Below are 72,089 nucleotides of genomic sequence, written 5' to 3' on the forward strand. Positions count from 1 at the left end.
AATAGTCCCAAGCGCGTGTTCCTGGGTTTGATGGGGTCTCATCTTGGGTTTTTGCATTTCATTTCGTAGTTTAGATGGGAAATAGATGTGAAGAGAAAACCTTGTCTGATGGGCTGTCTCCTGCGCAATGCGATTTGGTTAAATGAATCTGCAAAGTTGACGACTTTATGTTTGTTCTGTATATCGATCGGTGATCATCCTGCACTGCACGTTGCAGATTTTCAGAACAAATGCATCGTGTCCGGAGAATTGCACTCCGTCACCAGATTTATCAGGGAAAGAAACTAAGAAAGAGAGGAAGATCTTGAGGTCAACCAATAAATGCTGGCAAATATTGGACAGGGAGAATTTGGATTTCTGGGGACAAAGTTGGGCAGATCGAGCTCTGGGCCTACCGTGATGGTGGCTTGGGTACTTAGCATGTAGTGACACTCATAATTGCCGTGCTTCTACTTCCAAGCATCATTTGCTGCAAAGTACAGTCTATGCCAACCTTGCTTTATGTGAGCCTTACTCTTGACGCTCAAGTCCTAACAGTCTTTCAATATACAGTGCAATCTGCAATTCCATGGAAAGCACGTAAACCGAGCACACCCACCCAAGTCCTCTCCACACCCAAATGGACCGTATACTTTGCTTGCGAGGAACTAGCTTGGCTGCTTCATCTCCATGATCACCATACATATTGCCTGAGATTCAATACAAAGATTAGTGTTAACTCTTTTTTTTATGATGGAGTAGTAATTGTGTAGTTGCTGGTACAAGTCACAACCAATCTACTTCCTGCCAATCGTGTAGTCGCTACTTGCTGACACAAGTCACAACCAATTTACTTTCTGTCACTACAAAACGAAACGTCACTAGTCACTACAAAAAAGAAACTTTAGCAGTGCTAAGATCTCAGCATAAATCCTACTAGATGATCATATTGTGTCCAAAACGGGAAATGGGACACTGTTATAGTGCCCATCACCATCACCTGTCGAAAATAAAAAGTCCACCAACTCCGGCACCGTGAGTTCATGTTCCTCCAATGAGGCCAAAGATCGAGCGACAGAATTGCGTGCGACTTGAGCCCTGGCCGAACTCGCTGCCGTAGCCGTAGTGACGGTGGTGGACGAGAATGATGGCTTCGGTTGATCGGAGAGGGACGTGCACCAACCAGGTAAGCTAGTACAACGAAGCTTCGATTTGCCGAGGCATAAGCTTAGATAAATCTAGTCTAAGTACGTACTTGTCTTCTCCTTGGACCAGCCGGCACTTCTAATCTAATTAAGCCCGGCCTCCATGGTTAGACCTGCCATCTCCAGTCCAACCAACAGCCTGCTTGCTAGGGGTTGGTATCGGAACACATCTCTCCTCCTGTTTGAAAAGGACACTCTCGCTTCTTGCTCAAGCGATTCTTTTGCGTTGCATGCATTAGTTGAGGGGTCATATGCCTACTGATGTATTGTACATATAGATCTATAGTTTTTCAACTATACGCTCATTAGAAAAAATCTATTGAGAGATTTACTTGGATCTCGCATTAGATTTCTCCTAGCAACAAGACCCATGAGGCCATGACGGGGTTTCCTCAGTTAGTCGTAATCTCACGACAGAACTGTTGGTTAGTGTATTGGTGCGTTCTCATTACTAGTATATATATTTCATTTGCAACGGAGTGATGCTTGTGGCGTTGCACTTATGTTTGATTAAGCGTTGTATACGTCTATATGTTTTTCGATAATGGGCACTTTATTACTTTGAGCAATAGATCAGCCTCTGGATAGCTAAGATGCACACAACCATACAAATATCCGTTACAAAAAACTTCATTAAAATCCTGAATATAAGTTTTTAAGTTTTCAAAATATAAAAGCAACTAGCTAGGTGGGTCCAAGGGCAGGTCACGCTGCCACCTATGTTGCGAAAAAATATCCCTCGTCGTATCCTCCAACCGTGAAGACGCCTCCGTAAAGAGGTATCGATGCTCCACCCGTTGAAGTGGCAACCATGAACAGAGTGTAGCTATGTACCGGTATATGATCTGCATAAAAGAGGAAGAGACATTATTGAAAATCTTGTTATTTCTACATAGCCACAACGACCAAATAATGGCAATCGCTCCCATCCTAATAAGACGCTTAAACCTAGTATCCACACCATTGAGCCAGATACCAAATATATTGGCGACACTGCGTGGTGGGTATAAGGTACACCTATTTAGATCTATAGTTTTTCAACTATACGCTCATTAGAAAAAATCTATTGAGAGATTTACTTGGATCTCGCATTAGATTTCTCCTAGCAACGCGACCCATGACCGGGGTTTCCTCAGTTATTCGTAATCTCACGACAGAACTGTTTGTTAGTGTATTGCTGCTTTCTCCTTACTAGTATATTTCATTTGCAATGGCGTGATGCATGTGGCGTTGCACTTATGTTTGATTAAGCGTTGTATACGTCTATACGTAGACCGTCCGTCTCGAAATGAACGTTCGCAGTGACGTCTGAACCTAATACTTTTTGTACGTACATAGAGTTGAAGAATGCAACATCCACCTGCCAAACTCAACATTCACACGGTGAAAAAAGACATGCTCAGCTCGTAACATCTCATCATGAAGACTGACCTGGAAGGTTTAATTCGCTCTCCCGCCGGACGCGATCGCCGACACTCAGATCGGAACAGAACCACCGACGCTGCAGGTGTTCAAGATGCTAAAGAGTAGCAGCAGTGATTTTTGGACTTAGACAAAGACGCAGGTGACAGATGAGTTTCGTTGGAACCTCGCCGGAAATGATTCATTCTCGGTGGCTTCCATGTACAGTGCTTTGGTTCAGCCTGATATTCCAGTCGATAATAATTAGAAAATTTGTAAGATGAAGATACCGCTCAAAACGAAAGTTTTTGCATGGTATCTTCGTCGTGGGGCCGTCCTCACTAAAGATAATCTTGCCAAACGCAACTGGCATGGAAGTAAAAAGTGTGTCTTCTGTCACCAAGATGGAACTATTAAACACTTGTTTTTTCAGTGTAAGTTTGCTAGGTCTGTATGATCAGCTGTTCAAATAGGGTCTACCTTATACCCACCGCGTAGTGTTGCCAATATATTTAGTAACTAGCACAATGGCTCCGCATTTGCGAGGGCATCGTCTTGTTTTTCGAACGATAATAATCTCATTCTAGTACATCTCACCTTTCCGCAGTGTCTTTGATACACGTGAATTATAGATTCTGACGCATTAACATAATGATATTATGTATTTTCAGTCAATATAATCAATCTTGAGTAATTTCAAGGGTTTGTAAGAATTTTTATTTTATTATGTTAATTTCCATCCTTTTAGTTTACGCATGTCCAAATGAATCATTTATGAAGTATCCTAGATGCCCCTTTGAATCTGGAATTCCTCCTCGAATCTCCTCTGTGTCCTTTTCCTTTTCCGGTGACGAACATATCTCAATAAATGTATGGTCCCATTCACCTACAAAAACTTATATGATTATGCAAGCCAAGGGATGCACACATCTATCTCCTTGTGTGTAGCATACTTATGTTAGGTTAATTAGTATTTTACTCATAAGAATGTCCTAATGGTTGACATGGTGTCATATGGAATCAAGGCCAATTGGCTCCACTGAGGTTTTGAATTTCTCCTATGGATCAACTTTTGTCACGCGGTAATCGATGGAGCCACCGACTTCCATGGCTGGCCTTTTTTATCAGTAGTTTGACAATTATTTCAATCTGCTATTCTATATTGCAAGCACCATATCCATTGCCACTGTACATAGAACGATCATATGGTCCTACCTTTTGAAGTCAATCTATCATATGTATGTTAAACTTTGAGCTTAATTTAACTTTTGGAGTTATTTATATATGTTTGTATTACATAAAAATATTTTTAGAGCATATTCATAACTGTTCTGACCTTTTTCTCGTTAGATTCGAGGGTTTGATAAAATTGGCAGCAGGATTGCAAGCTGTGTATTCCCGGCAACCGCACCTCCAAAAATTTTAGGGTCCAACATTTTAATTTCCTTGATGCATATGATTATTCAAAATTTTGAGGTAGATTTCAAAAAAAATCATGTCATTGTTTTTAATATTTTACATATTCATTGATATTCATATGTACGTAGGAATCATTATACATTTAGAGGCTATTTATAGTTTTATTCATACCATGTCATAATAATAAAGTATCTCCCTAGTCCGCATTGGCAAATTTGGTAGTCAAGCTTGGAGTAGTGTATCTACGGCCACCGTATATCTTGCTATCATATGATTCTACTATGTGAAGTCAAGTCTAATCTGTTTTTCATAACTTGGGAGCTTAATTTAAATTTCGTATCCAATATTTTATGATTATTTGATATATTGGTTTATAATTGCATATGTTTGTATGGATAAATGAATTTATTTTATAATCTTTTATTTTTTTGTTGGTTCATTTCTTTGTAGTTCGAGGAATTCGATAAATTTGTTGGTATGTCTTGCGAGCAGTATGACCTTAGACACTATACCTTCGGGGATCTTGGGTCCTACTCTTGCCACATATGAAATTTTAACATTTTAAGGCTATGAGTTTTATCATCTGTTATATTCGTTGATATTCATATATTTAAAGTTTATTTAGACATTTATCGTCACTGAATTGCATTACACAAAAAGCTGAAGTCAATGATCATAGTGCGTTGCATCGGAAATATTTACTTTTCCATAAAAAGATATTTTAACTTTTTTAAAGTACGTATGTATCTAGATATATTTTAGTGTGTAGCTACATGTAAATCTAGACAAAGTTAAGATTTTCAGATGGTGAGAATATCAGGTCAAACAAATCAATGATGTGGCTGTTAGATTTAAGCGTCTTATTAGGATCGGATCGATTGTCGTTATTTGATCGCTCTGGCTATGTATAAATGACAAGATTTTCAATAATATTTCTTTCTCTTTTATGCAGGTCATATACCGGTGCACAGCTACGCTTCGCTCATGGATGCCACTTCAGCGGTTGGAGAATCGAGACCTCTTTACGGAGGTGTCTTCACGGTTGGAGGATACAGTGAGAGATATTTTTTGTCAACATGGATGGCAGCGTGATCTTCGCCTGGATCCACCTAGCTAGTTTTATTTATCGAGATCTTTGGATTCTTGTCGTCGGATTTTTTGGTGTTTCTAACAGATATTTGTACGGCTATGTGCATCCTAGCTATGCAGAGGGTGGGTCTATTGCTTAAAGTAATAAAGTGCCATTTTCGAGAAAAAAAATATCATTTCTCGTTCCAAAATCCTAAAAGAGGCGAGCATACAAGGTGAGGGAAAGCCTTTTCTCTGTTAACTTGCTAGTGCTAATCCACAATTGCTTGCTCAGAGCGTTGTCGAAAAACCTTACCAGATCTCACAAACGGAGAGAAAATCAACATTTGAGAAGGTGGGTGTGATCCTTTCTTACTCTGCCTAGCAACCTGAGATGCTCGAGACGATAATCATCTTTTCTTGTTCCTTCTTGCATAAGAGGCGCCCGAGGCCAAAGCAACAACTTGTAATACTTTTTCAAGCTACACGGCACATAGGAGGCTAGGAGCCCTAAAGTGGTCGTAAGTTGTCTTCCATTTGAAATGGAATACCCCCCACATCCACCCAAATACCCAATCCCTCCGCAATGCCTCGTGAGATACTGAGATCCTGCCCGCATGAGGACATGTCTCATGTTGTCCTTTGTTGAAGGAAATATACCTTAAAGATAATATTAACAACTGTCATTATATATTTCCAAGTTCATGATTAAATGTTTGATATGTGATTCGAAGGAAAACTAACGAGCACACGTAGAGATTTAAACACCAGGATGTTCCTAGTCCCGCCTCTAAGACTAGTCCATGTTTTTCTGATCATGGGTACCATTAAAGCAACATGGATATCAACAACAATGAGAATACATTGTTAGAAGAACAAAGGTAGTGAACCGATCCAATTATATGATGTATTACAAGATAGTATCCACACATGTTGTTATGTAATGATGGTGTTAACTATGTACAAATTCTGATACCATGGGAATATCAACTATCATCATACCTGTGGGTGTACTTTGTGAAAGGACACAGATGTCGCCTAGAGGGGGGTGGGGGGGTGAATAGGCGATTTAAAACTTTTACGAGATGGGCTTAACAAATGCGGAATTAAACTAGCGTTTACTTTGTCAAGCCCAAAGCCTATATACTATGGTTCACCTATGTGCACCAACAACTTATTCTAAGCAATGGTTCACCTATGTGCACCAACAACTTATGCTAAGCAATGCAAGCAACTTATGTGATAGCAAGATATATATAACTTCAAGCACGATGGCTATCACAAGGTAAAGTGCATAAGTAAAAAAGCTCGGGTATAGAGATAACCGAGGCACGCGGGAGACGAAGATTTATCCCGAAGTTCACACTCTTGCGAGTGCTAATCACCGTTGGAGAGGTGCGGTGGCTTAGTGCTCCCGAACGCCACAAGAGGCTCACCTTGAGGTGTGGTTGCTCGATGCACACCAACGCCACAAAGGCCTCACCCCAAGATGCGGTACTCACACCACACACCGAACGCCACGAAGGCGCCTCACCTAAATGTCCGGTGACCCTCGCCACAAAGGCCTAGGTCACGGTTCCACTAAGGGATTTCCTTTAAGGCGGAAACCGGGCCTTACACAAAGGTTGGGGCACACATCCACAACTTAATCGGAGGCTCCCAACAAATCACCACAAAGGTCTAGAATCCGTCTAGGGTTCCAAGAATCCAAGAGTAACAACCTTCTTGCTTTCACCACCACGAATCACCGTGGAGAACTCAAACCTATGCACCAAATGCAATGGCAAGAACACTACAAAGATGTTCAAGTCCTTCTCTCTCAAATTCCAACAAAGCTACAAAAGCTATTGGGGAATAAGAGAGGAAGAACAAAGAGGAGAACACAAAATTCTCCAAGATCTAGATCCCAAAGATTCACTCACAAAGAGATGATTTGGTTTGGTCAAAGTGTGGATCTAGATTCCCTCAATCTTTCTCTCAAAAAGATGCAAGAATCATTGGTTGGGGAAGGAGAGATCAAGCTCACAAAAAGTCAACAACAATGGTGGTGAGCTTTAGAGAGAGGAGGAAGAAGAAGGAGCTTGGATAGAAAAACCAAGAGAAAGAGGGGGCATAAAAGGAGGCCCCAAATTTCTGCCCGTTGGAGGCTGCTGCGAGCGCGGGAGAAGGGGCCGGTACTACCGGCCATGGTCGATCTGGCGTGGCGAGTAGGAGCGGGCCACGTGGCCAAGGCCGAGAGAGGAGGCGCGGGCCGGGAGGGGGAGGCCGGAGCCTCCAGCCATGGTACCGGCCGGGGTACCGCCGAACCTCCCCACAGCCCTGGAACATCACTGCGAGGCTTGGCGCCTAAGCGGTACCGCGGGCGGTACCGAGTCCAGAGGCTCCGGCCATGGTGAGGCCGGTGGTACCGCCCGTGCCTCCGGCGGCTGCCCCTCCTCCCCTTTTTCCTTTCTTTTACTTTTCTTTCTTTTAAACCCAAATATGAAATGCAAATATCTTGAGATTGGAGAATCTAAACGAGATGAAACCAATTTTGTTGGAAAGAGGTCGACAAGAGCTATCCCTACAAACTATGGAAACTAGTGGGGGTGATTTTCTATTATTTTTAGAGGTGCAACACCTCAACATGAGAAACCGAGAAAATCACCAAACTCGAAAACGCAACAAGTGATCTATGCGAAATCCGTTTTCGAAGAACTAGAGCTTGTCATGAGAATAAGCACAAGCTCTAAAATATCACATGGATAATACCCAAATAACAACCAAGAAAGGTGATGCAAGGATGCAAAGGTTTGAGCTCTCTCCGAACGATACGATTGAGTTACTCACTCGAGAGCCCTCTTGATAGTACGGCAACTAAAATATAAACCGGTCTCCAACTACACTATGAGACCGGTGAGAAAGAAACCCTATCAAGAGCAAACCTTATACTTGCGCATTCCACTTGAGCTCGATGATGACGATCTTGACCTCAACAAGATGGAACGCCTTTCTTGATTGTGCTTGCTTGATGAAGTCTTGTGGGTTGCTCCCCCATAATCCACCATGGGAGAGCTTCTTCTTCGGCACATCTTCACACATCCATGAACACCATATGGATGGCAAGCTTCAAGCATATGATCTCTTCGAGTTGGCTCATTGATGGCGTGTATTTCACACGTTCGTTGGGCAACCCCAAGAGGAAGGTATGATGCGCACAGCAGCAAGTTTTCCCTCAGAAAGAAACCAAGGTTTATCGAACCAGGAGGAGCCAAGAAGCACGTTGAAGGTTGATGGCGGCGGGATGTAGTGCGGCGCAACACCGGAGATTCCGGCGCCAACGTGGAACCTGCACAACACAACCAAACTACTTTGCCCCAACGAAACAGTGAGGTTGTCAATCTCACCGGCTTGCTGTAACAAAGGATTAACCGTATTGTGTGGAAGATGATTGTTTGCGAGAAAACAGTAGAACAAGTATTGCAGTAGATTGTATTTCAGTAAAGAGAATTGGACCGGGGTCCACAGTTCACTAGAGGTGTCTCTCCCATAAGACGAACGAGCATGTTGGGTGAACAAATTACAGTTGGGCAATTGACAAATAAAGAGAGCATGACAATGCACATACATATCATGATGAGTATAGTGAGATTTAATTGGGCATTACGACAAAGTACATAGACCGCCATCCAACCGCATCTATGCCTAAAAAGTCCACCTTCAGGTTATCATCCGAACCCCTCCAGTATTAAGTTGCAAGCAACGGACAATTGCATTAAGTATGGTGCGTAATGTAATCAACAACTACATCCTTAGACATAGCATCAATATTTTATCCCTAGTGGCAACAAGCACAACACAACCTTAGAACTTTCTCGTCATCGTCCCGGTGTCAATGCGGGCATGAACCCACTATCGAGCATAAGTACTCCCTCTTGGAGTTACAAGCATCTACTTGGCCGGAGCATCTACTAGTAACGGAGAGCATGCAAGATCATAAACAACACATAAGCATAACTTTGATAATCAACATAACAAGTATTCTCTATTCATCGGATCCCAACAAACGCAACATATAGAATTACATATAGATGATCTTGATCATGATAGGCAGCTCACAAGATCCGACAATGATAGCACAATGGGGAGAAGACAACCATCTAGCTACTGCTATGGACCCATAGTCCAGGGGTAGACTACTCACTCATCACTCCGGAGGCGACCATGGCGGCGTAGAGTCCTCCGGGAGATGATTCCCCTCTCCGGCGGGGTGCCGGAGGCGATCTCCAGGATCCCCCGAGATGGGATCGGCGGCGACGGCGTCTCGGTAATGTTTTCCGTATCGTGGCTCTCGGTATCGGGGGTTTCGTCACGGAGGCTATTTGTAGGCGGAAGGGCAAGTCGAGAGGCGGCACGGGGGTCCACACCACAGGGCCGCGCGGCCAAGGGGGGCCGCGCCGCCCTAGGGTTTGGCCACCCCGTGGCCCCTCTTCGTCTCGTCTTCGGTCTTCCGGAAGCTTCGTGAGAAAATAGGCCTCCGGGCTTTTATTTCGTCCAATTCCGAGAATATTTCTTTACTAGGATTTCGAAACCAAAAACAGCAGAAAACGAAGCAATCGGCACTTCGGCATCTTGTTAATAGGTTAGTTCCGTGAAAATGCACGAATATGATATAAAGTGTGCATAAAACATGTAGATAACATCAATAATGTGGCATGGAACACAAGAAATTATCGATACGTTGGAGACGTATCAGCATCCCCAAGCTTAGTTCTGCTCGTCCCGAGCAGGTAAAACGATAACAAAGATAATTTCTGGAGTGACATGCCATCATAAACTTGATCATAATATTTGTAAAGCATATGTAGAGAATGCAGCGATCAAAACAATGGTGATGACATGAGTAAACAAGTGAATCATAAAGCAAAGACTTTTCATGAATAGCACTTCAAGACAAGCATCAATAAGTCTTGCATAAGAGTTAACTCATAAAGCAATAATTCAAAGTAAAGGTATTGAAGCAACACAAAAGAAGATTAAGTTTCAGCGGTTGCTTTCAACTTGTAACATGTATATCTCATGGATATTGTCAACATAGAGTAATATAATAAGTGCAATAAGCGAATATGTAGGAATCAATGCACAGTTCACACAAGTGTTTGCTTCTTGAGGTGGAGAGAAATAGGTGAACTGACTCAACATTGAAAGTAAAAGAATAGTCCTCATAGAGGAAAAGCATCGATTGCTATATTTGTGCTAGAGCTTTGATTTTGAAAACATGAAACAATTTTGTCAACGGTAGTAATAAAGCATATGCATCATGTAAATTATATCTTATAAGTTGCAAGCCTCATGCATAGTGTACTAATAGTGCCCGCACCTTGTCCTAATTAGCTTGGACTACCTGGATTATCACCGCAATACATATGCTTTAACCAAGTATCACAAAGGGGTACCTCTATGCTGCCTGTACAAAGGTCTAAGGAGAAAGCTCGCATTTGGATTTCTCGCTTTTGATTATTCTCAACTTAGACATCCATACCGGGACAACATAGACAACGGATAATGGACTCCTCTTTTAATGCTTTAAGCATTCAACAACAATTAATTCTTTTCTCATTAGAGATTTGAGGATGTTTGTCCAAAACTGAAACTTCCACCATGGAACATGGCTTTAGTTAGCGGCCCAATGTTCTTCTCTCACAATATGCATGCTCAAACCATTCAACTCAGTGTAGATCGCCCTTACTTCCGACAAGACGAACATGCATAGCAACTCACATGAAATTCAACAATGAGTTGATGGCGTTCCCCAGTAAACATGGTTATCGCACAACAAGCAACTTAATAAGAGATAAAGTGCATAATTACATATTCAATACCACAATAGTTTTTAAGGCTATTTGTCCCATGAGCTATATATTGCAAAGGTGAATGATGGAATTTTAAAGGTAGCACTCAAGCAATTTACTTTGGAATGGCTGGAAAATACCATGTAGTAGGTAGGTATGGTGGACACAAATGGCATAGTGGTTGGCTCAAGTATTTTGGATGCATGAGAAGTATTCCCTCTCGATACAAGGTTTAGGCTAGCAAGGCTTGTTAGAAACAAACACAAGGATGAACGGCACAGCAAAACTCACATAAAAGACATATTGTAAACATTATAAGACTCTACACCGTCTTCCTTGTTGTTCAAACTCAATACTAGAAATTATCTAGACCTTAGAGAAACCAAATATGCAAACCAAATTTTAGCATGCTCTATGTATTTCTTCATTAATGGGTGCAAAGCATATGATGCAAGAGTTTAAACATGAGCACAACAATTGCCAAGTATCACATTACCCAAGACATTATAGCAATTACTACATGTATCATTTTCCAATTCCAACCATATAACAATTTAACGAAGGAGAAACTTCGCCATGAATACTATGAGTAGAAACCAAGGACATACTTGTCCATATGCTACAGCGGAGCGTGTATCTCTCCCACAAAGTGAATGCTAGGATCCATTTTATTCAAACAAAACAAAAACAAAAACAAACCGACGCTCCAAGAAAAAGCACATAAGATGTGGCCGAATAAAAATGTAGTTTCAGGGGAGGAACCTGATAATGTTGTCGATGAAGAAGGGGATGCCTTGGGCATCCCCAAGCTTAGACGCTTGAGTCTTCTTGATATATGCAGGGGTGAACCACCGGGTGCATCCCCAAGCTTAGAGCTTTCACTCTCCTTGATCATGTTGCATCATACTCCTCTCTTGATCCTTGAAAACTTCCTCCACACCAAACTCGAAACAACTCATTAGAGGGTTAGTGCACAATATAAATTGACATATTCAGAGGTGACACAATCATTCTTAACACTTCTGGACATTGCATAATGCTACTGGACATTAGTGGATCAAAGAAATTCATCCAACATAGCAAAAGAGGCAATGCGAAATAAAAGGCAGAATCTGTCAAAACAGAACAGTTCGTATTGACGAATTTTAAAATGGCACCAGACTTGCTCAAATGAAAATGCTCAAATTGAATGAAAGTTGCGTACATATCTGAGGATCATGCACGTAAATTGGCATAATTTTCTGAGCTTCCTGCAGGGCAGTGGGCTCAGATTCGTGACAGCAAAGAAATCTGGAACTGCGCAGTAATCCAAATCTAGTACTTACTTTTCTATCAACGGCTTAACTTGGCACAACAAAACACAAAACTAAGATAAGGAGAGGTTGCTACAGTAGTAAACAACTTCCAAGACACAAAATAAAAACAAAGTACTGTAGGTAAAAACATGGGTTGTCTCCCATAAGCGCTTTTCTTTAACGCCTTTCAGCTAGGCGCAGAAAGTGTGTATCAAGTAACATCAAGAGATGAAGCATCAACATCATTACCAGCGGTGTTGGGAGTTTTATCAATTTTAGGCCTATAGTAATTCTTTGGTTTAGGCACATTAGAGACATACATGAATTTTTGCTCCTTACCCACATAAGCTTTCTCATTAAATTTAAGAGAAGAAAAAGTTGAACCCAATTTTCTCATAGCTTCTTCAAGTTTACCAATTCTATGGGTTTGATTATCATGGATAGCACAAGTTTCTAGAGTAGCAATTCTTTCATTAATTCCTCCTAGGATTTTATCAAGTTTATCAGTATTATCCGGTAATATTTCCATTTTAGTTTCAATGCTACAATTTTTCTCTATGGTTTCCAATTTTTTCATAACATCCTCAAGGGAGGTTTCACTTTTAGTTTCATTAACAGGTGGTGTTCCAAATAAACTCTCAATAATGCAACTAGCTTCTAAAGCGGGAGCACCTAGGAAGTTACCTCCCGCGAGACAATCAAGAACATATCTATTCCAGCTAGAGATACCAACATAAAAATTCCCGAGTAGGATAGTGGTGGAGTGTTTCTTAGTGCACCTATTATGGGCATCACTAATTCTATACCAAGCATCTTTTAAACATTCTCCCCCTTGTTGCTTAAATGAACGAACTTCAACTTCAGGATTACTCATTTTAGCGATAGTAAATAAAGTGAACTAGATAAAGTAAATGCAAGTAAACTAATTTTTTTGTGTTTTCGATATAGCAAACAAGATAGCAAATAAAGTAAAACTAGCAACTAATTTTTTTTGTATTATTTTGATTTAGTGCAGCAAACAAAGTAGTAAATAAAATAAAGCAAGACAACAACAAAGTAAAGAGATTGAGAAGTGGAGACTCCCCTTGCAGCGTGTCTTGATCTCCCCGGCAACGGCGCCAGAAAAAGAGCTTGATGGCGTGTATTTCACACGTTCGTTGGGCAACCCCAAGAGGAAGGTATGATGCGCACAGCGAGCAAGTTTTCCCTCGGAAAGAAACCAAGGTTTATCGAACCAGGAGGAGCCAAGAAGCACGTTGAAGGTTGATGGCGGCGGGATGTAGTGCGGCGCAACACCGGAGATTCCGGCGCCAACGTGGAACCTGCACAACACAACCAAACTACTTTGCCCCAACGAAACGAGTGAGGTTGTCAATCTCACCGGCTTGCTTGTAACAAAGGATTAACCGTATTGTGTGGAAGATGATTGTTTGCAGAAAACGAGTAGAACAAGTATTGCAGTAGATTGTATTTCGAGTAAAGAGAATTGGACCGGGGTCCACGAGTTCACTAGAGGTGTCTCTCCCATAAGACGAACAGCATGTTGGGTGAACAAATTACAGTTGGGCAATTGACAAATAAAGAGAGCATGACAATGCACATACATATCATGATGAGTATAGTGAGATTTAATTGGGCATTACGACAAAGTACATAGACCGCCATCCAACTGCATCTATGCCTAAAAAGTCCACCTTCAGGTTATCATCCGAACCCCTCCGGTATTAAGTTGCAAGCAACGAGACAATTGCATTAAGTATGGTGCGTAATGTAATCAACAACTACATCCTTAGACATAGCATCAATATTTTATCCCTAGTGGCAACAGACACAACACAACCTTAGAACTTTCATCCATTGTCCCGGTGTCAATGCGGGCATGAACCCACTATCGAGCATAAGTACTCCCTCTTGGAGTTACAAGCATCTACTTGGCCAGAGCATCTACTAGTAACGGAGAGCATGCAAGATCATAAACAACACATAAGCATAACTTTGATAATCAACATAACAAGTATTCTCTATTCATCGGATCCCAACAAACGCAACATATAGAATTACATATAGATGATCTTGATCATGATAGGCAGCTCACAAGATCCGACAATGATAGCACAATGGGGAGAAGACAACCATCTAGCTACTGCTATGGACCCATAGTCCGGGGGTAGACTACTCACTCATCACTCCGGAGGCGACCATGGCGGCGTAGAGTCCTCCGGGAGATGATTCCCCTCTCCGGCAGGGTGCCGGAGGCGATCTCCGAGGATCCCCCGAGATGGGATCGGCGGCGACGGCGTCTCGGTAATGTTTTCCGTATCGTGGCTCTCGGTGCGGGGGTTTCGTCACGGAGGCTATTTGTAGGCGGAAGGGCAAGTCGAGAGGCGGCACGGGGGTCCACACCACGGGGCCGCGCGGCCAAGGGGGGGCCGCGCCGCCCTAGGGTTTGGCCACCCCGTGGCCCCTCTTCGTCTCGTCTTCGGTCTTCTGGAAGCTTCGTGAGAAAATAGGCCTCTGGGCTTTTATTTCGTCCAATTCCGAGAATATTTCTTTACTAGGATTTCTGAAACCAAAAACAGCAGAAAACAGCAGCTGGCACTTCGGCATCTTGTTAATAGGTTAGTTCCAGAAAATGCACGAATATGATATAAAGTGTGCATAAAACATGTAGATAACATCAATAATGTGGCATGGAACACAAGAAATTATCGATACGTTGGAGACGTATCACTCATCTTGAACTTGCACTTCATTTCTTCATTCTTCATCATGTTGATGTCTTGAGATAACTTGAGGGCTCACTTCATCTTCATCTTCATCTTCAAGACATACTTGACACTTGATATCCTTCATCAATTTCTTCTTATTGCAACCTTGAAGCCAACATATGGTTCAAGCATTGCCTATGGACAACTCCTACAAATATAACTCAATGCAAACATTAGTCCATAGGGATTATCATTAATTACCAAAATCACACATGGGGGCTCCATGCACTTTCACTTTGGTCGTCCTCGAGCCTTATCCGTGACAGGGTGATCATAACGGTGACAACCGGGCATATTCGAAAGTATGTCTGGAGATCCGGATAGTTCAAGATTGGGATATTACTCCTCGTGGCGATGGAGAGATGCACTATATGAGCTCTCTCGGTATTACGATGACACCTTACCATCTGCGCAGACAATTCATGATAGTGATCGCGTGGATACCGGAATAATTGAACGACTAAAAAGAATGATATCGAACAATAATAGCGGGTATAGTGATCAAAGTGTTTTGCATCGCGAGGATACCAAAGTCTCACCTCGGGTTATCATTTGAATCGTGAGGTAAAAGGGATTAACATATGCATACACACAAGGTTCAGTCGAAGTTATCTGTGTGCATGTGAGGCTATTACGGATGTTCGTGATCCCGATGTTGATTATTCATCCAGAAGTTTTGAATAGTCTAAATTCTAGAGTGTGTATTAAATATGTACAACAAAACGTGTTCAAAAAACTTATGTTATATCATCTTATTTTTAGAGGTAGGCCTAGCCAACCAGGCTTTCAACAAATTTCTCCATTTATCTTAATAGATTAAAATAAAGAATAAATCACATGTTGGTATTAGTTGAGGATGACAATGATATCAATCAATGTGTGCTCCCAAATGGTGCAACCTATCAGTCCACTCGTTTTTTTAAAGTTTGATCTGTTGTCTGTAACATCGAAGTTTATTAGTCGATCTTCTAGTGTAATTGTATACGGGCCGCTGCAGACAGCTTGCACACCCCGAGTAGGCTATAGTCAACCTTCTTCGCTAATCTATACCTAATAATAAAGGAGTTAAGGTTTCTGCCAAAAAAATTGTCAATAACATTTTTTAGACCGTTTTGCCCTCCCACCAATTCCAATGACAATATTGTTGGCCGCTGCAGGTAGCATCCTTACTCACCATTTGTAGCACAGCCCACAACCGCTACCACCATCGTCGATCGCCGCATGCAGCAACGCTGACCTCCGCATGTAGCATAGTCGAGAGCACCGCCTATAGCGCATGGAGTGCTGATGGAAGCACCACGGTCCATGGCTGGCAGCACCACTCGCTCGCAGAACGCAGAAATGCAGGCCACCATTAACATCACCGCCACCCCCACACCTGCAACATCCTGCCTCCCGGCACGCAACGGCGGAGTAGCTCCCACTACTAGGAATTTGCTTACCGCCGGCGCATAGAATTTGATACCGACGGTGCCTTGCTGTTCGCCGGCGATCACCTCGCCGGTGGTAAAGTGCTACCGTCGGCGTATTCGTAAGCGCCGGTGGAAGGTGGAAATACCCCCGGTGGTTTCAACGGTAAACGCCAGCGGTATTTTTTTTAGTATTTAAAAAAAACTGACGTGGGCTGCCGAACCGGTCACCGCGCTCCGCCTTGTCGCGCGCCAACCTCCACGGAAGAAAATCTTATACGACCTGCGTCGTACAACCCAGTCGATGGATCAACTCTCCAGCGTGACACGTGGCTGACTGAATCTTAAAAGAACGCTGAACTTATTCAGTTACCAATTCTCACGTACATCTATCCGTTCCCGATTTTTCCCCTTCCTGAAAGATTTTCTTCCGAAAAGGCTGATGAGAGCAGCGGCCGAGGACAAGCACAGGAAGCAGTCCGCCGGCGTGGAGGAGGATAGCCGTCCTGACATCGATGCAGCGAGCCGGTGAGTCGAGGAGGCTTGCCGATACGGCGGCGGCGCGAGCCGGGCGTTGAGGAAGGTGCCTGGTTAGCCGGTCCATGGACAACGGGGGAGAGAGGTCGGACCGTCGGGGTGGAGCGCCGGTGTTTGCGTCGCCTACGGCGCGCTGCTGGTGCCGATGGTTTCACGACGCAGTATGTAGCGGAGTTTGAAGGGAATCGATTCTGCTAATCACTGGATCAATTCAGCATTGCTTTGAGATTTGGTCAGCCACATGTCGTGCGGGAGAGTTGGTCCAGCGACCTGGGCTGTACGACCCAGATCGTATAAGATTTTCTTCCAACCTCCACAGCGTGCGGGGCTTGGCAAATCCAACCGCAAAGGTACCTCAAGGACCTCCCCGAGCTGCTCCACCTTCGTCGGCCGCGGCGGCCGCCGCTGCCAATTCTGCGTCTTCCACACCCCAAAGCCGAGCCGCGAGGACCGTGCCCCACGCGTCGGGCCAGAGCAAGATGGCCGACGCCGCGGTGAGGGCGGTGGAGCTGTACAACCGTGACTCCACTTACCGTTCCCTGCACGACGGCGCGGAAGAGGAGGCGCTCGGGGCTAGCACGGAAGTGGAGTTGGGCGTCCTCCCGTGGCGCGCCATGGAGAAGGGGCACCGCAGCCCGTGGTGGAGGTGGGCGTCCTCCTCGGTGGAGGGGGAATCAGGGGCGAGGAGAACTGGGGGAGGTCGCGAGGCGAGCCAGGGGAGGCGGTGAAGCTAGGGGAGGCGGTGGTGCTAGTTGCAGGGGCTGGCTGCCGGTGACCTCAACTATGTTTTGCCCCGATCTGGATGTGTGTGAGAGAGAGAGCACATAATGTCTTCTATGGCCGATGAGAAAATCAACGAAGGTGGTGCGGTACTGCGGTTAAGACCTGGGTCCTGGTCTCCTTTATCCCCGACGAAAACGAATCATAGACGCTGGCAGTAATTTTTTTCCAAATGGCTCACATGATCCCACTTTACCCCCGACGCATGCGAATTGATTTCGCCAACGGTAATTACATTACCCCAGCATCTCCTAGAGCAAACTGCTGGCGGTAAGGAGAGACCCATCCGGGTGCTCACGGCCCATCTTACCCTCGGCGGTTGCAATTCCTACTCCTGGCGGTAAGTGCCTTATCCCAGACGACTACATATCAACTTACCGGCGGTAACGAGAGGAGGATCTAATAGGCATTACCGCCGGCTACTTCAAACCGCACTCACCGGCGGTAATAAGTGCGGCTATAAGGTTATTTGTAGTAGTGTCTTCGCAGTACTGGTGGCTCGAAGCTGTGTTGGGCGACACTAGCAATAACATGGCTCCTCAACATTGTTCTGTATATTCTCTCTGTTCTAAAATAAGAAGCACTCTGTCGTTGGGATGCAACGAGGTTCATTCGCAACGGGGGATAAAACTGAGGCGCGGAGGCAGTGGTGCGATGAGGTTCATGTGTGATGTCTACGCACACTCCTTTTCCTGTAGACAGTGTTGGGCCTCCAAGAGCAGAGGTTTGTAGAACAGCAGCAAGTTTTCCCTTAAGTGGATCACCCAAGGTTTATCGAACTCAGGGAGGAAGAGGTCAAAGATATCCCTCTCAAGCAACCCTGCAATCACGATACAAGAAGTCTCTTGTGTCCCCAACACATCTAATACACTTGTCAGATGTATAGGTGCACTAGTTCGGCGAAGAGATAGTGAAATACAAGTGGTATGAATGAATATGAGCAGTAGTAACGGCGCCAGAAAATAGCTTGCTGGCATGAGTTGATGGTAGTAATATTGCAGGAAGTAAAGATGCAGTAAAACAGTAAATAAACGATGATTGCAGTATTTGGAAACAAGGCCTAGGGATCATACTTTCACTAGTGGACACTCTCAACATTCATCACATAATAAAACCACTCTACACTCTCTTGTTGGATGATGAACACCATAATTGTGTAGGGCTACAAGAGCACCTCGATGCCGGAGTTAACAAGCTCCACAACATTCGATGTTCATATTTAAATAACCTTAGAGTGCATGATAGACCAACGCAATTATACCGAGTACTAACATAGCATGCACACTGTCACCTTCAAGCTATGAAAGGGGGAATAGATCACATCAATACTATCATAGTAATAGTTAACTTCATAATCTACAAGAGATCACAATCATAAACTACGCCACGTACTACATGATGCACACACTGTCACCATTACATCATGGAGGAGGAATAGACTACTTTAATAACATCAAAAAAGTAGCACGTAGATTAATAGTGATATAAAGCACATTGCAATCATAAAGGAATATAAATAAGCACTTCACTATGCTATTCTGAATTACTCTTTGGCAAGATAACGAACACTAATTCATCATGTAGGCAAACCTTAAAGATGTATTCCCAACTACTAATAAACACCCCACGCTGTCACTGTGAGCATTCATAGGAGGTACTAACACACCACAATTTCATAGAGACCTCCAACTCAAATCATAACTCAGTGAATAAGTATTCTGTGAAATATAGCCTAAGAGACTCACACGGTGCACACACTGTCACCTTTACACACGTGGGACAAGGAGTCTCCGGAGATCACATAAGTAAAATCCACTTGAATAGCATAACAACATCTAGATTACAAGCTCATCATATGGATCTCAATCATGTAAAGCAGCTCATGAGATCATTGTATTGAAGCACATAGGAGAGAGAGATGAACCACATAGCTACCGGTACAGCCCTTAGCCTCGGGGGAGAACTACTCCCTCCTCATGGGAGACAGCAGCGTTGATGAAGATGGCGGTGGTGTCGATGGAGAGGCCTTCCGGGGGCACTTCCCCGTCCCGGCGGCGTGCCGGAACAGAGACTCCTGTCCCCCAGATCTTGGCTTCGCGATGGCGGCAGCTCTGGAAGGTTTCTCGTACCGTGGCTTTTTCGTCTCGAAGATTTAGGTCGGGGAGGCTTAAATAGGCGAAGAGGCGGAGTCGGAAGGGTTACGGAGCCACCACACAACAGCCCCCCCCCTTGGGCTGCGCCGGCCACCTGTGTGGTGGGCCTGTGGCTCTCCTCTGGCCCCTCTCCGGTGTTCTGGAAGCTTCGTGGAATTATAAGGTGCTGGGCGTTGATTTCGTCCAATTCCGAGAATATTTCCTTACTAGGATTTCTGAAACCAAAAACAGCAGAAAACGAGAACCGGCACTTCGGCATCTCGTCAATAGGTTTGTTCCGGAAAATGCATAATAATGACATATAATGTGTATAAAACATGTGAGTATCATCATAAAAGTAGCATGGAACATAAGAAATTATAGATACGTTTGAGACGTATCAAACATCCCCAAGCTTAGTTCCTACTCGCCCTCGAGTAGGTAAACGATAACAAATATAATTTCTGAAGTGACATGCTATCATAATCTTGATCAATACTATTGTAAAGCATATGAGATGAATGCAGCGATTCAAAGCAATGGTGAAGATAATGAGTAAACAAATGAATCATATAGCAAAGACTTTTCATGAATAGTACTTTCAAGACAAGCATCAATAAGACTTGCATAAGAGTTACTCATAAAGCAATAAATTCAAAGTAAAAGGCATTGAAGCAACACAAAGGATGATTAAGTTTCAGCAATTGCTTTCAACTTGTAACATGTATATCTCATGGATAGTTGTCAACATAAAACAATATAACAAGTGCAATAAGTAAACATGTAAGAATCAATGCACACAGTTTACACAAGTGTTTGCTTCTAAGATAGAAATAAGTAGGTAAACTGACTCAACAATAAAGTAAAAGAAGGGCCCTTCGCAGAGGAAAGCAGGGATTAAATCATGTGCTAGAGCTTTTTAAGTTTTGAAATCATACAGAGAGCATAAAAGTAAAGTTTTGAGAGGTGTTTGTTGTTTTCAACGAATGGTAGTGGGCACTCTAACCCCCTGTTGACTGCCAAAACCCACCGGCGGGCAGCGGCCTTGTCAACACCGTAGAGCCGGGAAGAGCCTAGAGCTGCGACTGGCTGAGACCCCTCCGAGCGACGGCCCGCAATGCTCTTCTGGTCACACGCGGAGATGCGAAGTGCAAGGGCGTGCCACACTGACCTATACACGGTCGGGAAGGTGATGAGGATGCCTCGCTTAGTTTCTGCAGGGCATACATATAAACGTTAAATACGAGCCTCGATCGGCTCTCGGGTTATCTCGTGAATCGGCTCAAAGAGCCGATCCACCCATGATTCGTACGGGGTGCACGAATACTTGGTGGTCCTGCTTGATCAAGATAAAGCTAATTAGATCTACGACGATTTAGGGTTTTCACCGCATAATCGGATCATCCTACTCCAGGTTGGGCCTCGCGGCCACGCACGGTGCTCGTAAGCCGATCCTAAACAAGGCCTAAAAACCAACATGAAGTTGATCCCCGGAACATCCTGTTTAGGACTTGCGAACGCCACCCTACGTGCCACTGGATCCTCCCCCTTTGTAAGGCCTAACTATTGCGAGATATTAAACTAATCCTTGTAGAACAAGGAGCAATCGTAACGGATCAGATCTACTAAATAATGATCAAGCGGGGTGCCGCCCCCACACCGAGGTAGGCGTGAGGGCGGCTAGATATGCAAGGGTTGCACTACGTAAGCATGCTTAAACGAAGAACAATGCTAACCCTAACACATCTAATGATAACTATGTTGCTCGCCATCAAAAGCGCTTCGATACGAGCAACGCATGAACAACGTGGGGCTTGTGCTTGCCTAGATCGCAAGATGCGATCTAGGCAGCATGTCGCTTACACGATAGAAACCCTCGAGACGAAGGAGTTGGCGATGCGCCGAGATTGGTTTGTTTTGGGGTTGAACGTGAGTTGTTGTTTATTCCATAAACCCTAAGTACATATTTATAGTCCAGGGGACTTTCTAATGTGGGCGTGCACCAAACCGTGCACGAGTAAGATTCTATCTCTAAACTAAGATACGATCTAATATGTTACAGATACACGGGCAATTAAGCCCAACTTGGTATAAAAGGCCGATCCACCTACTTCTTCTATATATATTTCTTCACGTCCATCTCGATCGCGGCCCACCTCGACTTGGTCAAATTCTGGTGATAACACATGCCCCCTGGTTTTGGAAATGATATTTCCAAAATCATTACGTTTTCTTTCGTCGGGTCATGTCATGGCGGAAGCGAGAACCATTGCAGCATTTTTCGTCATGATGCCTGTCCTCTCGACTGCTCCGCGCGATTTGACCGTTGTCTTTGGGTACTGCCTCCTTGAAAACTGCTGTGGCATTGAATTTTTTCACCGTAGCCCCCTTTTATTTAACCGCTCTGAACGGTTCGCCATTTCACCATCCTGCTCTGTTCTGGCCATCGGCACCAAAAAACCCCCAAACTCCCACAGCCATGTCTTCCTCTTCTTCTTCTTCCTCGTCGGTCTTCCACGACTCCTCCTCCGAGCTTTCCTACGGGTCCTCCTCCTCCGCGAGACGCCACCGGACATCCGCGCCCCGAAGCATGGGACTCGGAAGACCACGCCTCCTCTGTGCAGGTCCGAAGACGACCGGTCCACGACCAGCGGGGACGAAGATCTTCGGTTCCTCGCCGTCGGGGAGGCTGGAGTCGGAGAGCGAGGACGACCGGTTCCCCAGGGACGGCTGCCCCACCTCCGAAGAAGAGGAAGAGGAAGACGACGACGACGACTCCCTCGAGGGTTACCCGCCGGCGAAGCGCCTCCGCATGTGGTGGGACGACGACGGCAGCGACGATGAAGACGAAGATGAAGCTCCCGTAGAGGGCTATGGGAGCAGCGACGAGGAACCCATCGGCAGTAGTGCCGATGAGAGTTCCGAGGACGACGAAGAAGGAAGCGACGGCCCGTAGATTAAGATCTACTAGTATAGGCCTAGCAATAGTAGATTGGTCAATAGACCCTTCTTTTGTTCTCCCTTCCCGAGCAATCGGCTCTTTCTTTGTAAGAAATCCCCTTATCAATGAAGAAAATCCCTTAACTAATTTCGCTCCCTTGTCGATTGTCGAATGGAGTTGTCGTGCAGGGAGCCGATGGCAGAATATCGGCTCATCTTGCTGTCTGAGGCCAAGCTGTTGTATAAACTTATTTCGCTAAAGTCGATATCGGCGTATCGGCTACGTTCTCCGAAGTCGATGCCCGTGCATCGGCTGTACTTGCATCTTGTTAATCTCCATACGTTTTCTCAAGTCGATGCACTGTACATCGGCTGCGATATATATATGTTTTTTTTTCTGGCCGATTCCGAAATCGGCCCCCACATCTTCTTGTCCATCATCCCACATGCTTGGGAAATATTTCTTGAGGTGTTGACCATTAACAGACACGGGGAACTTTTCGCCGCTCAATTCCTCCAGCATGTATGCATTACCCTTCAAGGCCTGGACCACTTTGTACGGACCGTGCCAATTAGGAGACCACTTGCCATATGCCTTATCCCTGGTTCCCAATGGCAACACAGCTTCCCACACAAGATCACCAACTTGGAACTCCTTTGGCCTAACCTTTTTGTTGTAAGCACGAGCCACCCCGGCTTTGTTCTCCTTAATCTTCTCCAACGACCAAAGCCCGAGTTACGTTGCGTCCTCAATAGTGTCGCTCATCGGAGCTGCATACTCTTCGGTTGTCGGATCATTCCGAAACGTGACGCGTCTTGATCCAGCCGTAATTTCCCAAGGCAATACGGCCTCCTCGTCCATAGACAAGCTGGTACGGCGAGGTCTTTATAGCTCCATGGCACGACATGCGGTAGGCCCATAATGCTTCGATAGCTTCTCGTGCCAATCCCGAGGGTTCTCGTCAATTTTCCTCTTGATCGGCTTGATCGAGGCTGCGATTGGACGCCTCGGCCTGTCCGTTAGCTTGAGCATAGTATGGGGATGATCGGATCGAGTTTAATCCCTACGTCATCACGGAACTTCCTGAATTCTTTAGAAGTAAAGACCGAACCTCCATCGGTCGTGATATTCAGGGGATTCCAAACCTATGAATGACGTGTTCTTTCACAAACTTGATCACGTCCTACTGATGTTACCTTTTTCATAGGGACGGCCTCCACCCACTTGGTGAAGTAATCTGTGATAACCAAAATCCATTCATGTTTTTTACCCGATGCCGGATGGATTTTGCCGATCATATCCATGCCCCACCCCGAAACGGCCAAGGCTTGATGATGGGGTTCATCGCCGATCGTTGGCACCATCTGAATTTTTCCAAACATCCGACATGCTTGGCACCCCCTGTAATAATTGAAGCAATCTTCAAGCATAGTGGGCCAATAAAACCACGATCGCTCGATCAACCACTTCATCTTATGAGCCGACTGATGTGTTCCACAGGCGCCTTCATGCACCTCATGTAAGAGCCGATTGGACTCAGTCGGTCCTAGGCACTTGAGTAGCAACCCTCCCAATGTCCTGTAGAACATATCGTCTCCTATAAGGACATACTTCATGGCTCTGTATCTCACCCGTTTAGGTGCCCCCGAGCCGAATCTTTCAAATAATCGAAGATCTCGGCTCTCCAATCATTACGTTCCGGGGATTGTATCCGAACTTCCGCTCCGTCGGCTATATCTATGTAGCCTGACGCCATTTGTGCTGAGATTGTTGGCATCGGTATTCCGGGACCTTGGGATCCAATTGAAGTTGATGTACCGGAGCTGTGTCATCAACTCACGGCATTCCACCCAATATGGGAACAGCGATTCACTTTCGCAATTATATTCCTCCGTGAGCTGGTTAATCACCAACTTTGAGTCTCCAAAGAGCTCTACGGCTTCCGCTCCAGACTTCCAATAACAATTCCATTCCCTTACGTATTGCCTCATATTACTGCTACGTTGTTGGTGCAAGGGGTAGATAATCGATGGAGAAGGAGTATTCGCCCCCGAGGCGATACGAGCGAGAATGCCGATGCCGCAACCATCGTCACAAACCGATCCATCGAAGAACATAGCCCATGCACGTATGGATAGTGCTGCTATATTGGTGCTGATCCGTTCGGCGATGAGATCGGCCAACGCTTGGCCCTTGACCGCCTTCGCGAGTCGGTGCCGGAGATCAAATTCGACGGCGCAAGCATCCATTTACCGAGTCGGCCTTTCAAAACGAGGGGCCGACAACATGTGTTTGACGACGTCGATTTGCGGATGACGATGATCTCTGCCGTCAGAAGGATGTGATGGAGCTTGGTGCAGGTGAAGAATAAGAAGAGGCAAATTTTCTCGACCTCAGGGTATCTTGTCTCCGCGTCCAGCATCCTTCTGCTGAGGTAGAAAACGACTCTCTCAACGCCATCGTAAAGTTGCACCACCACTGAAGCAATGGACGTGTCAGCTACAGACAGGGAAATGTAGAATGGCCTGTCTTGCTGGGGCGGAACTAGCACAGGCGGCATCGTCAGATATCGCTTAATCTCATCAAACGCCTGTTGTTGTTCTGCCCCCCAATGAAACTCGTCGTCCGATTTGGTCTTTACCGGGCGCCATGAACGGCTCGATTCGTCCGACAGATTAGAGATGAACCGCCGGACGAAATTGATCTTGCCGATGAGGCGTTGAAGCTCCTTTTTCGTGGTCGGCGGCTGCATGGTACGCACCGCCTCCGACTTTTCGAGGCCGATCTCAATTCCCCGTTCATGAACCAGAAAACCTAGGAATTGACCGGCCGTCACGCCAAAGGCACACTTCTTCGGGTTCATTCTCAACCCGAATTTCCGAGTCCCGGTCTAGGACGCGCCGTAGATCGTCCAAGTGCCCCTCCATGGAGACTGATTTGACCACCACGTCGTCGATATAGATCTCCACCAACTTGCCGATCAGATCATGAAATATATAATTCATGGCCCGTTGGTACGTTGCACCAGCATTTTTCAACCCAAAGGTCATGACCACGTATTCGAACAAGCCTACTGCCCCTGGTACCCTGAATGCGGTCTTGTGTATGTCCTCCGGAGCCATGAAAATCTGATTATAACCGGCGTTGCCATCCATGAAGCTCAACACCTTGTGGCCAGCGGCGGCGTTTATCAAGGTTTCCGCCACGGGCATCGGATATTCGTCCTTTGGGGTAGCTCGTTAAGGTCTCGGAAATCGATGGCCACGCGCCATCGGCCGTCCTTCTTCTCCACCGGAACGATCGCTGGAGATCCACTCGAGCATACTGCATGGCTCGATGAATCCGGCGGCCAACATTTTCTCAATCTCCTTCTTGACTTCTTCCGGAATTTCGGCCCTCATCGACGTGCTCGTTGTTGGAACGGCCGAAATCCTTTCTTCGGGGGGAGCGATGCTCAATGATGTTCCTGTCCAACCCGGGCATCTCTGTGTAATCCCATGCAAAGCAATCCGGGTATTCCTTCAACGGGGCTATCATCTGTCCCCTGAGTGCTACGGATCTAACTTCTTGGCTGATAAAAGTAGGTCGAGGTTTATCCCCGGGACCGATGTCGACTTCCTCTAGCTCATCGGCTGATGTGAACCCGTACCCTAGCTTCCCGTCACCTGTGAGGTCGACGCCGCATGCTTGGGAGAGCGGGTGATACGGATACAACGGGCCGATTACTAGCGTCGGCTTCTACCTTGATCATCACCAGGATGTTTTGGCGGTGTCGGGGCCGATCGCATGGAGCAGCCTCTTCATTGTCTTCGCCACGAGAGCAGCTGCCCTCGCCTTTATCTTCATCAAGGGGGTGCCCCAGTTCTATCATGTTGATGTTGAACGGATGTCCTGGTTGGCACCTCCCAGGGTGAGCACCGTTAATCCTGTCAACGGCACGCGCCGGTGAATTACGCGCTCCGATGCCGCCGATGTGCGCGATAACGGCAGACGGGGCTGGAGTGGCGCTTTTCCTTGGCAGGTCGTGAGAGCTGGCTCTAACAAAGGGTGCTGATTCTTCATGACCTCCTTGATCATCCGAACGGCGACATGCTCCAAAGTATTCACCAGGCTCTCGGCATGGAGACGCAACGAGTGAGCCACCATGCCACCAACCTCATGACGTACGGCCACGGTACGTTCCTCCGACGGGACGAGATAGGTCCACTTCATCGAGTGCGCCTTCCGGTGAGAACTCCTTCCGCCGACGCCATGCGAACGGGTTACGTGATATGAGCCGATGAGGTCGGCTTCGAGGGTGGCCTTGATCTCGTTGTATTGCTTCTTGAGCTCGTCGGGCAGCTCCTCGTAGGTGAGCGGCGTGCCGTCCGCCATCTCGGATGTAGATGGCGATGTGGTTGATGTAGACGATGGTCCCACCGGGCGTGCCAGAATGTGTTGATTGCCAAAACCCACCGGCGGGCAGCGGCCTTGTCAACACCGTAGAGCCGGGAAGAGCCTAGAGCTGCGGCTGGCTGAGACCCCTCCGAGCGACGGCCCGCAATGCTCTTCTGGTCACACGCGGCGATGCGAAGTGCAAGGGCGTGCCACCTGACCTATACCTGGTCGGGAAGGTGATGAGGATGCCTCGCTTAGTTTCCTGCGGGGCATACATATAAACGTTAAATACGAGCCTCGATCGGCTCTCGGAGTTATCCCGTGAATCGGCTCAAAGAGCCGATCCACCCATGATTCGTACGGGGTGCACGAATACTTGGTGGTCCTGCTTGATCAAGATAAAGCTAATTAGATCTACGACGATTTAGGGTTTTCACCGCATAATCGGATCATCCTACTCCGGAGTTGGGCCTCGCGGCCACGCACGGTGCTCGTAAGCCGATCCTAAACAAGGCCTAAAAACCAACATGAAGTTGATCCCCGGAACATCCTGTTTAGGACTTGCGAACGCCACCCTACGTGCCACTTGGATCCTCCCCCTTTGTAAGGCCTAACTATTGCAGATATTAAACTAATCCTTGTAGAACAAGGAGCAATCGTAACGGATCAGATCTACTAAATAATGATCAAGCGGGGTGCCGCTCCCACACCTGAGGTAGGCGTGAGGGCGGCTAGATATGCAAGGGTTGCACTACGTAAGCATGCTTAAACGAAGAACAATGCTAACCCTAACACATCTAATGATAACTACGTTGCTCGCCATCAAAAGCGCTTCGATACGAGCAACGCATGAACAACGTGGGGCTTGTGCTTGCCTAGATCGCAAGATGCGATCTAGGCAGCATGTCGCTACCCGATAGAAACCCTCGAGACGAAGGAGTTGGCGATGCGCCGAGATTGGTTTGTTTTGGGGTTGAACGTGAGTTGTTGTTTATTCCATAAACCCTAAGTACATATTTATAGTCCAGGGGACTTTCTAATGTGGGCGTGCACCAAACCGTGCACAGTAAGATTCTATCTCTAAACTAAGATACGATCTAATATGTTACAGATACACGGGCAATTAAGCCCAACTTGGTATAAAAGGCCGATCCACCTACTTCTTCTATATATATTTCTTCACGTCCATCTCGATCGCGGCCCACCTCTGACTTGGTCAAATTCTGGTGATAACACCCCCTTGCCAAACAGACTTTCAAAGAGCGGCTCCCATGAAGGACGTTATCTCTACCAGCAAGGTAGATCATCCTGATACGTCTCCGACGTATCGATAATTTCTTATGTTCCATGCCACATTATTATGATATCTACATGTTTTATGCACACTTTATGTCATATTCGTGCATTTTACGGAACTAACCTATTAACAAGATGCCGAAGAGCCGATTCTTGTTTTACTGCTGTTTTTGGTTTCGAAATCCTAGTAACAAAATATTCTCGGAATTGGACGAAATCAACGCCCGGGGTCCTATTTTGCCACGAAGCTTCCGGAAGACCGAAGGAGAGTCGAAGTGGGGCCACGAGGCGCCGCCACACTAGGGCGGCGCGGCCTAGGTCTTGGCCGCGCCGGCCTGGCGTGTGGGGCCCTCGTGTGGCCCCCGCGTTCACCTTCCGCCTACTTAAAGCCTCCATCGCGAAACCCCCGATGCGAGAGCCACGATACGGAAAACCTTGCGAGACGCCGCCGCCGCCAATCCCATCTCGGGGGATTACGGAGATCTCCTCCGGCACCCTGCCGGAGAGGGGATTCATCTCCCGGAGGACTCTTCACCGCCATGGTCGCCTCCGGAGTGATGAGTGAGTAGTTCACCCCTGGACTATGGGTCCATAGCGGTAGCTAGATGGTTGTCTTCTCCTCATTGTGCTTCATTGTTGGATCTTGTGAGCTGCCTAACATGATCAAGATCATCTATCTGTAATGCTATATGTTGTGTTTGTCGGGATCCGATAGATAGAGAATACTATGTTATGATAAATATCAAGTTATTACCTATGTGTTGTTTATGATCTTGCATGCTCTCCGTTATTAGTAGAGGCTCTGGCCAAGTTTTTGCTCTTAACTCCAAGAGGGAGTATTTATGCTCGATAGTGGGTTCATGTCTCCGTGGAATACGGGACGGTGACAGAAACCCCTAAGGTTATGGATGTGCTGTTGCCACTAGGGATAAAACATTGATGCTATGTCTAAGGATGTAGTTATTGATTACATTACGCACCATACTTAATGCAATTGTCTATTGTTTTGCAACTTAATACTGGAAGGGGTTCGGATGATAACTCTGAAGGTGGACTTTTTAGGCATAGATGCATGCTTGGATAGCGGTCTATGTACTTTGTCGTAATGCCCAATTAAATCTCACTATATTTATCATGACATGTATGTGCATTGTTATGCCCTCTCTATTTGTCAATTGCCCGACTGTAATTTGTTCACCCAACATGCTTTTATCTTATGGGAGAGACACCTCTAATGAACGGTGGACCCCGGTCCTATTCTTTACATCTGAAATACAAATCTGCTTGCAATACTTGTTCTTTACTGTTTTCTCGCAAACAATCATCTTCCACACAATACGGTTAATCCTTTGTTACGGCAAGCCGGTGAGATTGACAACCTCATCTGTTTCGTTGGGGCAAAGTACTTTGGTTGTGTTGTGCGGGTTCCACGTTGGCGCCGGAATCTGCGGTGTTGCGCCGCACTACATCCCGCCGCCATCAACCTTCAACGTGCTTCTTGACTCCCTCCTGGTTCGATTAAACCTTGGTTTCTTGCGAGGGAAACTTGCCGCTGTGCGCATCACACCTTCCTCTTGGGGTTCCCAACGGACGTGTCAACTACACGCATCAAGCAAATTTTATGGCGCCGTTGCCGGGGAGATCAAGACACGCTGCAAGGGGAGTCTCCACTTCCCAATCTCTTTACTTTGTTTTTGTCTTGCTTTATTTTATTTACTACTTTGTTTGCTGCATTATATCAAAACACAAAAAATTTAGTTGCTAGCTTTACTTTATTTACTGTCTTGCACTCTATATCAAAAACACAAAAAAAATTAGTTACTTGCATTTACTTTATCTAGTTTGCTTTATTTACTACTGCTAAAATGGCCACTCCTGAAAATACTAAGTTGTGTGACTTCACAACCACAAATAATAATGATTTCTTATGCACACCTATTGCTCCACCTGCTACTACGGCAGAATTCTTTGAAATTAAACCTGCTTTCTTGAATCTTGTTATGCGAGAGCAATTTTACGGTGTTAGTTACGATGATGTTGCTGCCCATCTTAATAATTTTGTTGAACTATGTGAAATGCAAAAGTATAAGGATGTAGATGGTGATATTATTAAATTAAAATTGTTTCCTTTCTCATTAAGAGGAAGAGCTAAAGATTGGTTGCTATCTCTGCCTAAGAATAGTATTGATTCCTGGACTAAATGCAAGGATGCTTTTATTGGTAGATATTATCCCCCTGCTAAAATTATATCTTTGAGAAGTAGCATAATGAATTTTAAACAATTGGATAATGAACATGTTGCTCAAGCTTGGGAAAGAATGAAATCTTTGGTTAAAAATTGCCCAACCCATGGACTGACTACTTGGATGATCATCCAAACCTTTTATGCAGGACTGAATTTTTCTTCGCGGAATTTATTGGATTCAGCTGCTGGAGGTACCTTTATGTCCATCACCTTGGGGGCGACTACAAAGCTTCTTGATGATATGATGATTAATTACTCTGAATGGCACACGGAAAGAGCTCCACAAGGTAAGAAGGTAAATTCTGTTGAAGAATCCTCTTCCTTGAATGATAAGATTGATGCTATTATGTCTATACTTGTGAATGATAGGACTAATGTTGATCCTAATAATGTTCCGTTAGCTTCATTGGTTGCCCAAGAAGAACATGTTGATGTGAACTTCATTAAAAATAATAATTTCAACAACAATGCTTATCGGAACAATTCTAGTAATAACTATAGGCCATATCCTTATAATAATGGTAACGGTTATGCTAATTCTTATGGGAATTCTTACAACAATAATAGTAACACACCCCCTGGACTTGAAGCTATGCTTAAAGAATTTATTAGTACACAAACTGCCTTTAACAAATCTGTTGAGGAAAAGCTCAATAAAATTGATATTCTCGCTTCTAAGGTTGATAGTCTTGCCTCTGATGTTGATCTTTTGAATTCGAAAGTTATGCCTAATAGGGATATTGAAAATAAAATTGTTACTACAGCAAATGCCATCCAAGTTAGAATTAATGAGAATATAAGATTAATGGCTGAATTGCGTGCTAGGTGGGATAGAGAAGAAAATGAAAAACTAGCTAAAGAGAATAATGTAGCTAAAGTTTGGACTATTACCACCACTAGTAATGCTAATGATTCACATGTTGCTGCACCTCCTACTATTAATGGTAAAATAATTGGTGTTGGTAATGTTTCTACTCCTAGTGCAAAGCGCGCAAAATTACTGAAGCTTGCTAAAGCTAGCTGAAAGCTGCACTGTGATAAAACTGCTGAAATTTTTTCCAACATTGGGGATGATGATCCCATTGCTTTAGATTGTAATGATTTAGATTTTGATGATTGCCACATCTCTGAAGTTATAAAGTTCTTACAAAAACTTGCTAAGAGTCCCAATGCTAGCGATGTAAACTTGGCTTTCACAAAACATATTACAAATGCTCTCATAAAAGCTAGAGAAGAGAAACTAAAACTTGAAACTTCTATTCCTAGAAAGCTAGAGGATGGTTGGGAGCCCATCATTAAAATGAGGGTCAATGATTTTGATTGTAATGCTTTATGTGATCTTGGTGCAAGTATTTACGTTATGCCTAAGAAAGTCTATGATATGCTTGACTTGCCACCATTGAAAAATTGTTATTTGGATGTTAATCTCGCTGATAATGCTAAAAAGAAACCTTTGGGGAGAGTTGATAATGTTCATATTATGGTTAACAATAACCTTGTCCCCGTTGATTTTGTTGTCTTGGATATTGAATACAATGCATCTTGCCCCATTATATTGGGAAGACCTTTTCTTCGAACCGTTGGTGCTACTATTAATATGAAGGAAGGTAATATTAAATATCAATTTCCTCTCAAGAAAGGTATGGAACACTTCCCTAGAAAGAGAATGAAGTTACCTTATGATTCTATTATTAGAACAAATTATGATGTTGATGCTTCGTCTCTTGATGTTACTTGATTTACACTTTACGCGCCTAGGCTGAAAGGCGTTAAGAAAAGCGCTTATGGGAGACAACCCATGTTTTTACTACAGTATTTTTGTTTTATATTTGAGTCTTGGAAGTTGTTTACTACTGTAGCAACCTCTACTTATCTTAGTTTTGTGTTTTGTTGTGCCAAGTAAAGTCTTTGATAGTAAAGTGAATACTAGATTTGGATTACTGCGCAGAAACAGATTTCTTTGCTGTCACGAATCTGGGTCTAATTCTCTGTAGGTAACTCATAAAATTATGCCAATTTACGTGAGTGATCGTCAGATATGTACGCAACTTTCATTCAATTTGGGAATTTTCATTTGAGCAAGTCTGGTGCCTCAATAAAATCCATCTTTACGGACTGTTCTGTTTTGACAGATTCTGCCTTTTATTTCGCATTGCCTCTTTTGCTATGTTGGATGAATTTCTTTGATCCATTAATGTCCAGTAGCTTTATGCAATGTCCAGAAGTGTTAAGAATGATTGTGTCACCTCTGAACATGTTAATTTTTATTGTCCACTAACCCTCTAATGAGTTGTTTCGAGTTAGGTGTGGAGGAAGTTTTCAAGGATCAAGAGAGGAGTATGATGCAATATGATCAAGGAGAGTGAAAGCTCTAAGCTTGGGGATGCCCCGGTGGTTCACCCCTGCATATTTTAAGAAGACTCAAGCGTCTAAGCTTGGGGATGCCCAAGGCATCCCCTTCTTCATCGACAACATTATCAGGTTCCTCCCCTGAAACTATATTTTTATTCCGTCACATCTTATGTACTTTGCTTGGAGCGTCGGTTTGTTTTTGTTTTTGTTTTTGTTTGAATAAAATGGATCCTAGCATTCACTGTATGGGAGAGAGACACGCTCCGCTGTTGCATATGGACAAGTATGTCCTTAGGCTTTACTCATAGTATTCATGGCGAAGTTTCTTCTTCGTTAAAGTGTTATATGGTTGGAATTGGAAAATGCTACATGTAGTAATTCTAAAATCTCTTGGATAATTTGATACTTGGCAATTGTTGTGCTCATGTTTAAGCTCTTGCATCATATACTTTGCACCCATTAATGAAGAAACACCTAGAGCTTGCTAATTTGGTTTGCATATTTGGTTTCTCTAAAGTCTAGATAATTTCTAGTATTGAGTTTTGAACAACAAGGAAGACGGTGTAGAGTCTTATAATGTTTACAATATGTCTTTTATGTGAGTTTTGCTGCACCGTTCATCCTTTTGTTTGTTTCAAATAACCTTGCTAGCCTAAACCGTGTATCGAGAGGGAATACTTCTCATGCATCCAAAAATCCATGAGCCAACCACTATGCCATTTGTGTCCACCATACCTACCTACTACATGGTATTTCTCCGCCATTCCAAAGTAAATTGCTTGAGTGCTACCTTTAAAATTCCATCATTCGCCTTTGCAATATATAGCTCATGGGACAAATAGCTTAAAAACTATTGTGGTATTGAATATGTACTTATGCACTTTATCTCTTATTAAGTTGCTTGTTGTGCGATAACCATGTTTACGGGGACGCCATCAACTATTCTTTGTTGAATATCATGTGAGTTGCTATGCATGTCCGTCTTGTACGAAGTAAGAGATATCTACCACCTTAATGGTTGGAGCATGCATATTGTTAGAGAAGAACATTGGGCCGCTAACTAAAGCCATGATTCATGGTGGAAGTTTCAGTTTTGGACATATATCCTCAATCTCATATGAGAATAATAATTGTTGCCACATGCTTATGCATTAAAGAGGAGTCCATTATCTGTTGTCCATGTTGTCCCGGTATGGATGTCTAAGTTGAGAATAATCAAAAGCGAGAAATCCAAAATGCGAGCTTTCTCCTTAGACCTTTGTACGGGCGGCATGGAGGTACCCCATTGTGACACTTGGTTAAAACATGTGTATTGTGATGATCCGGTAGTCCAAGCTAATTAGGACAAGGTGCGGGCACTATTAGTATACTATGCATGAGGCTTGCAACTTGTAAGATATAATTTACATAACTCATATGCTTTATTACTACCGTTGACAAAATTGTTTCATGTTTTCAAAATAAAAGCTCTAGCACAAATATAGCAATCGATGCTTTCCTCTTTGAAGGACCATTCTTTTACTTTTATGTTGAGTCGGTTCACCTATCTCTCTCCACCTCAAGAAGCAAACACTTGTGTGAACTGTGCATTGATTCCTACATACTTGCATATTGCACTTATTATATTACTCTATGTTGACAATTATCCATGAGATATACATGTTACAAGTTGAAAGCAACCGCTGAAACTTAATCTTCCTTTGTGTTGCTTCAATGCCTTTACTTTGATTTATTGCTTTATGAGTTAACTCTTATGCAAGACTCATTGATGCTTGTCTTGAAGTACTATTCATGAAAATTCTTTGCTTTATGATTCACTTGTTTACTCATGTCATTACCATTGTTTTGATCGCTGCATTCATTACATATGTTTACAAATAGTATGATCAAGGTTATGATGGCATGTCACTTCAGAAATTATCTTTGTTATCGTTTTACACGCTCGGGACGAGCGAGAACTAAGCTTGGGGATGCTGATACGTCTCAGACGTATCGATAATTTCTTATGTTCCATGCCACATTATTGATGATATCTACATGTTTTATGCACACTTTATGTCATATTCGTGCATTTTACGGAACTAACCTATTAACAAGATGTCGAAGAGCCGATTCGCTGTTTTACTGCTTTTTGGTTTCGAAATCCTAGTAACGAAATATTCTCGGAATTGGACGAAATCAACGCCCGGGGTCCTATTTTGCCACGAAGCTTCCGGAAGACCGAAGGAGAGTCGAAGTGGGGCCACGAGGCGCCGCCACACTAGGGCGGCGCGGCCTAGGTCTTGGCCGCGCCGGCCTGGCGTGTGGGGCCCTCGTGTGGCCCACCGCGTTGCCCTTCCGCCTACTTAAAGCCTCCGTCGCGAAACCCCCGATGCCGAGAGCCACGATACGGAAAACCTTCGTCGAGACGCCGCCGCCGCCAATCCCATCTCGGGGGATTACGGAGATCTCCTCCGGCACCCTGCCGGAGAGAGGATTCATCTCCCAGGAGGACTCTTCACCGCCATGGTCGCCTCCGGAGTGATGAGTGAGTAGTTCACCCCTGGACTATGGATCCATAGCGATAGCTAGATGGTTGTCTTCTCCTCATTGTGCTTCATTGTTGGATCTTGTGAGCTGCCTAACATGATCAAGATCATCTATCTGTAATGCTATATGTTGTGTTTGTCGGGATCCGATGGATAGAGAATACTATGTTATGATAATTATCAAGTTATTACCTATGTGTTGTTTATGATCTTGCATGCTCTCCGTTATTAGTAGAGGCTCTGGCCAAGTTTTTGCTCTTAACTCCAAGAGGGAGTATTTATGCTCGATAGTGGGTTCATGTCTTCGTTGAATGCAGGGCGAGTGACGAAAGCCCTAAGGTTGTGGATGTGATGTTGCCACTAGGGATAAAACATTGATGCTATGTCTAAGGATGTAGTTATTGATTACATTACGCACCATACTTAATGCAATTGTCACGTTGTTTTGCAACTTAATACTTGGAAGGGGTTCGGATGATAACCTGAAGGTGGACTTTTTAGGCATAGATGCATGTTGGATAGCGGTCTATGTACTTTGTCGTAATGCCCAATTAAATCTCACTATATTTATCATGACATGTATGTGCATTGTTATGCCCTCTCTATTTGTCAATTGCCCGACTGTAATTTGTTCACCCAACATGCTTTTATCTTATGGGAGAGACACCTCTAGTGAGCTGTGGACCCCGGTCCTATTCTTTACATCTCGAAATACAAATCTGCTTGCAATACTTGTTCTTTACTGTTTTCTCGCAAACAATCATCTTCCACACAATACGGTTAATCCTTTGTTACGGCAAGCCGGTGAGATTGACAACCTCACTTTGTTTCGTTGGGGCAAAGTACTTTGGTTGTGTTGTGCGGGTTCCACGTTGGCGCCGGAATCTCCGGTGTTGCGCCGCACTACATCCCGCCGCCATCAACCTTCAACGTGCTTCTTGACTCCTACTGGTTCGATTAAACCTTGGTTTCTTACTGAGGGAAACTTGCCGCTGTGCGCATCACACCTTCCTCTTGGGGTTCCCAACGGACGTGTCAACTACACGCATCACATCCCTCTTCTCTTTTGTTTACACATGTATTTTAGTTTTATTTATGGTTGACACTCCTCCCAACCTTTTGCTTACACAAGCCATGGCTAACCGAATCCTTGGGTGCCTTCCAACATTCACATACCATGAAGGAGTGTCTATTTGCAAAATTAAGTTTCTTACTGATGAATCAGAGAAAAACATGTGAAGAGAATTTCTCCTATAAATGTTCCAAGATGACCCGGCTCCAGGAGGCTTCAAAAGGGGCAAAACCATCGTGGTCGTCCGATCTACCCACTCCAATCCCGCTTTTCACTGCAGCCGTCCGATTGTTGAATTTCTCTTTCACGTTCGCTCAGCGCTGAAAAGTCTATGACAAGTAGGCCCTCCCATACGTGGGGTCGTGTGGTTGAGAGTAGAGGGCTGCTCCTCAGCGTACGTGATTTCTATCCACCATGGTGAAAACCTAGGCATCGCGAGCAACTCCCGTCCCCCAATCGGCCGCCTCCTTCCTCCTCCCCCAATCCCCGAGCCGCCTCCTTCTCCTCTCGTTTGCCCCCTCCTCTCCTCCACCCCAATCCACGGTCAAAGTTGGCGCACCGCCTTGCGCCGCGGCGGCGGCCTGCAGCGCGCACCGAGCGATGGGATGCCTAGACGCGGCAACGGCGATGGAAGGCAGCGCCGAGATCCCGAGCCGCCTTCTCTCTCCCTCTACCTACCCAGCATCGGAGGTGGAGGAGCAGCGAGGGGCGGCGCTGCTCCTCGCTGGTGGAGGAGCAGCGACGAGCGGCTCTTTGGGTGGCGTTGGGTAAGGGGGTGCTGGGGGCAGGCCGACTAGTGGCAGCCGCGCTCCCTCAGCCATGCCCTTACTCGCCGTTGTCCGCCGTCTTCTGCACAAGATCCAGGAATCCGGTGAATGGCCATGAGGTGCACATGGTAAGGAATCCATCCTCATTTCCCGCAAAAAAAAGGAATCCATCCTCATAGTCTTCTGTGGGTCCTTGAACGTGTTGTAGATCTTAGGTGCCTAATACATGGATATGCCGCTGCAGGATGTCGGACTCTACCTAGACCCTGGCTGCCTCCCCTATCTTCCTCCCCTTTCTCAGTGGGTCTTCTTCATTTGGTTTGGTTCTTTGTTATGCAGATCTGGATTCAGTAATTTTGGGACATTATTAGGTTGATTAGTACCTTGTTGTGCAGGTCGGCGAGGTTTTGTGTATGAAGCATTCTTAGTTGGTAAGTAGCTTCTACTGAAGGACATCATAACAAGGTTATTTCTCGATACAATCAAGTTTGTTCCTGCATTTTATGTTATTTTTTATTCTAGCACTGCTTAGGTCTGTTTCAGTATATGCTAGATTAATTATTTCTTTGTGTATATTCCGTTGATCTGTGTTGTATACAATATGGACTGCTTTTTTGAAATTCTCATGGTGCATCTACCTAAATTGGTTTCCTTTCCAGGTTGTACTCTATTCAGGAGCCATTGTACATGCTTTATGTTAGCTTTGGTGGTTCCAAATGAATTATGTTGGAAGTCATGTAAGATTAATAGTACTGAATTGATGAATTAGGTAATGGTGAAGAAATCATATGCTATCTTGAGGGGCACTTCTGTTCATATTCTTGTAAATTGCTTGGATGTATCTTCCCAATTACGGCATCATTTTAAGTTCATTATCGAAATGATTTTTAAGTTACTAGATCGTGCAAGTAAGATACTTGAAATGTGAATATCATATATGTACACAATTTGTTCTACTACTAGATCGTGCAAGTAAGATAATTGGAATGTGAATATCATATATGTACACAATTTGTTCTCTATCCGGTTCAGCAATCACGATACAATTTTTAGAAGAAATTGACTTTTTTATGGTTCTATGTGATTATATCAGTTTCGTAGCTACCATGTGCTAAAGTACTAACTAATGTATCGCAACACCGTGCGGTGCTTCAATGTTCTACGTGGTGCAGACGCTGCATGGAGTAGTGAGGGACAGTCGAACAGTGATCGTGTCGATCCATCAGCCGAGCAAGAAGGTCTTTGAGCTTTTTGATCAGTCGTGGTGTTCTCTCAGGGGGCAAAACAGTGTACTTTGGGCAGACCCGTGAGGCTTATGAGTTAGTACATCTGAGTTTACGTATCTTTGTATATATGTGTTCCTGCAATGCCAATGGGGTCTCTAAATCATGTCCTGTCATGTGCATTTCACAGTTCTTTCCCAAGCTACCTTCCCATGTCCACCGCCTCCATGGATTCAGGTAGAAGTCTGGTCATGTTGGCCACTTGGAAGTCCGATAGAGTGAAGAATAAAAAGGCTGGAAATTCCATTGATGATGTGGTAACGGAAGAATTGGAGGTGCCTTCGGTATTAATAAATCGGCGTAAAGGTGGGTTCAATCTTTACAATTTTGTGTAGCTAAAGTTTGAGCTTGGCAAGTTTAATTACACACATTGAAATGGCTGTAATGGGACAGTATGCTTGTTTGTCGCCCTTACTGTATATTATCTGATCCAATCTGCTACAAGATGACATTTTGATCTGTCACAAGATAAGTACCTTGTATGATACTATTCCATTTTTCAGGTTTTTGCTGATGTGGCCATGTGGGTGGGTTTGGACCGGCTTGGTTTTCTGCTAAGGCCCTTGATATAGACTAACATAGTGTATTCATCAGCTATGAGGTCCACAGAGAAGGTTCGTACCGAATAGGGTAGTAGGTTGAGTATGATACAATTCTTCATAACTACCTTGTCAAATAGGTTTTTGGAGATTATTTGCTGACATATTTAATGTTGTTTTCTTTTAAGTATCTATTTCTTAGTGTGTTGTGTGAGATAAGATGGAATAAATAAACTAAGTTCATTCATGCTTACAAACCTGATTGGAAGAGGAATTAGTAACTACTACCTTTGTGCCCCCAAATAATAGGTTGTAGAATATCCCTCCATGTTTATCCATTTGAGATATCAAAACTTTACAGATGATGCTTTGTTTCGGGATCTATGCCGTAGTTGTTTGTGCTTGGGTCAAGTCGGCTCTTAGATTAAATGACTAATCTTCTCACCCTTATTGTGCAGTACTCATGTCAACCCTTATTTTCCGATTGGATATAACCTCACGGTCTTCTTTTTGCAGATGTTATAGGTCAGAATGTCGGTGATTCTGAATCGACACATGTTCTCATGAGCACGAATACCTCCGACACTGCAAAGAGGGTCAATGCTCCGAGAGATAACAGGCGATGTTCTTGTGTTCACTTATTGTCGCCTTATATTCTTTTTGTGGGCTAACGTTTGTGCATAATGATGGGGGAAACCAACAAAAATGCATGTTTCCTCGTGCATTCTAGATGTATTACTTCAGTATTCAGGGTGAGGTTACTACTAACTAACCAAAGAAAGAGAGATGGTTCTGTTCTATTCAAGTTTTTTCTGCATTCTATTTTTGTGAAACAATTACTAGAAGAAGATTTATCCCTATAAAATGAAGTATGTTATTACGACGGGTTCTGTGACTATTTGAGTTAGTTTTACATTGAAAGTTATTTACCTTGGTGCAAAATTTCGCAGCGGATTTTTTTATTTGATGAAAGGTGACCAGTAGCACAGAGACATTTCTAATGCCCACTTCCATTTGATGAAACACAGGTACTTTCATTTTATCAGATGTATACAAAACCAGGTACTCTATAGGTTTGGAGTGTTTCGTATACATCTGATAAAATGTGAGAAAAAAGATGCCCTTGCAAGCTATAAATCAAAATTAAGAAACTTATTTTGGCTCTACGTGATTCCAGAATCGAGGGATCCCTTTTTTGTTGGAGTTTTTATGATGGATAGTGGTTTATCTACAAATTTGATAGTTTGAGAGGCCTCACTTCTACCCATTATCCTTTCCCTTTGTGTTGTTGCTCGGAGGTGAGTCCGCACCTCCTCTTTTCTTTCTTTGTCATGGTTAGTGATGTGATGGTTCTATTCATTTCCTAATATCCCAAATATTGACCAGATGTTTGAGAATACTTTAAAAGTATTCCGATTGCACTTGAAGAGCTTGTTCTGGATAGTAATTCAATCTTGATAGGGTTCTTATACTGCAGCTCATGTAAATAATAGGGTTCTTTCAAGTAATGGATGCACTCGGTTTTCTATTCTCTTGTGATAGGGTTCCTTTTGTTATGCACATGTCGGCAAGTAGGATATATTAATGGTTAGTCGACATTGTCTGAATTTGCCAGTGCGAGCTATATAACATTTACTTTATACTCCATGCTCTTAGGCCTGGATAATTAAATGTTAGGTCTCAATTCTTTTCTATTCTCTTGTGATAGGGTGTCTTTTGTTATATGTATGCTGACTTCTTTATTTTGATAATGCAGTTTAAATATTTGCTTATGATGCAGTGAGATAATATGTGTAGTCCACTCAATTTGAGAATAAGTATGAGTATGTAGTGGTCCATAGGATTCTTGTCAGTTATGTTCCATTTGCACTACTATCACAGTAAACCTGAAATTGTAGTTATGTTCCATTTTGTTTGATATATAACATAGACATTATTGTTGTTTTTTCAGCTAAAGCAACGGCAACTCCAGGAAAATCGTGTGTTTGCTGCTGCTAATAAAATGCAGAATCATTTAGTGTCCGTCAGCTGTGCGGAAATACGAGTATCTCCAGGTGACTCTCCTGAATATGCTTGCCATGTGATTAATTTAAATTACTTTCTTTCCATTGCATATCTGAAATTTCTTTTCGCTTATGATGGGCTTACCTGTTGCTTTGCATTATTGGTGACCATTGATGTTTTCCTTGTGCAGTGGAGTCCATACTCGATGGTAGGCTTGATGGGTATTGCAAGTGTGCTTGGACTGGTTTCTTGCGGGAGGCACCCTCAAATAAGAAAAGTGACGCTGCTGCTCTTTTGAAAGAAAAGGACGAGATTATCACTCAGGTCATGGCTGAAGGTATGCAATTTTTTCTTTTTGATATTGCATTAATTAAATTATTCTGTTATAATGTTGAGAATACCAAATTACCAGTTCTATCATTTGAAATATTGTCATGTGACCATTTCAAGAATTAATGTTGCCATACGGTATGTTGCACCATGTTGAGCAGCCTTTGTCGGTGGACAGTCATTGCTGACTCCAATGATCATTTACCGAGATGTACATATTAGCGACGTTAGGAAAGATGTAATGGCTTACAGAACATAGATAATAATGACAACATAAACTTTTCAAACATATCCTGCAGGCGAGAGTCATATTTATCGGTTTGATATGAGTCTCTCATCTGCAGTTTATTGTGGCATTTGAAATTTGTATGCCCTTAACATGCGTTGGTTGAGTCCTTTACTGCTTTAATTGGAGCTATAGTCCTTTTGCTTTCCACTGTAACACTCTGATCTTGCTGTCAACGGTAGGCTACTAGGCAATAGGCATATACACATGGACCTGATGTGTATGTAAGTTTGAAGATATTCATTCCTTATCTACTTTATTCCACATACACTACACCACCATGTGATAATTTTGGCTTTTCTGACACTAACATCTTATGTTTACCAATGAAACAGGCGAAGAGCTATCGAAAAAACAAGCTGCTCAAGAAGCTACTATACGAAAACCGAGAGCACAGTGCATGGAGTATAACTCTATCACCACACTCTTATGAAATGCCAGTTTTTGAAACTAATCAAGTTTGCTGTCTTTTTTTTGGTTGAAGCTAGATTCGTGAGTTTGAAGAAGAAAAGCAACGGCTGAACTCAAAGATCCAGGTAAAAGAGAGCAAATATTTTAAAAAGACAGCAAAGGAATGAACTGGACTTTTAATAATTAATTAATTCATCTGTACTAAATTGTTTCTTATCTGCTTTAATGACACACATTAAATATTTTCTTTTGCTGCTTGCATGATACAAAACCAAATTTGCACCCATATTTGGGTGGTTTGTTCGTCTCTCTTTTGATCATGTGTGAACACATTGTGCTGAGTTGTTCCTTTTAAACAGTAGTGTGCGTAACCTCTACTGACTTGCTTAAAGTTCACGATTTCATTCAACCGGACAAGCTTTTTTCCTTAATTACTTGTTGGATGGATAGCTCCGAAAAATTGCTCATTGAGAATAGTGGAGCTACTTCGGCTTCCTGAAGGAAGCACTTTTGCTCTATTCGTCGGCTTTTATTTGCTCGGGGCTTAAAATGAACCCATGCACTTAATTTTGACTTTGCAGGTTGAGGAGACAAAGGTTGAGAGTATTAAAAGAGATAAGGCGGCAACAGAGAAGTTGCTACAAGAAACAATCGAAAGAAATCAAACTGAACTTGCAGCTCAAATGCTCTTAATGCAGCAAAAGAGGCCGAAGCATTAGCTGAATCAAGAGTCAACACAGAAGCCAAAGTTGAGCTTGAGAGCCGCTTAAGAGAAGCCTGCGAAAAAGAAAATATGCTGATTAATACAATCGAGGAGTTGAGGAATGCTCTTACCAGACAAGAACAGGAGGTAAGCCATGAAAATATGCATCTACTGTGCATCAATAATTCAATACCCCCGGGACATTTAGTCTGGTAGATTGTGGTGATCTAACCGTAATCTATGTTGCTTTGTTGATTAAAACTTTTATCTAAAAGATTATTTTGTTGATCTATAATGTCATGAAATCTTTTATATTGCTTTGTTGATAAAAACTGGGGCATTTCGGGCTGCTTTCGGGGAAGAACGGTTAAAAAGGGATCATGATGATCTTCAAAAGCGGTATCAGGTGAGCGAGCTTTTTCGGTTTAGTCGGCACTACGAGTAAAATTAGTCATGGACCAGTTGTCATTTCCTTTCATTTTTCAATACTTCAGGCCGGTGAACTTCGGTATAATGAACTGGTTACACAAGTTCCCGAGTCGACAAGGCCACTCTTAAGGCAAATTGAAGCCATGCAGGTATTTGTGCTTCCACAGATTTTTCCCTTCTTGGCGACGCTCGGTTGCAAAATGACCGGCCAAGCCATACTGAGCCCAAGCCGCTGCTGTTGCGCCTCTCCCCTCGATGTACCAAGCGCCATAGGTGGAGGAGCAGCGAGGGGCGGCGCTGGGACAAAGGTGGAGGAGCACGGATTCAGCGCCAACTTACTTCTCGACGAGTAAGTCCCCCTCTTCCTCTCAACGCATCTTCCCTATCCCTCTCTCAGTTTATCTATGTCCACAGATTGGGCCATTCGTGCGATGGGGCGGGCGCGGTCTGCGTGATGGCGCTGCTCCGTGAGATCCATGGACGGCGGCTCGGTGACAGAAAGCAGGTGGTGTAGGCCCGACGACAGAGGAGGGAAGCCTCGGCCACGGCCAAGGTAGGCGTTGTACGACACCTTCTTATCTATATCACAATCCCGTGCGTATGTTCTGAGAAAGAGGAGCCCAATGAGAAATCGAGCGTGTCTGCGGCGGTAAGCAACGAGCAGCGACGGCGGGCACAGTTCATACGCCAAAGGGAGCTCCTCCCATTCTCCCTCTCTCTCTCAGCCCGTGCTCTCTCTACCCTCAATCTCGTCTCTGCTCTTTCCCCCTCTTCCCCTCGACCTAGAACACTGGTTGGCTGGATGAGGAATAGAAAACTGGGAGTCTCTGTGACAGGTGTTTCTCATGCTTGGACCTGAATCTCGCATATTTATTTTTGGATGTGTATTGGCTTATTTTTTCTGGCCACATTCTCCATATATGCATATCTAGAGTTATGAATCGATTTGGCCATTCTATTATTCAGCTCATTAAAACTCTTGATGTTGATGATGATTTGCTGCTGTTTTTGCAGGTTTGTCATGGATTTGAGCAAAAAGAAGAGTCATATGAAGGTGATTTGGAGGAAGGAGGTGACCATTACTTGCTAGAACTCTTGTGTTGGAGCCTTGGAGGAGGGTGAATTTGCCATCTATAATTTGGTATTTAGTTTAGGCACAGAAATATGGTACACTAATTGTTGGTTACATTAGCATTATATAAGTCTTTATAATCTTTCATTTCTTATCTTTATACTATTTCTGAGTGTGCCATTCTAGGCCTGCTTGAGGCATATAAAATTGCTTATGTTGAAGGCAACACTTGTCGCTATTGCTACCTGTGGCTGGAAGGGATAGGAAGTAAAAAGGGATAGATAGTATCAGCCTCTTGGATGAGAAATTCTCATGATGCTCACTCAGACTGACAATTTCTTTTAATGTGAGACAGAAGTCACAAAGCTACCACGATAATTTGTTCTGGCCATTTATACGAGAAAAATATCTAACGGTTCCATTCTTGTGTTCGGACAAGATGAACAACTTCATTCCTTTCTTTTTCTTGCATCCTCCATCACTCTGATTTGTTGATTGTCCCAATACTCTGATTTGTAATTACTAATTGTTCTTTTTTCAAAACATCCGTGTGCTTTTTTCCTAAATATTCGGGGAGGAAAAGAATATGGGGGAACTAGAGGAGAATCATGGTGAATAGTTGTCTTTCATTTCTTCAGGCGACTCGCTTATTTGGTTCTGCTATGTATCTTACCTGGTTTTGTTTGTGTCTCCTATTTGCACTCATCTTCTCCTCAATATCCACCTATCTTCAGGTGGAAAAAAGTGTACATATCAAGGAGGTTGATGGTGAATGGGGCGATTTTGGTGCGGCGGGGACGGCGAGGGCTTGTACCAGTCGTCGTCGAACTCCGCCTCGAGGTCGATGACGGGGACGGGGGCACCAGATGGACGAGTCGTAGGCCGGCGGTAGCGAGCGACCTCCTCGAGGAGCCGAGCCTGCCGCTCCGCCTCCTCCTTCTCCCACTGCTTGCCTGGTCGAGGGGCATGGCGTTGTCGGCGGAGACGTGGTCCTGGAGGGACCTCGCCATGACGACCTCGAGGATTGCGGCGTCCTCGGCTTCGTGGACCTCCTCCACCTTCACCGGCTTGCTCTTCCGCTCGCCGGAGGTGCCTGGTTCGCGCTTGGGTCGGAGGCGGCCGCGTGGCGTCGACGGCTCGCGGATGACGATCCCGTCGCCGCTGCGCGCACAGTTGCTCGGCGGGGAAAGTGGCTCCGTTTTCACCAGCGCCCATGATGGCGCCGACCTCGAGATCGGCGTCGACCTCGCCGCCGAACCGGACGACGAGGAGCTGGCAGCCATGCGCCGTGGCTGCCAGCTGCTTCCCCGGCGGCGGCTGGCCGATGCCCTTGACAGCGGGGGCATCATCAGAACTGGCGTGTTGCCGCCCTCGATGTTCTCGAGGACGGCGTCGAGCGTCCGGCCCGGCGCGCTCCACCAACGCCGGCGCCCCGCGGAGTTGTTGCGCGGAGGCGGAGGCGGCGGGCTGTCGTAGGAGGCGAGCTCCCGCTCCCACCGCCGCAGGAAATACGAGTTCCACGCCGTGTAGTTGTCGGGGTGGAACTGTGGCTCGGCGCGCTCCTGGTCCGACAATGTCAGTCGGACCTCCTCGATGGTGGCGTCGAGGGCGTGTCCCTGGGGCAGCGGCGGGATTGGCACGCCGCCCACACTTAGCCGCCACCCGCCGCCGGGAGGCCTCGTGTCCGGCGAGCAGGGGTACCCCGCCTGGTAGAGGAGGGGTCCCTCCCACGCGTGGAGCGACCAGCGGGGAAAGCCGTTGTTGGCCGCGCCGTCTTGCTCGTTGAACGCCATCGATCTCGTCGAGGGAAGAGTGGTGCTACGCGTCGCGGCGAGCGGGGATTATTTAGGCGGGGCTGGACCCGGCGATTTAATGCCGCGTGGATGCTATGCGTCCGCCGCGAGTTGATCGGCGGCAGCCTTTACTGCGCGCGGAAGACGATGCGTGTGCCGCTGACCGGCCGGGTCCACCTCTGTGACGAAGCCGAAGTGAAAGCGCGGGAGAGATTTCTCGTCCTTTCGCGTGCTTTCGCTTTGTCCGGACTCCCCGAGCGCGCCCCGGTAGGCCGGGGTTGGCGTGGGCTCGCTGGATGGATGAAGGCCCAAATCCGGGGAAAAACGAGGAACCGGGGGCGCGGCTGGGCCATTTTTCGCCGTTCGGATTGAAAAATAGCCAGCCGGGGGCCTATTCGAGGAGACGAGTGGAGATGCTCTAACCTTCTCAGACAAGGGAAATCGAAATGAGCTGCAAGTAGCGTAAGCTAGACCTAGCTGATCAGATCTGTTCGTTGTTCCCTAGATTATTTTTATAGTAGCATGTAGCCAGGTTGAAACTGCAGTGCTATATCTGTTGTTTAACTTAGTGAGAGGCTTATTTCTGCATTTCATATCTTGCTCGGGGAGGTTTTCCTTTTTGTACTTTTTTCTTTCTTTTTGGTGGTGCTTTTTCTACATTATTATTACTACCCTGAGCATTACACATTTGTTAATCTGTTTTGATATGCCGTGCGTTATCGGCGGTGCAAATGTGTTTTGTCTGAATTATCGATGAATCTCGAGATCTTTGTGAGAATGAAAGCACCAGTCTCAAAAACTGCCGAAGACCACTTGTTGGTGGTAGTGGTGTTCACAGAGCAATTATTATGGTTCTTGGAAGTTGAACAAGACAACAAAAATATAAATGAGGTTCAATTTATTATCTAGAGTAGGTCATATGTACTCGATTTAACCACTAACCGATTTGCTATATCTTACTTACCTTTCAGCTTCAATACCTTTGTTGTATTCTTACAATTCCATAGATTAAGATACCATGCAGAGATAATTCTACCATCGATTTATAGAGGTCTTAATTGTTGTACAATTAACATAAATTCAACTGAGGATGGCTGCAGCGTCAGATGCCAAGTGAGTCTAAGGAGCCGGAAGAGGAAAAGGAGGACGTGTGAGGGGCAGAAGGAGCGGTCGCATGGGATCAAAGGGGGCATCCAAAGGAAGGTGGATGTACCGGCAAGGACATTTTCTCGCCATCGGATATTGCTATAGCTCCCTTTGATGGCCACCCAACCTGAATGCCCTCCCTTTACCGCTACGATGACGGCAGCTCCACTCCGAACCTCTGGTATCAAAATCAGCCAAACTTCTGGTTCAAATTTTGATTAAATTTTGCCATTTACGCGATAGCGCAACGGGACATATGACGAGCAGAAGGAGCCGTGGCATGGGAGCAAAGGGAGTAGCCAAAGGAAGGTGGAGGGATCATCGAGGACATTTTCTCGAACTCACTCCAACGGATGATGTTATAACTCGCCCCACTCCTACCCTCTGAGGCTCCGGTATCAAAATAAGCCAAAATTTATGGTTCAAATTTTGATTAAATCCCGCCATTTGCGCGATAGCGCAACAGGTCATCTAGTTATTAATGAAGGTTGATTAATTGGGGGCTGGGAACCCCGCGCCAGCTCTTTTCGCAAAATTATTGGATAAGCGGATGATGCCACTAGTCCATTGGTGAAAGCTGCCCAACAAGATTGAAAGATAAAACACCACATACTTCCTCATGAGCTATAAAACATTGACACAAATAAGGAGTAATAAAGTTTTGAATTATTTAAAGGTAGCACATGAAGTAATTTACTTTGGAATGGCAGAGAAATACCATATAGTAGGTGGGTATGGTGGACACAAATGGCATAGGTTTTGGCTCAAGGTTTTGGATGCACGAGAAGAATTCCCTCTCAGTACAAGGCTTTGGCTAGCAAGGTTGTTTGAAGCAAACTCAAGTATGAAACGGTGCAGCAAAACTCACATATGAACATATTGTAAGTATTATAAGACTTTACATCGTCTCCTTGTTGTTCAAACACCTTAACCCGAAAATATCTAGACTCTAGAGAACAGTCATGCAAACCAAATTTTAGCAAGCTCTATGTAGTTCTTCATTAATGGGTACAAAGTACATGATGCAAGAGCTTAAACATGATCTATGAGCACAACAATTGCCAAGTATCAAATTATTCAAGACATTATACCAATTACCACATGCAGCATTTTCTGTTTCCAACCATATAACAATTAACGAAGCGCTTTCAACCTTCGCCATGAACATTAAGAATAAAGCTAAGAACACATGTGTTCATATGCAACAGCGGAGCGTGTCTCTCTCCCACACAAGCATGAATTTATTCAGAGAATGAAAATAAAAAAAACGAAAATAAAAGCACATAGACGCTCCAAGTAAAGTACATAAGATGTGACCGAATAAAAATATAGTTTCAAGAGAAGAAACCTGATAAGTTGTCGATGAAGAAGGGGATGCCTTGGGCATCCCCAAGCTTAGATGCTTGAGTCTTCTTGAAATATGCAGGGATGAACCACGGGGGCATCCCCAACCTTAGACTCTTCACTCTTCTTGATCATAGTATATCATCCTCCTCTCTTGACCCTTGAAAACTTCCTCCACACCAAACTCAAAACAAACTCATTAGAGGGTTAGTGCATAATCAAAATTCACATGTTCAGAGGTGACACAATCATTCTTAACACTTCCGGACATTGCTCAAAGCTACTGGAAGTTAATGGAACAAAGAAATCCATCCAACACAGCAAAAGAGGCAATGCGAAATAAAAGGCAGAATCTGTCAAAACAGAATAGTCCGTAAAGACGAATTTTTAGAGGCACCAGACTTGCTCAGATGAAAATGCTCAAATTGAATGAAAGTTGCGTACATATCTGAGGATCACGCACGTAAATTGGCAGATTTTTCTGAGTTACCTACAGAGAATCATACCTAAATTCGTGACAGCAAGAAATCTGTTTCTACGCAGTAATCCAAATCTAGTATTGACTTTACTATCAAAGACTTTACTTGGCACAACAATGCAATAAAATAAAGATAAGGAGAGGTTGCTACAGTAGTATCAACTTCCAAGACTCAAATATAAAACAAAATTGCTGTAGTAAAATAAAAACATGGGTTATCTCCCAAGAAGTGCTTTCTTTATAGCCATTAAGATGGGCTCAGCAGTTTTAATGATGCACTCTCAAGAAATAGTAGTTGAAGCAAAAGAGAGCATCGAAAAGCAAATTCAAAACAAATTTAAGCCTAACCCACTTCCTATGAAAAGGAATCTTGTAAATAAACAAGTCATGTAGGCATAATGCAACAAGCATAGAAAGGCAACACAAGTGTAACTTCAAAAATTTCAGCATATAGAGAGGTGTTTTAGTAACATGAAAATTTCTACACCATATTTTCCTCTCTCATAATAATATCCAGTAGCATCATGAGCAAACTCAACAATATAACTATCACATAAAGCATTCTTATCATGAGTCTCATGCATAAAATTATTACTACTCCCAACATAAGCATAGTCATTTTTATTAATTGTAGTGGGAGCAAATTCAACAAAGTAGCTATCATCAAATATAGGAGGCATATTATAATCATAATAAACTTTATCCTCTATAGTACGTGGCACCAGAAGACCACTATCACTATAATCATCATAAATAGGAGGTAAAGTATCATCAAAGAAAATTTTCTCCTCAATGCTTGGGGGACTAAAAATATCATGCTCATCAAAACCAGCTTCCCCAAGCTTAGAATTTTCCATATAATTATCAACAATGGTGTTCAAAGCGTTCATACTAATATCATTGCTACTAGCAAGCAAATAAGGTTCCATAGGTTTTTTAATTTTCGCATTAAACCATTCATGTCTTGACTCAGGAAATAGTTTAAAAAGCTCACAGATGTTTTCCATTATGCCTTACTAGTGTTCAACAAGAAACAAAAAGATGCAATTGCAGGATCTAAAGGAAACAGCTTCGAGCACTTACAATGGCGCCGGAAGATAGCTTAGTTGCCGAGATCCGGAGTGTGAGTGCCTTTTACCTTTCCTCCCCGGCAACGGCGCCAGAAAATAGCTTGATGTCTACGCACACTCCTTTTCCTGTAGACAGTGTTGGGCCTCCAAGAGCAGAGGTTTGTAGAACAGCAGCAAGTTTTCCCTTAAGTGGATCACCCAAGGTTTATCAAACTCAGGGAGGAAGAGGTCAAAGATATCCCTCTCAAGCAACCCTGCAATCACGATACAAGAAGTCTCTTGTGTCCCCAACACACCTAATACCCTTGTCAGATGTATAGGTGCACTAGTTCGGCGAAGAGATAGTGAAATACAAGTGGTATGAATGAATATGAGCAGTAGTAACGGCGCCAGAAAATAGCTTGCTGGCGTGCAGTTGATGGTAGTAATATTGTAGGAAGTAAAGATGCAGTAAAACAGTAAATAAGCGATGATTGCAGTATTTGGAAACAAGGCCTAGGGATCATACTTTCACTAGTGGACACTCTCAACATTCATCACATAATAAAACCACTCTACACTCTCTTGTTGGATGATGAACACCATAATTGTGTAGGGCTACAAGAGCACCTCGATGCCGGAGTTAACAAGCTCCACAACATTCGATGTTCATATTTAAAAAACCTTAGAGTGCATGATAGACCAACGCAATTATACCGAGTACTAACATAGCATGCACACGTACTATCACCTTCAAGCTATGAAAGGGGGAATAGATCACATCAATACTATCATAGTAATAGTTAACTTCATAATCTACAAGAGATCACAATCATAAACTACGCCAAGTACTACATGATGCACACACTGTCACCATTACATCATGGAGGAGGAATAGACTACTTTAATAACATCACTAGAGTAGCACATAGATTAATAGTGATATAAAGCACATTGCAATCATAAAGGAATATAAATAAGCACTTCACTATGCTATTCTGAATTACTTTTTGGCAAGATAACGAACACTAATTCATCATGTAGGCAAACCTTAAAGATTTATTCCCAAGTACTAATAAACACCCCACGCTGTCACTGTGAGCATTCATAGGAGGTACTAACACACCACAATTTCATAGAGACATCCAACTCAAATCATAACTCGGTGAATAAGTATTCTCGTGAAATATAGCCTAAGAGACCCACACGGTGCACACACTCGTCACCTTTACACACGTGGGACAAGGAGTCTCCGGAGATCACATAAGTAAAATCCACTTGAATAGCATAACAACATCTAGATTACAAGCTCATCATATGGATCTCAATCATGTAAAGCAGCTCATGAGATCATTGTATTGAAGTACATAGGAGAGAGAGATGAACCACATAGCTACCGGTACAGCCCTTAGCCTCGAGGGAGAACTACTCCCTCCTCATGGGAGACAGCAGCGTTGATGTAGATGGCGGTGGTGTCGATGGAGAGGCCTTCCGGAGGCACTTCCCCGTCCCGGCGACGTGCCGGAACAGAGACTCCTGTCCCCCAGATCTTGGCTTCGCGATGGAGGCGGCTCTGGAAGGTTTCTCGTACCGTGGCTTTTCCGTATCGAAGATTTAGGTCAGGGAGGCTTAAATAGGCGAAGAGGCGGAGTCGGAAGGGCTACGGAGCCGCCACACAACAGGGGGGCGCGCCCCCCCTTGGGCCGCGCCGGCCACCTGTGTGGTGGGCCTGTGGCTCTCCTCTGGCCCCTCTCCGGTGTTCTGGAAGCTTCGTGGAATTATAAGGTGCTGGGCGTTGATTTCGTCTAATTCCAAGAATATTTCCTTACTAGGATTTCTGAAACCAAAAATAGCAGAAAACAGGAACTGGCACTTCGGCATCTCGTCAATAGGTTAGTTCCGGAAAATGCATAATAATGACATATAATGTGTATAAAACATGTGAGTATCATCATAAAAGTAGCATGGAACATAAGAAATTATAGATACGTTTGAGACGTATCAACGTGCAGCAGGGGACGACTCCGAGGTGCGTCGCTGAGCGGCCATTTTCGTCCGCCGTGACCGAAAATGCATCTGACACCACCTCCAGCGGGGCGACGCAAAGTGACCGGCCGTCCGCGGAGACGCAAACCTGGCCCAAATATGCGCCTGGGATGCGTCTCCGCGGACGCGGAAAGCGTCCGCTCGCGTCTGGCGGATGTTTTGTCTGGCCCACCAGGCAGTGACGCAGCGTCGATGCGTCTTCTCCGCCAGTACTAGCGCCGAGGCGTCACTTCGGCAATCTGCGGCCGCGTTAATGACGATGCCTCGCGTGGCGCGCGGCCGTCGCCTACCTCTGCGCACGTAGTAATGGCGATGCCCCGCGTGGCGCGGCCGTCGCCCTGCCTCCGACCTATATAAACAGGGACGCGAGCATCTCATCTCCTCCCCACAAAACCCTAGCCGCCGCTGCCGTAGCGCCGCTTCCGACGAGGAGTTCGACTCCGAAGACAAGACCGACCTCCTCCACCCAGTCAGGGACGCCGCGGCCCTGGCTGAAGCGGAGAAGGAAGCAGAGGAGGAGCGGGCGGCCCATGCGGCGGTCGACACCGAGCTAGAACAGCGTAGGCTGGCGGCCGACGCAGCCGCAGAGGACTCCGACTCTGAGATATCTTGGTCTTCCGATGACCCTGATGCGCCTACGCCGGAGGAGAGGGCGGCGGAGCAGAAGGCTATCGTCGAGTCTTTCGGGACGCTTGATGTCTACGCACGCTTCTATTCCCGTAGACAATGTTGGGCCTCCAAGAGCAGAGGTTTGTAGAACAACAGCAAGTTTCCCTTAAGTGAATCACCCAAGGTTTATCGAACTCAGGGAGGTAGAGGTCAAAGATATCCCTCTCAAGCAACCCTGCAATTACGATACAAGAAGTCTCTTGTGTCCCCAACACACCTAATACACTTGTCGATGTATAGGTGCACTAGTTCGGCGAACAGATAGTAAGATGCAAGTGATATGGATGAATATGAGTGGTAATAACAATCTGAAATAAATATGGCAGCAAGCAAACATGTAACAGAACTTGTTGGAAACGGTGTTTCAATACTTAGAAACAAGGCCTAGGGATCCTACTTTCACTAGTGGACACTCTCAACATTGCAATCATAATTGAATATAAATATAAGCACTTCATCATACTACTCTCTTATTGGATAGAGAACTCAAATTCATTGGGCAAGTGTGCAAAAGCACACCTCAAAGGCGTATTCCCAAGTACTAAAAAACACCCCACACCGTCACCGTGAGCATTCATAGGAGGTACTAACACACCACAATTCATAAGGGAGTTACACACGGCGCACTCACTGTCACCATTACACCGAGGTCACAGTAACTCCAAAGTTCACATAATTAAGCACTTGAATAGCATTTGACATCTAGATTGCAAAGCCTATGATCACATAGATGAACAAATAAGTACTACTCTAAAACACTCTCTTGTTGGATGACAAACACCATTCATTGTGTAGGGCTACAAGAGCTCCCTCAAGCCGGAGTAAACAAGCTCCACAACATCCGGAGTTCATATTAAAGTAACCTCTAGAGTGCATAATAGACAAGAGTAACATCTACATATTCATAAAGATCACACCATGGGAGAGAGATATGAACCACATAGCTACCGGTAGAGCCCTCAGCCTCGGGGAGAACTACTCCCTCCTCATCATGGGAGACAGCGATGGCGGTGAAGATGGCGGTGGTGTCGATGGAGATGACTCCGGGGGCAATTCCCCGTCCCGGCGGCGTGCCGGAACAGAGACTTCTGTCCCCCGAAACGGTGTTTCGTGATGGCGGCGGCATCCCTGGAGTCTTTCTGGAGTTTCGTCAATTGTTATCGGGTTTTTAGGTCACGAGGGGTTTTATAGGCGAAGAGGCGGAGTCGGAGGGGCAACAGGGCTCCCTCACCACATGGCGGCACGGCCAGGGTGGGACCCGCGCCCCCCTATTGTGTGGGTCCCCTTGGCCCCCCTCCGGCTCTCCTTCGGTGTTCTGGAACATTCCGGAGAAAATAAGGCCTTGGGCTTTTGTTTCGTCGAATTCCGAGAATATTGCCCGAACAGCCTTTCTGGAACCAAAAACAAGCGAAAAACGAGAACTGGCACCTCGGCATCTTGTTAATAGGTTAGTTCCGGAAAATGCATAAAAACATTATAAAGTGTGAGCAAAACATGTAGGTATTGTCATAAAACTAGCATGGAACATCAGAAATTATAGATACGTTGGAGACGTATCAAGCATCCCCAAGCTTAGTTCCTACTCGCCCTCGAGTAGATAAACGGTAAAAAGAATAATTTCTGAAGTGACATGCTACTAACATAATCTTGATCATACTATTGTAAAGCATATGAGATGAATGAAGTGATTCGAAGCAATGGTAAAGACAATGACTTAAACAACTGAATCATATAGCAAAGACTTTTCATGAATAGTACTTTCAAGAAAAGCATCTATAAGACTTTCATAGGAGTTAACTCATAAAGCAATAGATTCTTAGTAGAAAGTTTTGAAGCAACACAAAGGAAGATATAAGTTTCAGCGGTTGCTTTCAACTTTAACATGTTTATCTCATGGATATATCTCATGGATAATTGTCAACTCAAAGTAATATGATGAATGCAAATAAGCAAGTATGTAGGAATCAATGCACACGGTTGACACAAGTGTTTGCTCCTAAGATAGAAAGAAGTAGGTAAACTGACTCAACATAAAGTAAAAGAATGGGCCCTTCGTAGAGGGAAGCATGGATTACTGTTTTTGTGCTAGAGATTTTCATTTTGAAAACATAGAAACAATTTTGTCAACGGTAGTAATAATTCATATGTGTTATGGATAAGACGTCCTATAAGTTGCAAGCCTCATGCATAGAGTACCAATAGTGCTCGCACCTTGTCCTAATTAGCTTGGATTTTCATGGATTATCATTGCATAACATATGTTTCAACCAAGTGTCACAAAGGGGTACCTCTATGTCACCTGTACAAAGGTCCAAGGAGATAGATCGCATTTGATTTCTCATTTTTGATAGATCTCAACTAAGGACATCCATACCGGGACAACATAGAAAACAGATAATGGACTCCTCTTTAATGCATAAGCATTCAACAACAGATAATATTCTCATAAGAGATTTGAGGATTAATGTCTAAACTGAAACTTCCACCATGATTCATGGCTTTAGTTAGCGGCCCAATGTTCTTCTCTAACAATATGCATACTCAAATCATTTGATCATGATAAATCACCCTTACTTCAGACAAGACGAACATGCATAGCAACTCACATGATATTCAACAAAGGTGTAATAGTTGATTGCGTCCCCAGAAACATGGTTACCGCTCAACAAGCAACTTATAAGAAGTAAGATACATAAGTAACATATTCAATACCACAATAGTTTTTAAGGCTATTTTCCCATGAGTTATGTATTGCAAAGACAAGAAATGAAATTTTAAAGGTAGCACTCAAGTAATTTACTTTGGAATGACAGAGAAATACCACATAGTAGGTAGGTATGGTGGACACAAATGGCATAGTTTTTGGCTCAAGGATTTGGATGCACGAGAAGTATTCCCTCTCAGTACAAGGCTTTGGCTAGCAAGGTTGTTTGAAGCAAACACAAGTATGAACCGGTACAACAAAACTTACATAAGAACATATTGCAAGCATTATAAGACTCTACAATGTCTCCTTGTTGTTCAAACACTTCACCAGAAAATATCTAGACTTTAGAGAGACCAATCATGCAAACCAAATTTCAACAAGCTCTATGGTAGTTCTTCATTAATAGGTGCAAAGTACATGATGCAAGAGCTTAAACATGATCTATTTGAGCACAACAATTGCCAAGTATCAAATTATTCAAGACAATATACCAATTACCACATGAAGCATTTTCCGTTTCCAACCAAATAACAATGAACGAAGCAGTTTCAACCTTCGCCATGAACATTAAAAGTAAAGCTAAGAACACCAGTGTTCATATGAACGAGCGGAGCGTGTCTCTCTCCCAAACAAGGAATGCTAGGATCCGATTTTATTCAAACACAAACAAAAACAAAAACATACGAGACGCTCCAAGTAAAGCACATAAGATGTGACGGAATAAAAATATAGTTTCACTAGAGGTGACCCGATAAGTTGTCGATGAAGAAGGGGATGCCTTGGGCATCCCCAAGCTTAGATGCTTGAGTCTTCTTGAAATATGCAGGGATGAACCACGGGGGCATCCCCAAGCTTAGACTTTTCACTCTTCTTGATCATATTGTATCATCCTCCTCTCTTGATCCTTGAAAACTTCCTCCACACCAAACTCAAAACAAACTCATTAGAGGGTTAGTGCATAATCAAAAATTCACATATTCAGAGGTGACACAGTCATTCTTAACACTTCTGGACATTGCTCAAAGCTACTGAAAGTTAATGGAACAAAGAAATCCATTCAACATAGCAAAAGAGGCAATGCGAAATAAAAAGGGCAGAATCTGTCAAAACAGAACAGTCCGTAAAGATAAATTTTTTAGAGGCACTTAACTTGCTCAGATGAAAAATCTCAAATTGAATGAAAGTTGCGTACATATCTGAGGATCACACACGAAAATTGGCAGATTTTTCTGAGTTACCTACAGAGAGGTCTACTCAAATTCGTGACAGCAAGAAATCTGTTTCTGCGCAGTAATCCAAATCTAGTATCAACCTTACTATAAAAGACTTTACTTGGCACAACAATGCAATAAAATAAAGATAAGAAGAGGTTGCTACAGTAGTAACAACTTCCAAGACACAACAAAACAGTAGCAAAATAAAAACATGGGTTATCTTCCAAGAAGTGCTTTCTTTATAGCCATTAAGATGGGCTCAACAATTTTAATGATGCTCGCACAAGAAATAAGAGTTGAAACAAAAGAGAGCATCAAAAGCAAATAAGAAACACTTTTAAGTCTAACCCACTTCCTATGAAAAGGAATCTTGTAAATAAACAAATCATGTAGGCATAATGCAACAAGCATAGAAAAGTAACACAAGCGCAACTTCAAGATTCTCAACATAAAGAGGGGAAACTTAACATTATTAAGATGCATATAACCATGTTTCCCTCTCTCATAATAACTTTCAGTAGCATCATGAACAAACTCAACAATATAACTATCACATGAAACATTCTTATCATGAGCTACATGCATAAAATTATTACTCTCCACATAAGCATAGTCATTACTATTAATTGTAGTGGGAGCAAATTAAATAAAATAGCTATCATTATTATTATCATCACCATAATCATCATATATAGGAGGCATATTGTAATCATAATTAATTTTCTCCTCAATAGTAGGTGGACTGAAAATATGATAGTCATCATTGTAATCATCATATATAGGAGGTAAAGTATCATCAAAGTAAATTTTCTCCTCCATGCTTGGGGGACTAAAAATATCATGCTCATCAAAACTAGCTTCCCCAAGCTTAGAATTTTCCATAGCATTAGCAACAATGGTGTTCAAAGCATTCATACTAATAACATTTCCATTATTATGCATATAGAGTTTCATAGGTTTTTTAATTTTCTCTTCAAACACCTCATGTCCTAACTCAAGATAAATACTATAAAGATCTCTAATATTTTTGTTGTTTTCCATTAAGCCTAACTAGTGAAATAAAAACAAGAAACAAAAAGATGTAATTGCAGGATCTAAAGGAAATAGCTTCGAGCACTCACACACCGGCAACAGTGCTAGGAAATTGCTTAGTAGTCGGAGGATGTGAATACCTTTTACCTTACCTTCCCGGCAACGGCGCCAGAAAATAGCTTGATGTCTACGCACGCTTCTATTCCTGTAGACAGTGTTGGGCCTCCAAGAGCAGAGGTTTGTAGAACATCAGCAAAGTGAATCACCCAAGGTTTATCGAACTCAGGGAGGTAGAGGTCAAAGATATCCCTCTCAAGCAACCGTGCAATTACGATACAAGAAGTCTCTTGTGTCCCCAACACACCTAATACACTTGTCAGATGTATAGGTGCACTAGTTCGGCGAAGAGATAGTAAGATGCAAGTGATATGGATGAATATGAGTGGTAATAACAATCTGAAATAAATATGACAGCAAGCAAACATGTAACAGAACTTGTTGTAAACGGTGTTTCAATGCTTAGAAACAAGGCCTAGAGATCCTACTTTCACTAGTGGACACTCTCAACATTGCAATCATAATTGAATATAAATATAAGCACTTCATCATACTACTCTCTTATTGGATAGAGAACTCAAATTCATTGGGCAAGTGTGCAAAAGCACACCTCAAAGGCGTATTCCCAAGTACTAATAAACACCCCACACCGTCACCGTGAGCATTCATAGGAGGTACTAACACACCACAATTCATAAGGGAGTTACACACGATGCACTCACTGTCACCATTACACCGAGGTCACAGTAACTCCAAAGTTCACATAATTAAGCACTTGAATAGCATATGACATCTAGATTGCAAAGCCTATGATCACATAGATGAACAAATAAGTACTACTCTCAAACACTCTCTTGTTGGATGACAAACACCATTCATTGTGTAGGGCTACAGGAGCTCCCTCAAGCCGGAGTAAACAAGCTCCACAACATCCGGAGTTCATATTAAAGTAACCTCTAGAGTGCATAATAGACAAGAGTAACATCTACATATTCATAAAGATCACACCATGGGAGAGAGATATGAACCACATAGCTACCGGTAGAGCACTCAGCCTCGGGGGAGAACTACTCCCTCCTCATCATGGGAGACAGCGATGGCGATGAAGATGGCGGTGGTGTCGATGGAGATGACTCCGGGGCACTTCCCGTCCCGGCGGCGTGCCGGAACAGAGACTTATGTCCCCCGAAACGGAGTTTCGCGATGGCGGCGGCATCCCTGGAGTCTTTCTGAAGTTTCGTCAATTGTTATCGGGTTTTTAGGTCACGAGGGGTTTTATAGGCGAAGAGGCGGAGTCGGAGGGGCAACAGGACTCCCTCACCACATGGCGGCGCGGCCAGGGTGGGACCCGCGCCCCCCTATGGTGTGGGTCCCCCTTGGCCCCCCTTCGGCTCTCCTTCGGTGTTCTGGAACATTCCGGGGAAAATAAGGCCTTGGGCTTTTGTTTCGTCGAATTCCGAGAATATTGCCCGAACATCCTTTCTGGAACCAAAAACAGCAGAAAACAGGAACTGGAACCTCGGCATCTTGTTAATAGGTTAGTTTCGTAAAATGCATAAAAACATTATAAAGTGTGAGCAAAACATGTAGGTATTGTCATAAAACTAGCATGGAACATCAGAAATTATAGATACGTTGGAGACGTATCAACGCTCAAGGACGACGCCGCGAGCGCGAGGCTGGAGCAGCGCCTGCAAGAGGACGCGGCGTTGCACCAAGCCATAGCAGCCGCACGGGAGGCGGCTGAGAAGCAGGCGATGGAGCGACGCAACGACGGTGTCGGCCCGTCCGGAAGCAAGTAGTCTAGTCTTCTAGATCTACATTGTATAGTTTTTATGCATTAAAATGTATTATTTTCTATATTTTTATATGCGATGCAAATCTAAAAATGGGTCGCCCCGGTGGACGCACACCCAGACGCAAACGAACACTCGGACAAAATATGTCCGCGAGGCAATGCAAACGGACGCTCGCGACCACTTTAAGCGTCCGAAATATGTCGCCCCGCTGGAAATGCACTAAGGCTTAGCAGGGGATGCTGAGGCGCGGCAGTGGTGAAGCTTTGGAATTCCGACGACGACATGACAACTAGAGACTAAACAAAGGGAAAATTGTGTGGAGGAGAATGGTCGGCAGCGCATGCCGCGGCACGAAGATGGTGTGGCCAATGGAAGCAACATTGTGAAGGAGACAATGAACGAGCTGGCGGGAAAATCATGGGAGGGGATAAGGTATAGGTGGCATTGTTTTCTCCGGCCACGTATTGTACGGGAGCGGGTACACATGGCCCTGTGCGTGAAAAGCGTTTGAAGAGAACCAGAGGACTGATCCTCCGGCCGATCATCAACATTGTTCTATATGTTCTCTCTGTTCTAAAATAAGATACAGATGTATCTACAATAAAAATAGGTCTAAGTATATCTAAATTTAGATAAAAGTGCGGCATTTATTTTAGAATAGAGGTACTCCCTCCGTTTTTTATATATAAGGCCACAAACTCATATTTTAGATACAAAGAAAAACAACATAGTAATAAATAACATAATTATTTATGTAGAATACTCTTGTAGTTTGGGACAAATAAATATATTGTACGTGGTGACTCTTCCTCTATGGTTGCATGCAACTTTTGCATTAATAAACATCATTCCAAATAATTATAAGTGTTAGTGGTCTTACATATTAGCAAAATATATTTTTGATAGTCACCTTACATATAAAAGCGGAGGGAGTAGTATATATCCAAATTCGAAATTTGTTCCGCCATAGCAACGGACGGGCACTTGTGCTATCTTGATAATGTCACAATTCATCTCATCATTGAGTACTTTGATTTCCTGCGAGGAAAAACACTGGTGAAAGGGGAAGTGTTGGTCAGACCATAATTGCATCCAATGGCATAGGAGCAAGCCTCAGTACACTCAAACAGAAAAATGAATTGCTGGCATGCCTCTGTCCAGATGAGGACGCTGACCAGCTTGCCATTGCCGTTTGCTTCACCATTTCCTTCAACAATAACTGCATGTTAGTGAAAATTACCGCCAAGAAAATTTTAAGAAACTTGCAGCCTAAAACATCGGCTAAAGCTAACTGAACTAACTGAAGAAAATACAGTTGACACCTCAAATCATCTTTTAATGGCAAGGAACCATATGAAAAGCACTGAGTCTCCAGCTACAAGTCTCTTAGCGCTAACAAACACACTTCAGACAGTAGTTAAGAGGTATCTTTTGGGTTGGTACCTGACTCTTGTGAATATTTCAGAAACATCTGTGACTTATATTTCAGGAATCTTCTTTTTTTGCCAGCCCATAGAAGAGAATTTACTGAAACAAGGTGATGATGTAGGAGTACTAGGAACAAGGCCTGGAGAATTTACTGAAACAAACTTGCCTCGGAAGATGTGCCTGAACTTCCACTCGTTGTCATGGATGTCCCTCGCAATTAGCTCCTGAGCATCCTACAAATCACACTATACCACCTGTTATTGATAACAGCAAACCCAAAAGGCAGGGTGCGAAATGGAAAGGGGCACCGCCCAGAAGTAACGCACTCATCACACCAGAGGAGGGAAGACGCGCTCGGAAGCATGGCGCGGCACGGAGAAGCCGCCGTGCGTGTTGGTGTCGCTGGCGGTGAGCGTCTTGCAGAAGTAGTTGGTGGGCTGCTTTCTCATGATCCCCATCTCGGACGGCAGGTAGGCGTCGTTCTGCTCTTGCTGCAATCACATATCACCGCAATGGAAACCATGAGAACTCCATGTAAAATCTCATGAAACAAACCATTACAAGCTATAAGATAACTGGGAATCAATAACAATTTAGATTCGGTTGAGTTTTAAATACTAAAGCACACAAGATAGAAATTGAGCTACAATTCGGTTGTTCTGGCTAAGCACATAAAGCAGATAAAGATATTTTTATGTTCACTATCCCACTTATTGCTGACAATGACAGTAACTTTTACTACACAGTATAAATTCAGTTGCTACTCACATTTCCGAACTGGAGTAGTTGCATTGCTACTCACATTTATACTACACATTACTCACTTAGTATCCATTAATCACTAATTTACTTTGTTGTTACTAACACACAGATGACGATGAACAAGAAAATGAAGAAATGTATGAACACACTCTCTATGAAGTTGCACTAGATGAAGAGGATGATGCGGTAGATGAAGAGTAAGATGCAGTAGAAATGGATGAGCAAGATCAACGTCATCTGAGGAAGAACCAGGTGGTTAGCAAGCAGTACGACATCGAAATATCCTCTCTGATGAGAAGAGATACGCAGCTTATGTCGCTATGCGTTCACTTTGCACGAAAAACGGAGGTAAGTTCGACAGGAATGATAAGAAAGATGTTGCTACAATTTTCCAATCAGATATCCAAGTTATGCAAAGAATATGGAGACTAGCTATGAGTCAAATATCTGATGGTTTGTAAGTGGATGTTTCTAGCAAAAGGAAAGGAAGGTGCGGAAGAAAACCAAAACATATTGATATGTCCATTGTTCCTAGTTTATACTAATTTTTTTACCACATCATAATCGTCATGTCACTAAGTGCATACTGATACATCTTTCAAAAGTATATATTTTATAATATTTCTTTAGGTATACATAGCAAATTTAACATTGAATTCACACTCTTAAATGTATATTAAGAAACATATTTGGCATATAGTTATAATACTAATGATTAAAATTACATTTTCTTTGCAAAATTGAAGAAATATTTGTGTAGTTTGGCATGTTTCATAATATATTTATTATTATAATGGATTTTCCGTAATTTTTATTATAATCAAAGTATCACGTTAATCCTAAAGTGAATTTGGGATTGTTAATGCATTATGATGGTTTTGTATACATTCTTATATCCACACTATTGTTATTTATCTACAGAGTTTGCACATTGTTTTAGATTCTATGTATCAGTGGTATGTGTAACAAAATACATTGTTCTAGACTGTATGAGGTATCAACAAAGTAGTTTGTGCTCGACCAACCGTTAAGAATTAATGGTTAGCCATCGAAACTATGTTACTTTGTATTTGGCGGATGTTCAATTATTTTTATCAAAATCATATTGTTAGTACCATGCATAAGTATACAGTATCCAGGGTTGTAACCCCCAATAAATCTTTTGAACTTCTTTGTTTGTATTCTCATTTTCTAATTTATTTATTATTCCCAAGCTCCTTTTTTGGCTTGATTCCAATTACCTCTCGCTCCACCTAACCTAGCCGCCGCCTCCTCCTCTCCCGCCCCCCTCTCGGGCGGCGGCGGAGGATCTACCCGCCCCGCTCCGAGCAGCCTTCCCTAGACCGCTGCACCTCAGCCGCCGCTGCTGCCGGCCTCGGCCCCGGCTCCGGCCCCGGCCCGGCCTCAGCCACGGCGGCGGTGGCGGCGCCCCTTCCGTCGGGGAGGAGAGGATTTCCACGGTGGCGTTCCATGGGAGGCGATGAAGCACCGGTGGAGGAAGCCGGGCGGCACGGTGATACGTCTCAAACGTATCTATAATTTCTTATGTTCCATGCTACTTTTATGATGATACTTACATGTTTTATACACACTTTACATCGTTTTGATGCATTTTCCGGAACTAACCTATTAACGAGATGTTGAAGTGCCAGTTCCTGTTTTATGCTGTTTTTGATTTCAGAAATCCTAGTAAGGAAATATTCTCGGAATTGGACGAAATCAACGCCAAGCATCTTATTTTTCCCGGAAGGTTCCAGAGCACCGAAGAAGGGCCAGAGAGGAGCCAGGGGGCCCCACACGCCAGGGCGGCGCGGCCAAGGGGTGGGGCGCGCCCCCCTATGGTGTGACCCCACCAGGGCCCTTCCAAGGCTGTCCTTCCGCCTACTTAAGGTCTCCGTCGCGAAAACCCTAGACGGATAAGCCACGATACGAGAAAACTTCCAGAGCCGCCGCCATCGCGAAGCCAAGATTCGGGGGACAGAAGTCTCTGTTCCGGCACGCCGCCGGACGGGGAAGTGCCCCGGAAGGCATCTCCATCGACACCACCGCCATCTTCATCGACGCTGCTGACTCCTATGATGAGGAGGGAGTAGTTCTCCCCCGAGGCTAAGCGTTGTACCGTAGCTATGTGGTTCATCTCTCTCTCTTATGTGATCTTTATGTGATCATGAGCTTTGTGATCTAGTTGAATATCATCTATGTGCTACTCTAGTGATGTTATTAAAGTAGTCTATTCCTCCTCCATGATGTAATGTTGACGAGTGTGTGCATCATGTAGTACTTGGTATAAGCTATGATTGTGATCTCTTGTAGATTATGAAGTTAACTATTACTATGATAGTATTGATGCGATCTATTCCCCCTTTCATAGCCTGACGGTGACAGTGTGCATGCTATGTTAGTACTCGGTATAATTGCAATGGTCTATTATGCACTCTAAGGTTACTTAAATATGAACACCGAATGTTGTGACGCTTGTTTACTCCGGCTCGAGGGAGCTATTGTAGCCCTACACAATGAATGGTGTTTGTCATCCAACGAGTGTAGAGAAAGTAGTATTTGTTTATTCAGTTATGTGATCAATGTTGAGAGTGTCCACTAGTGAAAGTATGATCCCGAGGCCTTGTTTCCAAGCATCGAATCACCGTTTACTTACTGTTCTGTTGCATGTTTACTCGTTGCCATATTTTATTCAGATTGTTATTACCACTCATATTCATCCATATCACTTGTATTTCACTATCTCTTCGCCGAACTAGTGCACCTATACATCTGACAAGTGTATTAGGTGTGTTGGGGACACAAGAGACTTCTTGTATCGTGATTGCAGGGTTGCTTGAGAGGGATATCTTTGTCCTCTACCTCCCTGAGTTCGATAAACCTTGGGTGATTCACTAAAGGGAAACTTGCTGCTGTTCTACAAACCTCTGCTCTTGGAGGCCCAACACCGTCTACAAGAATAGAAGCGTGCGTAGACATCACACGGCTACTTGGTCGGAGCCTGATGCTCTCCGGCGGTAGCCATGGAGGATTCGGTGGAGCGGTGGCGGCCTCAACCCCCGGTTCAGCGGTGGTACGCATGATCCGCGCTGCCGTCTTCTTCCCTGGTGATCCGGCAAGAGGGACTGGCGGCGTGGGGGCTACTGGTCTTGCTTTGTTTTTGGTGGCGGTCCTCGGGTTTCTCGCAAGCAAAGATAAAGATCTACCGGAGGTCAGATTGTTTTGATCTAGCTGGAGAGATGAGTTCCGGAAAGCTCCGTTGGCGAATGGAACAGTGCATATTTTGCCTACAGTTTGCTGGATCGGGTGGTATTCGATCGCGCGCACCCATGTTTTTATTCCGACCGTTTGGTTCCGGAGGGAGCGCCGCGAAGCTATATTCTGTGTTGACATCAGGTGACTTTTTGGTCCATGGTGAAGTCGAAGAAGGAATATCATGAAGGCCGGATTGGTGGACTGGCTAAAGGAGGTTCGAGTCAACGTGATGCCGAGGGATCCGCTTGGCGTTCCGGGCTTGCAGCGAGTGGTATGCATGTGGGGGCGGCAGCACGGGGAAGTTCGAGTCTTACCTCTCGGGGTGAAAACCCAAGGTCCGGCCTTAACTGGTTGTGCCTGGCAATGTTCTTCTTGGAGGCATTGTTTTGAGAGTGGGAACTATCTTCAGGGTGAAATCCTAAGACCTTTGGTCGGGCGACGACGGCGCTGGTGCACTGTTTCCTTCTTGGAGGCGTTGCTTTTGGAGAGTTTGTACTTCAGGTGTTGTCACGGTGGTGGTTGTATTGTTGTTGCTAGGCCTAGAAGGCTGTAGCGGGACTTTTATTTCTTAGTTTTCTTTACTCTTTTTTTGACTGTGTGCATCCGTACTGTCATTAGGGCGGGGCGTTGTTGCAGAGGCTGGATGTAATTGGTATCTTTTGATATTAATATATTCTCTTTATCGAAAAAAAATATTATTCCCAAAAGAACGTGTACAATGCCTAAACTATATGCCAAATTCATGAATATTAGTGATGGGATATCTCTCAAACCCGCTCGAAATTGATTTGATCCATCAAAAAACCACTCAATCAACCAGTACTGTTTAGAAATTATTTTTAATTATTCTCACAATAAGAAATAGCAAAATTAAACTTAGCCCGCACTTCCAAAGCGTTTTGGGCTCAGTCGTTGGATCTCGCTACTAGATGGTCCGGATCCCCCAAAAGTCTCCATCGATGTGTAACGGCACGTTAACCGGCCAAAACCTATTTGCCACTTATTGCGGCCTCGATGATCAGGCCGTCTGAACAGGTCGCACGTTGGGCCAAGCCCATCAACGAGCGGGATGTTTCCGGTTTTTTCATTCGTGTTTTTTGGGTTTTTCACTGAGTTTCACTATGTTCTTCTATTTTTCTTATTTTTCTTTGGTTTCTGATTTTTTTGGGTTTTCCGGTCTGCTCTTTTGAACTTTTTAAAGTTTTTTTTAAAATTTGAACTTTTATGCTTTTTAACATTTTCAATTTTGATTTTTTTCATATTTGAACTCTTTTAATTTCAAAATTTCATTAACCTGAAAAAATCCATTTTTAATATTTTTTAATTCGAATTTGAATATTTTAAAATTTTGAACAACTTTCAACTTTGAATGTTTTTTAATTTAAAAAGTTTTTTAATGTGAACATTTTTTAATTTTGAATAAGTTAATCTGCACATTTTCCAAGTTGTACTTTTAAAAAATATACATTTTAAAATATAAACAGGAAAATAAAAATAAATTAAAGAAAAAAGAGACGGACATGTTACTTGGCTTTATTCTGGGCGGCCCGTGATTGGAGTGCTGCAGCGGCGCCTTGTTCTGGGAGGTGATATAGACCGATTAGGTCGGCACGTGGTGCGTGCCCCACACACCCCCCCTGCTCGTATATGGGCTTGGCCCAGTTTTTTGCTGCGTTCGGTCTTTGTTCGCACCTCGAGGTTTCCGGTTTACTGGCTTTCAATATATTTTAAACTTAAAATTCTTCAAATTTTAAAATGTTCACTTTTCTAGAAAAAACATTTTAAAAGCTACAAAATTTCTTTAATTTAGAACTTTTAAAAATTTGGACAAATTTCAAAATTGAACATTTCATAATTTTGATCAATTTTCAAAAATGAACATTTTAATTTAATAATTTTAAAATTTGAACAATTCAGAAAATTGAACATTTTTAAAATTTTACCATTTTTTATTTTTTAAAATTGAAAGAATTTTTAATGTGAACAATTTTTAAATTTGAACATGTGCTAAGTTTGAATTTTTTTGAATTTAATGATATTTAAAGTTTTAACATTTTTCGTAACTTTTTTATTACTTTTTTTATTTAAAATATTTTAAAAATATATGCAAACTTATATGATTTGAACAATTTTTTAGTTTAAAATATTTTTAAAAAATTGCATGTTTTTCAAATTTATTTTTTAAAATATTTTTTGAATCTTACAAGAACAAAAAGAAAAGAAACAAAAAAGCAAAAAAAAAGGAATCAGAAGGACTCGTACGCCCACGCAAAGAAACGCGAGATAAACAGTAACCAGAAATGGGCCGTCCTAAAACAATACGCGGGGTGTGCAGCATGCCGTATACACCGACCTGGTCGGTTTATAGACTTTGCCCCTGTTCCCACCTGCGGCGAGCCGGAAATAGGAGCCCATTGTTATCCGAGCTGCCAAACCTAACTGGCCCGCTGCTCCTCAACACTTTCTAGTTCACTGGACCGAGACATTGTCGATAATGTGGTTCTTTTACTTTCACGGAAATTTTGCTCATGGCCCCTTGGGATCTCCGTGACAGCCCGCTTCGACGACATGTTGTTCTTTCCGTTCATACTTTAGTCTAGCAAGCTATCACAACAAATTTTCCACCAACTCGTCTCGGGGAGAGAGGCGGACGATCTGAGATTCTGAGGTTGCAACTGAGGAATTTTATCCAGTTGCAAGTGGTATTGCAATTAAATTTATCCGGTTACAAGTGAGTTTACAATTAAGAATTATTCAGTTGCAAGTGATGTTGCAAGTGAGCTATTTCTCTAGTCGCTAGTGAGGGTGCAACTGAGAAATTTCTAGTTGCTAGTGAGATATTTTTCTAAACCATAAGTGAGGCTGAAACTGAGGTTTGTCTAGTTACAAGTGTGGTTCTAACTAAGATATTTTCCGAGCCATTGGGGTTGCAACTGAGATCTATCCCTTTGCAAGTGAGGTTGAACATAGATTTAATCGTAGCTGATATTGCAACTGAGATTTGCTGAGATGCAAATGAGGTTATAAATGAGATATTTTTTCAGGTGCAAGTGAGACTGCAACTAAAAAAATTCAGCTTTAAGCATGGTCTAAATAGCCGGCTGTAAGCCATAGCGTTGGTAATCTCGGAAGCTATGACAGGCTATAGCTGGACTATAGCACAGCTAAAGCCATATAGCAATTTTGCTAAATATTAAAAAGAATGATTTGTGAAATCCTTGGGTTTAGACATTACTTGGGGAATTTCTATTCCTTTTTATTTCAAAAGCAACATGCCCTCCTTTTCTTATTTCCTTCGATAAAGCATATCCCTCTTTTATAGAAATCAAATAAGTCAGATTGATTCTGATATATATATATTGAAAGACATTTCCCTATCTTCAAAAATAGGACTTTCTTCTTATTTAACCTTTCTATTTCTATATTAGGGATAGGCTGACATAGTTGGCCTAATTTATTAGTTTTCACTAACCTAGATTATTTCCCTATCCATGTATTCGCATATATGTATATCAATAATTCACAGGTGCATTACATATTAGCATGATCACATTAGAGATACAAATAACCAGAAGATAGTTGCATCCACATTTCTATCATTAAGTAGCAGTAAGTCGGGATATAATTATGTCAAATATTAGATAACCAAGAAAACTGCAAAAACATGTAGCAACAAGTACTGGGATGAAAACTTTGCCTAGAAATTAGGTCGCCAGAATTTTTTTTGACCCACTGAGCTGCAAGTTAGCAGCTACAGGCTAAATTGGAGCTAAATTGTAATATCCATGCTATTAGCGGCTGTTTTCCTTTTATTTTTGTTTTAGCCTGTAAATGCCTTAGCCATAGGCTCTCTCTGCCATAGGACGAATGCGAATATACGAGCCGACCAGCCGGTTGCGCCGTTAACATGTCCATTTTTTGTGATGCACTGAGAGCATCTCCAATGATGAGACGACGTAAACGGATGTAAAGCGACCGCTTGCGACGGCACGGTCAAAAAATGCGTCTCTACTTAGACCCAGCGACCCGAGGCATAGTGGTTAGGCCGTCCGCGAAGAGACGCAAACACGGCGCATATTTGCGTCACGGATGTTGCACGGTCGCGCCACGTGACCGCTTGCTTTTCCCACGGGCCTGGCTGGCAGAGACCTAGAGGCCTGTTTCGAGCACATCACATCCGCGGCCATCACTTCGGCGGGCTTCGCTTCCGCGTTTGCGTTGCAGTCCTCGTCATCAATGTCGTCGTTTCCTCTTCTGCGCGCTAACTGGCGGACGGTGAAGCTATCAATGGCATCGTGTCATGCGCACACCCGATCTTCAAAAGGCGACCGGCATCGTCCTTGCCATCGCCCGCACCACCGACACCTCCGCTCCCACCCTCACCACCGCGCGCTGCCGCATCCATGGGGAAGAAGAAGCACGACTCCAAAACATCTGATATATGCACCAAGAAAGACACGCGGCCGAATATGGTGTCGCTCCCCGTCGAAATGGCGCGGATGCTGCACGCAAACTGGGTGGCGTGCAACCGCTGGGGGAACGTGCACCTTCCTGGCAGCTGGCGGCTCAGCGGTCGCTGGCAGCATGCACCGTCGTTGCCCCATCGCGAGCCGGAGAGGAGCGCCGAGATCCGACGCAGGCGGCTGTTCCTGCCGCCGGACCTCCGCGACCATCCTGCCTTCGATGTGGACTACAATCAATGGCACACCTGGCATCAGACCGAGGAGGATCTGAGGAGGAAGGCGGGCTTCCTCGACGATCGAGACTTCCAGTTTGAGCGGCCACTGCCACCTCGTTGTCGAACACTGCGGCCGCCGGCTCCTCCTGCGCCTCCACATGATGACGACGACGACGCGCTGTCCTACCACAACGAGGAAGCCAAGGATGACTCAGACGACTTTGCCGCCTGCGTCTTCCACAACTGGCAAGCGTGGCGGAGGGCCGGAAGTTTGACTTTCCGCCGGCGATGACCGACGAGGAGGTCGAGAAGCTCGGCGTCCTCGTATCGCAGGTGGACCGACCGGGGCAGTCGCTGCTGCCCTGGTACGCCACCGACATCATGCCGCCAAGCCCCACGGAGGACAAGGCCCTAAAACGGGCTTTGCAAAACTCCCACACCCGCCGCCAGCTCCACCTCCACCGTTCAACCCCGGGGCTCCTCCACCTCCACCACCGGCCGCACCGACGTATGTTCCGCTGGTTGCCAACTAGCCGTGGTAGATACCGAAATTCGTCGTGCTCGACGACGACGAGGAGTAAGCTAGGCGGTACTTGCGCCTTTTATTATTTATATTTATATTTTTCTTTATTCACTATGTAAATTACGTTTATGTTGAAAGAATGCAAAACCAAAAAAGAAGTGCGTCGTGTCGCTGGGGCACCCGGTGCAAACAGATGCGATCAATTTCGACTATTTCAACCTTTCAACCTGTTGGAAATGCCCTAACTAGCACGCCCGCGCTGAGCCATAGTGAGAACGAGACCCTTTTTCAAAGACAACACCGACGTGAGAAAACGGTAAAATTTTATCATCGAACAGATAATACAAAAACACTGTATATACACGTCTGACGTCCCGCCGGAGAACTTGGACACCAGTGGAAGGATACAGGCGAAAGAAGCAAAGTGCCCGAAAAGAAAAGCATCGTTGCTAATCATGTCTGGAGAAACAACAATCCATCCATGCTGTTACCGTGTTACGACTTCACGATGAGAACGGGACAGTTGGCGTTCCTGACGCAGTAATCGCTGACGCTCCCAAGCAGAGCCCTGCAAAACCAACGGCAATCCTCTGTCACCACTCTGACTGAAGATAAACTGAAGTTTGAAACAAATTAGAGTTGCTGCCTGCAAGTGATCATCGATTCAGCAGGCAGCTGATCTTACTGCAGCAGCAGCATAGTTTAGCGTTTGCCATAGTTCAGAAATCAGAAGTAGTAGTACTCTGGTAATTCTGGTTACCTCTTGAAGAGGCCATAGCCATGGCTCCCCATGACGAGCACGTCGGCTCCGAGCTTGTCCACCATCTCGCAGATGACGCTCCTGGCGTCCCCGACCGAGACCTTGACCTCCACCTTCATCTCGCCGTTCTCCTTGCCGTGGAGCGCGCAGAGCTTCTGCGCCTTCTCCACCACGGCGTCCGCCACCTGCTTGCTGTAGCCGTCGACGGCGGCGGTGGCCTCCTCGGCGAACATGTAGCCCGCCGGTCCTACAGGAGCTTGCGGCACAGCCTCTCGTCAGCTCTCGATGCCGCCGAAAGAGCAGAAGCAGAAGCAGAGGCGAGGGTGATATGTATCGACGAAGGTACGTACCGGTGGCGTCGAGCACGGAGTAGGTGGGCGGCGGCGCCCTGACGTAGAGCAGGAGGACGGTGTCGCCGCGCGCGGCGAAGTTGGCGAGGCACCACCGCAGGGCGTGGGCGCTCTCGTCGCCCTCGTCCACGGCAACCAGTACCCGCCGGCCCTCAGCTGGAGCTGGATCCATCTCTCTTACCTCTCCTGAATGCTTTACGCGTGTCTATGCAATCGGTGCGTGCGAGCAGAATGAAATTTTGGATAGAGACGATGGACTCAGGGCGCCGGGGGTTTATATGTTGCGCTGTGACTGCGACCGCGCGCGAGGATGGCCTCCATTCCGCGGCTTCGTGGGGCGTTTTGGCGGCGCCGGATTAGATTGCGGCTGGCCGTGGTTTTGCTGGTGGACTGGTGGTGGTGTCACGCGTCGTGCCGATCGTTTACAAGGTACCGGGCGGGAGGCTGACAGATGGGCCTCAATTTTTTGGGGGATAGGGGTCGCAGATCTGGATTCTGTGTGCCTCGTTGTGGACGCCAGTCTCGCCTTGTTTACCCGTT

The 72,089-nt window shown here is 44.2% G+C and overlaps 1 protein-coding gene and 1 long non-coding RNA gene across 2 annotated transcripts; one reads left to right on the plus strand and one right to left on the minus strand.

The window, feature by feature from the left end:
- The first annotated feature begins 41,238 nt into the window (after positions 1-41,238).
- On the plus strand, positions 41,239-42,241 carry LOC124698066. The gene is made up of 3 exons (XR_007000874.1): positions 41,239-41,278; positions 41,419-41,565; positions 42,180-42,241. It is a non-coding gene; the product is annotated as an uncharacterized LOC124698066 (long non-coding RNA).
- A 28,520-nt stretch (positions 42,242-70,761) lies between these two features.
- On the minus strand, positions 70,762-71,721 carry LOC124698067 (universal stress protein PHOS32-like). Its single transcript, XM_047230592.1, has 3 exons — positions 71,550-71,721; positions 71,200-71,446; positions 70,762-71,007 (listed from the first exon to the last, which is right to left on the minus strand). The coding sequence occupies exons 1-3, from the start codon at positions 71,719-71,721 to the stop codon at positions 70,935-70,937; spliced, it is 492 nt and encodes a 163-aa protein (XP_047086548.1). The 3' UTR covers positions 70,762-70,934.
- Between the last annotated feature and the right edge of the window lie 368 nt (positions 71,722-72,089).

This window comes from Lolium rigidum, chromosome 3 (genome assembly GCF_022539505.1).
Source record: "Lolium rigidum isolate FL_2022 chromosome 3, APGP_CSIRO_Lrig_0.1, whole genome shotgun sequence".
In the NCBI taxonomy this organism is placed as follows: Eukaryota; Viridiplantae; Streptophyta; class Magnoliopsida; order Poales; family Poaceae; genus Lolium; species Lolium rigidum.

Excerpts from the sequence above, each read along its gene's own strand:
- LOC124698067 (XM_047230592.1), bottom strand. The coding sequence starts at position 71,721 with ATGGATCCAGCTCCAGCTGAGGGCCGGCGGGTACTGGTTGCCGTGGAC. Across the intron at positions 71,447-71,549 it reads CTCCGTGCTCGACGCCACCG|GACCGGCGGGCTACATGTTC; the intron begins GTACGTACCTTC and ends AAGCTCCTGTAG. Across the intron at positions 71,008-71,199 it reads GGCTATGGCCTCTTCAAGAG|GGCTCTGCTTGGGAGCGTCA; the intron begins GTAACCAGAATT and ends TTGGTTTTGCAG.